The sequence below is a fragment of the Watersipora subatra genome, chromosome 3 (assembly GCF_963576615.1).
Source record: "Watersipora subatra chromosome 3, tzWatSuba1.1, whole genome shotgun sequence".
Taxonomy (NCBI): Eukaryota; Metazoa; Bryozoa; class Gymnolaemata; order Cheilostomatida; family Watersiporidae; genus Watersipora; species Watersipora subatra.
In genome coordinates this window covers 22,465,066-22,526,013 of record NC_088710.1, presented here as the reverse complement: position 1 = coordinate 22,526,013, position 60,948 = coordinate 22,465,066, and the positions used below count along the sequence as shown (strand labels likewise).

General features: G+C 33.6%; 2 protein-coding genes across 2 annotated transcripts; both read left to right on the top strand.

Moving 5' to 3' along the window:
• The first annotated feature begins 6,568 nt into the window (after positions 1-6,568).
• Positions 6,569-18,157, top strand: LOC137390434 (uncharacterized). Its single transcript, XM_068076767.1, has 6 exons — positions 6,569-6,576; positions 6,860-6,994; positions 8,018-8,170; positions 9,675-9,812; positions 15,457-15,594; positions 18,073-18,157. Exons 1-6 carry the CDS (start codon positions 6,569-6,571, stop codon positions 18,155-18,157), a joined length of 657 nt encoding a protein of 218 aa, XP_067932868.1.
• A 34,906-nt stretch (positions 18,158-53,063) lies between these two features.
• LOC137390433 (uncharacterized) lies at positions 53,064-54,891 on the top strand. The gene is made up of 2 exons (XM_068076766.1): positions 53,064-53,543; positions 54,859-54,891. Exons 1-2 carry the CDS (start codon positions 53,064-53,066, stop codon positions 54,889-54,891), a joined length of 513 nt encoding a protein of 170 aa, XP_067932867.1.
• Positions 54,892-60,948: the final 6,057 nt, after the last annotated feature.

Here is a 60,948-nt window from a genome sequence, read left to right as displayed (position 1 = left end):
TAAATGTACACATGGATATTTGCAGTGTCATGGACACTCATGTGTGTAGAAAGTCTGCAAGATTCCTTTACAGTACAACACCAAAGTCAGCTCAACTGGGCAGTGGTGGTCAAATATTTATGGATGTATTTGTAAATAAGAAATATACAATAAAGCCCATATGTAGAAAAAGCGCAGATGTGCTCTGTTCATTGCTTGCATTGTTTCTTTTTCATACACACTCTGGCGAAGCAAACTTCACTTTGCTTGACCTAGTTTGAATTAGTCGAACCCGATCGAGTTGACCCAAGTCAAGAGCTTGCCTGTCCGCAGGGCCCACTAGATCTGACCTCGAATGTACCATTCTCTAATTAGAATTTAAGTGGAAGAGCCAGCTGAGCCCAGGCTCCCAACAGCTGATTTCTTTTATTATCACCCCTTGCTTGGTGGAGCTAGTGTCACTGTTAGCGGCAATACCTGGCATAGTCATGTCTGCATCAGCTCAGGCTTCCCCCTGCTGGTGGAGCTGGCTGATTCTTCTGACAGAAGTTGTCGACCAACAGTCCTTTTTATTTCTTTTTTTGTAATTTTTTTGACTACTCGTATGGGTATATGATATCACTTCCAGCTTCTCAGCTGTCTTTAGTAACTGAAACAGTTGGTCTGTTTTTGCATTATACCTTCTTCTCGGTTTGAGGAGGACCGCAGCGTGATTTAGCTCCTCCAGACGTGAGTGAAAGGGTTTCAGACTTTCCCTCATGGTGAAGGATTTCCCTTGCCTTTTCGCCAAGTACAGTTGATTAGCCCAGGCTTTTATGACCTGGTATTACCTTATGTATTTGGTGAGCAGTTTTGTTTGTTCTCTTTTTTGTTGTTATTGTAATTGTTGGATTGTAATCTGTTTGTAATTATTGAATCAGTATCCAATCGTTTTTCATTGTAAGCATTAGAGTAGAACAGACCTTCTAATCATTACTTACTAAATAGTTCACAACTAAACACCTGCGATGTTGTTTCTTTTTTTTACGAAATTTATTTGAACTGCACGAAACACTTTTTTATAGTATAAAGTTTTAGAGCGTTTATATTTTTATTTTCATATAATAAACTTTGTGTACAGCAATCAAATTCTTCAGATATTACAAATTATATAAACTTTCCATGGTTGATTTACCTGCAGGGAATAACGACGCCCTAAAATGAGAAATGCCCTAACTGTCTATTTCCTAGGTGGTCAAATATAAAATTCAAATATATATAAATAAAACAATGGAAATGAGAAAAACTTTATTATATAAATTTTGACAGGTTTAGACTAGGTTAAGTTACTCAAATTATTTAATAATCATTCAATATATTCAGTAAAGTCGATAGCTTTAAAAACCTTAACATCACACACAGCAGGTGATGCATGTTATATAACACTAGTCAAGTATCAATCATTGTTCTTTCATCGCCTAATTGTTTTAACAGCACTTCCACTACCCATACAGTACTTTTTTGACGAAACCTAACTTTCACCTGCTGTTCTGAAAGAAGGAAAATGGACAAGGATTTTAGTCAGAAACGTGGAGCTTCTTGTAGCAAGGCTGATGCCCCCAGTGAAAAAAAGACAAAGAGTAATGATTTTGAGGAGCATCTGGATTTCAGGAAACCTGGTGAGTAAAGTAGTTGCCTTTTAGTGTGATTTAAACAAATGAAAACAGAAACCTAGAGTATGTATTTATCATTCAATAAATTATAATATGAAGTCAAATGTCTGACATACAATGAAAATACAATGACATACAAGAAATCACAATGAATTAAATATCGCCAGAATTACCAGAAGAGTTACATGTTCAAATACACCCCAAGTTGGTTATTTTATCAATGAGTATTTGGTAAATGGATGTGTATTGTTAGTATATAGATGGGTTTTCTTTTATGAAAGCTAGGCTAGATTTTCATAATTTGATCAAGTTAGCTCAACTCAATGTTCATTATGTTTCATTAAAATTAAATCATGCTGACCTCATATTATAAAATATAGAGCGCTCCTTCAGGATATGATTACCCTGCTATTTTCACCTTACAAAGTGAAAGATGATGATTTTTTCACCACCCCATACAAATCTCATTTCACAAATTAAACAAAGTTTTTGCCCAAGTTCAATTTTGGCAGTCAGTGTGCTTATTATGTACGTAAAAATAGCAAATTTACCGAAATGTTGTTTGACAAAAATATTTTCACAATGCTTGAAAGAGACACAATGACTGATTTCTCTCAGTTCAGCAATTTCCATGTAAATAGGTAATATTTTCCTTTCAAAACCAGTAAGCAAATTTGGATTTGCGATCTCTTCAAAGAAGTCCGTTTTCAGGCAACCTCTTTTAACCTCCTAACAAAATTCCACATCATTATGAAAACAGCATCGGGTGGGTGGGTGCGTGCGTGTGTTTAGTAAGCTAACTTTTGTGGTCAATTCAAAGTTTATGTTATACGTGCGTCAGTCTTGAAGGCAATAACTCTCTATGGTGCATTATAATGTTACATTTTATTGCAGATCACAATACAAATACAATAAACTTACTGTAGATAACTATAGTTGCTAAGGTTACCATACTATTATGTCAGTTTTTAATATGTGCAGCACTTATATAAAATTTTGACAATTTTCACCAAGGGATGTTTGCATTATATAATTACTAGGGTTTCTAAGCTACTGCATATGATTTTTTTCACTATATGATACCAACCCTGGAATGGATCAAAATTGCATCCTGTGCGTACACTGCACTGTCTATAAAAATGTTTCCTAAAAATATGGTTAACCCTTTTGCAGGTGAATTTTCAGGATTATATCAGACCCCCCTCCTTGTGGGCGAATTATTTTACTGGAAAATCAATTTTTTTAAAAAGGTGTTATGGCTGCTCACTATCTCTTGGTAATCTGGCTCTCACAAATGATCTTGAGTCAAAGTGGATCTCAACTTGATTGATCTTTAACTTGATCTTGATCTCAAATGCTCAAATGATCTTGAACTCAAATGCTGATTCACACGCACATACACACATACATGTACACGCACGTACACACACGTACACACACGTACACACACGTACACACACGTACACACATACACGTACGCATACTTTCCCTTACTTAGCCATCTAATGTTATTGTATGTTAGTAAATCTTCACAATTGGCATTGCTTTCTTTTATAAACTTTCTTGAGTTTCTGTATCTGAGAGCTGATTGACTTCTGAAAAAGTTGATCATCTTCATAGCCTCACCTCACACATTAGTTGTTGAAATAGATTATTTGGTTTTCTGCATAAAATAGTCCGGTGGATGATGCAATATAATGCTAGCACTGATGCCACATCGTTCTTCAATCTAGCTATGACACTTTGATCTCTTCCAACCATGACTTTTGCACCATCTGTTGTGACAGATATACATTTGTGGAGAGGTATATTCATATTATCAATTTATCTATGAGGAATTGATAATATGAATGCCCTCCTTTAACGAGGGTATCATAGATAGCTGGGTGGTAGTTTCTCCTTCTAATCCAACCAAAGTAAGAAGCCCTCTTTTATTTCTTCACCAGCAAAGAATCGCCGACACAGGATATAAGAATAAAACATAATACTATGCTTTATAGAGAAGCATGCTGATGCTTTATAAAGACGCATGTAGTATAAATTTTTGGCTTAGTCACTTTAAACCAAAAATCATAAAATAAGTGCATCATTTTCTACTTGGAGTTGTGTTCTCCTTCAAGTGTCTCCTAAAATGCACTTGTAACCACATGATGTAACCACTTCAGCTGGCAACCACATGATAAAAATAACATTACCAGTTGATAGTGTACACACAGTAGCCTATATGCCTTACAAAGACTGCTAATTGAGTAGTAGGCCATTATATCAGTAGGCTCATCAATAGCGATTGAAAAGTAATCTACTTGGTCTATATGGGTTAGCAAAGTCAATATAATCATTAATGGTTTTAATTCTACCAGTAGAAGTTTTCCCAAAATGTCGTATAGCTTTGAATTTGCTAATCATATCACGCTTATCTGGAAAAATTGTTTGCATAGCCTCAACCATGCATTATTTTGCAATCTCAGCATGAGAATAAGGAAGCATTGCTTGTGTAAGTCTTTGACACTCGTAGAAAAGCTTGTGTAGCTTAGCTTGTTTATCAGAAGCTGTGAAATGAGCTGAGAAATGTGATGCTGAGAAATTTTCCTGCAGAATGAGATTTTTTCCTCCAGACAGCTTGCATAAACTTTGCAACTAGAGATCCAAATATACGCAGTTTAATTTTGGCTGTCTGATTTTTATACATTTCTTGAAGCTAGATTTATGTAAAAATTTTGCATACAATTTTATCAGGCAGAAAAACAAGATAGAACCGGTTGCATATCATGGCAAAACATTTTCTAACTGGACCAATTTATTTCCAGCAAAGTCTTCTAAATTGTCAGTAAAGTGTAAACTTTCTTCTAATTTTCATTCTACGTTCAATTTAATTAAAAATCAGCGTAGATAATAAAAGAATGTGGACCAGTAAGCCAACGGAGTAGGCTTTTTGAGAATACCTATATGCAAAACTAAACAAATAACTAGCCAAATATATTTATAATCAACAGGCTCCGAAGCATCGCAATGTTTTTGAAGGCCATCTTTATTCGTTTCGTTAAATATAACATTTATAATGGACAATGTTATAAAAAGCTTTAGATAATAAAAAAATACTTCCCTGTTCAAGAATTGGAACTTCTACTCTCACCCGGCTGTCATCAAAATGTAATTCTTTTGGTTTTAAATCAGCTCCTCTTTGATATCCGTCATTATTCCCTGTTTTATTTCAGTCTCACTTTTGCAATCCACTTCACTCTGTTGATCTTCTTTTTCACTTTCATCCTCTTCCTCACATTCTTCTGCCCTAAAATCCTCTTCTTCACTTTCAAACCACTCGATATCTTCCTGTAAACAAATCTTTTTAGCAGCGCTTGAACAATCGCGTCCGTTCATGATGATTAGCTTCCGTAAAGGACGATCAACATTTTGCAACGTGTTCTTGTCGCACACACGTATAAGGGACTAAGTATAGCCTCAAAATAGTAGTATGATGTCTTTTAAAACTTCTTAAATTATCAATTAAAATTTTTTAGAGCTGTTGTTAAAATAAATAAATGAATTTAAAAAATACCTATTGAAGACTCAGATCCGTCGGGCATATACGGGTTTGGTACGCTGAGACCATGCTCTCAACCTGACGAAATGCGGAAACAGTATGGAAAAGGTTAAAAAATACCAATGATTTGGGGTGCATGACTTCCTCTGTCTTTACATACCATGTTGTACATCTCATGTTCATTCAGCCTTTCATATTGTTTTAGGCACATACTTAGAAACTAACAAAATATTAAACTTTCATTCCCTTCTGATATCTTTTTGAATGTTGCTTGGAAGTGATATGACATCTAGTGAAATTAGCAGAAACAAAATTCAATTAGCTACCAAACTTATTATGGTAGCGTCGGTAGTTTTAATATGTCACTCTCAATGAACCTTGTTTTATAAGCTCTGCAACCTTTTGCCCTTTTGCAACACACTTAGATTAACCTGAGAAACATAATGGCACATATCATGGTTTGTGCAGCACACATTCATGTCTCTCTTTCCTCATGTATGGCAGTTTCCACACTGACATCACTGATCTACTGGTGAAGTCACATAAACATTCTGTAATCGATACAATGAATGTGATGAATAGATGTCATTACTAAATATGTTGTTCTGTAAGTTTTAGTGTAAAATTACAGAATGAACAAATTTTTAACAAAAGCATGCCAAGCCAACAATTCGAAGCTTTTTTCTGGGCATTTAAGATGATTATTGCTAAATCTATTTTCCTCACTTTCTACAAGTGAAAAGTAAAGATAAATTCTAATCATGAGTCTGATTTACTAGCTAAAGCTGCTATAGAAAATTTGACGCAAATATTATAGCGAGGTGAGGCATCCAAGTAGTTATGAAACGATGATTGGTGATAGCAAAAAGGTATAATTTGGTTAATTAGTGAATGTATCCATGACTAGTAAAATTATTACTTTTATTTTAGTATATATATATATGAGAGAATCAAAGTTCAAGATAGACTTACTTTCATTCTCCTAGCTTCCTCTGCAGCATAACACTGCTGATGCCTGTCAGCTCTAACTATAGGCTGTCCGCCCCAATCTTTGACAACCTGGTGCTCGGAAAAGTCCGAGTCACTTTCGCTGGGATTTGAAGCATTGTAAAAATTCTGTTGTTCATCAATAAAAGGTGTCGATTTAGCATGCATGATTCTGTAAATTGGTACATTTCCTAACGATGAAAATCTTCAAATTCACAGACAACGAGTTTGTTAGCGATAACATTCATTATGACCTTGAAAATGTTGTGCTGATTATTGGCTAAAAAAAGATGGTATATTTTAATAAATTTAATGGTGCAATCACATATTTAAACATATTTTATTTATAATTGCTCTTTTTATCTTTTTCAGCAACCAAACTGGGCTACAGACACTCTGGGGAGCCAGAATGGAATGGTGAGCTTACAGACCTCGTGTGTAAACATAGAAATGACGAGCAAGAAATTAAAACAGATATCGGAGAGCATCATACAACTCACCTAACAATTGATGGAGATCGCCACCTATCACTAGTTGACATTGCCCCTCACATGACGCATTTACGCTTGCGAAATACTTCTGCAGTAGGAAGGTAGGATATGGAAACTGCAATTAAAGGCATTTATACATTTTGGTAGGCCTATAGCTTATGCTCACAGTGTTTTCACCGGTCTAAATGGCTGTTTGGAATGTATTTTAGTCTGGAAACCTTCACCCGCCTCAAGAAGTTAGAACTTTGCCGGATTGACCTCTCACTAGAATGGCCAAGCTTGCCTGCAAACTCTCTTGAAGAGCTTCATGTGATTGACTGCAAAATGGAAACTCTTCCTTGCTGGTAATTCAGTTGATTAATCAGTGTGATTCCACTACAATGCATTAGATACAGAATAACGATAAACATTGCATTATTATATTTTAGGAATATTATTTATTAAAGGTTTGAAATTAGTCAGATGCTACCAGAAGGTTGTGACAGATGTGAGTTTATCTTAACATTGGTAATCCTTGCTATAATAAGAACTGTGCTTTTCAGTTTGTCTGTCTGAAGTCACACCAAGAGTGTTAGAGAAAATATTGCACTGAACATGATATGATGTCTATTTAAACTTCATAAATGGTTGCCTTATTTGTAGACCTAATTATATTACCTAAATCAATTGTTCTCTAGATTCTTTATTTCCATTATAATATTGTTGCATTAGAATTGTTAACTAAATAGTAAAATATTGTTTGATTGTGGCTCATGTTTTTTTAAGTGACTGATAGCAAAATTATTGTTAATGTATAGGATGGTGTGCTTAAAATAGAATCTGAAGCTTGTTAATTCACATTCAAACCACTTGTGTGCGCTTCAAAAGTTATTTGAACAGCATTTAGCTTTTTCACAGTTTAATAACTCACCAGCTTCATGTACTTTCACCGTGTAAAACAAGGAATATGATGCAGTTTGTGGAAAGCACCATGAATAAATAATAGTCTCACTATTGATAACTGCACTAAAGAGGTATTGTTCTTACATATTCTATAACAAACAAATATATTTGATGATTTGTATATTTTCTAATTGCGGAATGAAAATACAGAAACAGTTTGTTGTCATTTTAACAGCTCACACCAATGTCACTGAATTGAACTGGCCAGACTGTGATAGGATAGAAATAACATGAAAGTATTTCTTTATAATATAATATATAGATGAATAGGTGACTAGAACTAAATATTTTAACAGAAGTTGAAACAATAAATACTTTATATTTTCGAATGTAATGAATGTAGCGACTGCAATTGAGTTTCTTAAAAAGTGATCCATTGAAGTACTTTTCAATATGTTCTTATTATTTATATCATCTGATTTCAGGTTTGAAAAGCTAAAAAGGCTAAAGGTTTTGAGAATATCATGCTCTCAAGAATGTTATAGATCCCTTCAATTTGTTCCTGAGGTAGTGACCAAACTCACTTCATTGGAAGTACTTGATTTGTCTAACAATGGCGTGAGACAAATCCCAGACAGGTATCAAATACATATGAAATTCACTTCAATGTTTGATACGCTTACCCTATCAAAGCCTTACCGCATCTGACCGTTGCAAATTTAGCTACATCCAAAGTATTCATAGAATGTATTTTAATATTTCACCTCATAATGATAATGGCTGGTTATATATTATAATAAAGTTTATCAGTCGAGCTGCCCCGATTTTGGTATCGGAAACGGTATCTTACCGTATTATCACGTCAACTATACTGTTATTCTTGTTACATGGAATTTTGTCACAGCTTCAGATGAAAGATTGAGAAAATCTTTTTTTCTTCAGACCATTAGAGGAACCAGGACAAATTATTGTATGCTTTTGCCTAATTTTGTTTGTAAATTTAATCAATATTGTTTTGGATTCAGTTATTTTTTATTGTCACAGAATAAGTAAGCATCTGATTGTGAGGAGTTCTTTGGTACCCAAGGACACTTATGTATTCGCGTCATCTAACTTTCGCATTTTAGCGGAGTCATCCTCTCGCGAAAATTTCATGAGCGAAACTAAACTATCATAACAAACGAACGAAAACGCGAAGTTAAATGGCTTTAATCATTGATATCCACAATAAAATAGTCATAATAGAAATTCAGGTAATTGTCATGTGTGGTTGGAATCAATGGGAAATTTCTGGTAAACTCATTATAGCTACATGTAATATGCTGACTGAGTAGCATGGCAAAGCAAATTAAAATGATGATATCAGTATAGTCACCTAATTCGTAACTGATGAAGATGAAAGTCTGGTAGGTGAGGTCATAAAACTGAATAATAATTATTGTAGTGATGAATTTTATTACCAACCAAAAACAATAACAACCCTCACCAGGTCCAACCATGTTATACAATTTTGGTTGTTAGCTATTTTCTTTTTCTTGGGACTTGAGTGTGAAAGACATGTGAAATTCACGGCAGGAGAGACCTAGACCAGTGTCGTATAGTTTCACATACGACCATGAGTGTGCCGTATAGTTTCACATACGACATGTGAAACTATACGGTTCTGACCTAGACGTCATTGATAGTCCAAGAAACACTTGGCAGCAAGTGATCAAATTGAATTATCGATCTCACCTACACATTTCAACCTCCGGTTTACAAATACGGACTAATCAGAAGCAAATACGAAGTAATCAGAGATAACTTCATCAGAATAATTCAGCATCTTTCAGTGCTAAAACACAGTTTAAAATTAAGGCAAAATGTTGGAAACCTTTTATGGTTATAACTTGTTGGTAGACATTTGTAGCTCATTTATGATATTTAAAATATGATATATGATATAAAATATCATATATGATATTTTAAATAAAAAGTTGATGATAATGACTTGATTGGTTAAAGAAAGGTTTTTACTGCATAGCTGTGTATTACTGCTGTGTTTAAAGCGTATTTGTATCTTTTAGCAAATTTAATAAAATTAAGGCTAAGGATATGAACATTTCATGAGGGAAAAATCTGTTTAATATAATTCATTTGCAGCTTGGGCTCTCTGACATCGCTGAGAGAGTTGAATCTCTCTATAAATCCTATTGAAGTGCTTCCTGAGTCTATCACTGCATTGAGTTCACTGGAAGAGCTGGACCTGCCATGGTGCGATATAAGTCAACTCCCAGAGAGGTAAATATACCCATCACATATGGACTCCTTCTATATTGAACAACTTTTACTACTTATTGATGAGCAGCCATGATAAAGTTGCTGGTGATTAAATATTGAATATTATAAGTAGTTAATTTACCCTAAAACTATGGTAAAATAGAATTAAAGTGTAGTAATTATCAACAAATTTTATGAAGTTTTATTATTTTTTCTGATGCGCACCTTTCTTAATCTAACTTATTATATTATTACTATTATTATTCTAAAGTATTATTATTATTCGATTACTACTTGTATTAATTTATAATATCAATAACAATATTAATCTAAAGTATTAATATTGTTATTACTGTATTATTCAGATTAATTAAACCTTGAGTAGTCTGAACCAATTTTAATCTGCATCGAGTTTTCATCAAAGTCACTGTTAGTGATTAAGTATGGACTTCTCTAAACTGATCAAACTGTAACTGGCAGCCAGAAAAAGTGTGAAACTTTCGTACGAAAATTTAATTATTGTTAGTTAATAATATTGAATATGTTAATGCTCACCATAAAACTTTCTGATAGCAGCAGACCAAAATATGTTTACTTTCCTACATCAGTGGTCCAACCTTTTTCTAAACTTTTGCCAGCAATTTTTAATGTTCTTCCAAACCTATCACACAGCTGAGTTCTTCATACATACTAAAGACAGAGTGGACCAACAGAACCTAATAATATTAATAATGAAATTGTTTGCCAACTTTCAAGGAAGCTAGAAAATTGATAGGGATAGGAAATTGTGGACAACTTTGATGACAAAGTTCATTAAAAATACAATTTTGATGGATATATAAATATGAACAATAAACATGAAATTGTCTGTTAGAATTCTGGCAAAGTATATAAGCGTGCTGTTATCTTTATATGTTGTTCGTTTTCAAAATAGCGAGATACTCAACATTTTATGCCCATATCATGCTCAAATTAAAATCTTTTGAACTATTTACCTTTTTTAAATTACTTGAATGTTGGATGGGAGGACTGATAATACCTCGTAATTCATGCAGAAAATTATATGTAAATAAATAGATAATTATATTAAACACATTCATGGAGGCGCTAATCAATAATTGCCTGTATTGTTTTGACATATAGTAATATATAATATGTATACCTTCACATGTAGAATATATTTACATCCGGCTGACCAGAAAAAAAACAAAAAATTCATTCTCAAAAACACAGCAGCTAGAACATTATGTTATGAACACTACGCTTATGTTACATGTATTTATCCAGTGATTTTCAAAAGATGGCCGGATGGAATTTAAAAGTGGTTCTTCAACTTTTCAAATGTTTTTCGTTCATTTCTTGGTTTAAGAAACTATTTGTGCTATTTTACTCTGTAAATATTATCTGTGAAATCATATAAAACAATATTTTTATTTTACTCCAAACTAATGATGTGCAGTAGCCTCTGTAAGCATTGCAATCAATGCATAGTATGTTGGAGTGCATCACATAATCTTATGCTATCTTATTATCTCATGAAGTAAATGTCCCATACAGTTTCACTAATGTTTAATTTTTACCACCACGTAATTTAGTCCACAATAAAATATGGATCACTTTTAATATAAATGTTGATTGGAGTTAGGACATCGGTCGGCGTAGAGTATGATTTTAATTATGGTTCACTTTAAACTAGTTTTCATGTTAAGTCAAAACCATACAAATGTTGGAGCTCAGTTCTTAACTAAGATTTCAGCAACAATATTTAATAATGACTCTACTTGTATACTGTTAGAGCACCAAATACTCTTGTCTCATCATTTGAATTTGACCAATAAATCCTAATAAACTGGTAGATACATGTTATTTTACACAACATACTGTATTATTTTAAAATTGAATCTTTTAATCTTTAGGAAGTATCACAGTATTAAAAATGAAAAGAATAATGTAAAAAAACTGTCCGAAAAATATAAGAGAAATATAGAATAAAAATATAACATCAAAGAGGCAAGTACTGCCACGTTATTCTGTTGACAAGTGATCAGCGGTGAACACAACCCCTTTTCAACTTTCCAAGATTCTGGTCATTTTTTTCTTTGGTAAGTTCCAGAGGTAGTAAAAGAACTTGCTTTATCAGAAGTACTTGAAATGCGCTTATTTTTATCAAATTTAAAACCGACGAACGAAACGCCGAGCGACAGAGAATAGAACTATCAAGTCATGGGCGTTTCACAAAAAAACATGCACATTTTGCCAGTCTATAGCATGGTCAAATTGCCACAGGTTTCTGTAACTAACATAGAAGTACTGAAAACTTCGTTTCTTTTTTGTCGATTTTAAAGTAGCTGACATTTTAGACCCTTATGAGTACTTCGGTATTCTAACTGATGTCCAAAGCAGTGAAAGTAAAGGAAATGACGATGATATTTTTTCTAACAATAGGCATGAGATTATTACAATATTTAATTATAAGAATAATTATTCGATTTTATGAGATTTAATTACAAATTTATGAGATCGAAGTATATAGTGACCGATGTTGGGCAATATGTTACTGTTATTATTTTTTCTAAATAGTTTTGTTAAATAGATTTTCTAGAAATCTATATAAATATCGCAAATTCTTGATATTGTTGGCTATGACGTTTTGAAATGTAAAACAAAATTGTGCATTGGTTTTCTATTATTACTGTATCACTATATTGAAGGTTGACTTGCAACAAAATTCACATTACCGTTATTTGATATGAAAAGATTCACCATGTCTTACTATGTTGTGTTGTAAGGGCAAAATATGTGGAAAGGTATAAAATATAAGGTCTTGAAAGCTCAAAAACGAACAGAAAATGGCAGCGACACGAGACCGCCATAGTTTGGATTCCCTTTCCAAAACAGCCCAAATGTGATGTAGTTGTGAGAGATGGTTTCTGTTTAAACTTTCTTGCAACCTTATGCTTCGAAATATTTTCACAAATATACTTCGCGCATTCAATAAAACTATGTCTATTGTTGTTCTTACGCATCTATTTTATCGTCATTGTAATGCTGTCACTTTAAGCACTGATATTTTATAACCTACCATAAAAAATTGTTAAACTTTTTAACCTTAACTCGAAGGAGTACATATCATTGTCTTATAATTATGACGAGCCTGTTGGTCACCTGTGATATTCAAAAAGTGCTGCAAAAATTATTTGTGAAGAATTGGGTCACATGATCAGAGAACGACTTGACGATTGAATAATGCCGAAGCAAAACTGTAAAGTAGCGAGCATCTATATTTGATACGGGGTCTTTTGTAAAACCCGAAGTGTTTGTCATAAACTAGTACTACGTTAAGTTTTATATTGAGTTTTGTATTGGCCTTTCAATTCACGTGAGAACATAAATGACAAGACGATCAACAAATTTCGTGGCTACGTCATCGAAATAAAGAGATTCCGATCTACGACCGCTTTTCGTTTTTGAGCTTTTAAGAGCTTGTAATCACCTTTCCACATATTTGGCACTTACAACGCAACAGAGTAACACATGGTGAACCTTTTGATATCAAGTAACTGTAATGTGAATTTTGTTGCAAATCAACCTTTAATAATATTGGTTATTCTATCAGCGCATTTTACTTCTAATATTGCATTTCTCCTATTGCAGGGGAGAGATATAAACATAATCTTTTCCTTTCATTATTGCTGTTGTACATAATAACACCCTGTGCATTACAGCTACCATTGCAGTTATCCTATTGCACTGCAGTGCCATTTGACTCCTAATATTGCATTTCTCAACTTTCATTACCCTTTTTTTTCCAACATCACTTTGGTCGTGGGCTGTATGACAGAGGAATTTCTAGTGATTAGAATGAAAAAATGTATTTTCACATTATGCCAGGGAGTGAAAAAGGATAGTTAGGATTGAGCAAAAAGTTCAGTTTTTTTCAGCTAGAACTCTATGTAAGTTTAGAAGAATATCATGTAATAGTTTATATTATATTTAATTATTACATGATTTACACCAAGATAACTGTAAGAAACCTAAAATTTACTTTTCATTTTTTTAAAATGTTTAACTGGTAATCTTCTTAATTAGTAAACTATTTTTGTTATTTTAATTTATATATAATATTTGAAAATACATTTTAATCAATACTTTCTTTTCACTGTTCACTTACAACAATGCCAACATAGGCCTTGTAGTACAAGTATTCTGTGTAAAAGTGTACCAAAGGCACTAGCTGATCTTTTTTGTTTTATCATCAGAAGATGCAAATGCACCGACATAACTTTAAATTTTTGGCTTTTTATATTATCTATAAATTATCTAGTTATGAATAATCGCAATGAGACATAAATCTGTTTTAATGTAAGATTTTATTGAAATCGTACTATCGGTCTATCATTACTTTATTATTGTACTAATCTGGTTTTAGTTATAATTTACTTTTTATTAGTGTTTGTTGCTGTAGCTACAGTCATTTAAATAACACAGCACTTTAGGATGTCTTTAAAAACAATAGTTCAGTTCTCAACATTGTATTGTTTTGTGCCCCAAAAGTAATATGAGTAAATTAGCTTAATGTTTATTTCAACTGTCCAACAATTTCTTTTTCAAAAATTTAAAACGTCACCCTTGCTGAGTTTTAAAATTAGGAAATGCCATGAAATATCATTTTAGATAAGTTGTCTATCAGCAAATGATGAATTCAGGCAAATAACATCTGTTTCGTTATATTAAAATTATATTACATATGCATAAGCCATAATGGAGAAACTTAATACATGAAGTATTTTGATAAAAATAACACATATGCTGCCAAAACAGAAACCGTTTTTAAGATTTAAGTGATAATACTCATGAATGTATGATATGTATAATACAGTATCTGTAAAAGATGGATTAAACTACTGCAACAACTAAACGGAAATCAAAAACAGTTGGAATAGAGGATAAACAAGATGATGCAAACAAGGAAGGACAGGAATTAGTGTAATCAGATGATTAAACATATATATACACATTACAGAAACTGTGTAAAAGAAAATTTGTATAGCACTGGATATTGAGCCAAGGTGCATCAGAGTTTTGAGAACTAAATCAGGTTAGAAATAGCAGCACAACAACAGCTACAGATGAATCTTACAGTGATTGTTACATCTTACAATGATCTTACATTGTTGCCGGCCTTAAAAAAGTACTGATTTAGCATTTTATGCCGCAAAAAATGCACCTTGCAATTTGAATGTACGACTTTAGCATAATGATGCTGTCAGAGATCATAAAAAGACTGAGTAAGGTTTTTCATCAATGAAGCAGTGGTTGGATATGCTATCACCTGTATTCGTACAGTATATCCCAAAGCATAGCACATCACTAGATCCTACACTAATGATAACATACATCGCACAATAGAGTGGAGCTGACTGCATGAATAATCTCATTCATAATCTCATCATAACCTTGACATTCGTAGCACATTTATATGATATTTTAAATAGAAAGTTGATGATAAAGAGTTGATTGGTTAAAGAAAGGATCTAACTGTATAGCTGTGTATTACTGCTGTGTTTAGAGCAAACTTGTATCTTTCAGCAAATTTAATGAAAGCGAGGTTAAGGATATTAACATATCACAAGAGAAAAATTTGTTTAATATAATTCGTTTGCAGCTTGGGCTCTCTGAAATCGCTGAGAAAGTTGAATCTCTTTGGTAATCCTATTGAAGTGCTTCCTGAATCTATCACTGCATTGAGTTCACTAGAAGAGCTCAACCTGTCACATTGCAGGATAAGCCAACTCCCAGAGAGGTAAATATACACATAGTTTGTATGAACTGCGATGAAGTTTTTATGATCAGCCATGATAAACTTGCTGCTGATTAAATATTGACTACTATAAGTTGGTTACTTTACCCTAAAAATGTATTAAAATAGAATCAAAGTGTAGGAATTATCCAAAACTTTCATGAAGTTTTATTATTTTTCTGGTATGCACTTTTCTTAATCTAACGTAGTAGATTATAATTACTATTATTAGTCTAAAGTATTAATATTGTTATTACTGTATTATTCAGATTACTTAAACCTTGAGTAGTCTGAACCAATTTTAACCTGCATCGAGTTTTTACCAAACCCGCTGTTATTGGTTAAAGATGGGCTTCGGTAAACCGATCAAAACATAAATGGCAGCCACAAAAAATTGCTAAATGTTTATACGAAGATTTAATTATGGTTAGTTAATGATTTCAAATTTGTTAATGCTCACCATAAAACTTGCTGATAGTTATGGAAAACTTTTATTTACTTTCCTACATCAGTGGTCCGACCTTATCTAAACTTCTGACAGCAATATTTAACAATATTTCACCAATATTCGGGGTAAAACTATAAAAGTTTGTACGATTTTAAAAACTTGTAAAACCATTTACATTAGTGTCATATTTATCGAGCACATGTTAATCATCATTTCTTGATTCAAAATATACTGGAAAATTCTAGTTAATATCATAAAACTATTTATTTGCATCACAATCATTTATTACCTACCAACGAACGAGCGGTCTCGATTTTTTCGCGATATCGTCCTAATAAAGATTTGTTATTATAATGAAGGAAGTAGATAGAGATATTTGAAAACCGTCACAAATGGAAGAGAATTTTTTTGTTTAATATCCTGTGCAAGAATTAATTTGATTAGTTGACGCTTTCACTTCAAAACGGTTTTTGTAAGCAAAGCCATTTGAATGCCGGAATTCCGGCCGTTAGGGATTTTGACACACCCGTGGCGATGCCGGAAAACCGGCTGTTAAGGTTCAAAAAGTTAAAACTTGATAGTATTTTAAACAGTTTTAAATTTATTTAAAATGCCAGAACTATAAAATGCAAAAGACTGATGAATTATATGTAAGTTATAGTAGCCAAAAGTTTATTCAGTTGAAGTGAGAGTAAATTATACCATATATAATTATCACCAACACTACCTTTATTTCTTACATTTCCTAAACCTATGTTACTAGTCTCAGCTCAATATATTTATATAATAGTTAATATTCAGTGAATTTTACCAACAATTGGATGAAATGGTTGCTAAATTTTGCTACAGTACTTCATTTGGCTAGAAAGCTATGATTTATATTCTGGTTAATTGCTAATTTTTGTACGAATAAACATCTAGAACTTGGTTTCCACGACTACAAGTAGTAGTTAGAGATATAAAATTCAGCATGTCAAGTAGGAATTCGTTGTCTAATGTTACTCATTTGAAGTTTCCATAAGGAATATCCAAGTACTATTAACAGTGATTCTTAAAGTAATAGTTTGTGTTGAATTTATACCCTCCAAAATTACTTTATAACTGTCAGTGTTTTTGAGTGAAACTATGAATTAATATTTTTTTATGGTGTTCAAAATATTTCTGATAAAATTCAATGTAAATAGATTTTGATAGCTCAGTAAGCACTGTTACAACTCTAAATGTGCTGTTAGAATCTCAAAAATAATAACAATTTAAAAAGAAATAGACATTATTATTTGTATCAAAAAGTACTTATTGTAAAATAGGTACAACATTGCATCTGTTTAATTTAATGCATATGCATAGTCTCGAATTTTTTTCATCTGCAAGTGTGAGCAATAGGTAATTAGAAAATTGAAAATTTTTAAAAGAATTAGAAATAAACAGTTTTAAATTCTCAAAACATAATTTGTTAAGCAGGAGTTGCTTGTAGTTGTTATTATAGCCTTGTAATCTAACATATTCTTAAGGGTGTCAGGTCACAACTGCTGCTGATTGTTCATTGTACTACTACCTCTTCTCTATCAATATATTATACTCTATTTATTTTTCATCTATCAAAACATCATAAAAACTACGGAATTTATTTTATAATTTGCGTAGATATGCAAATAGAATCTAATGTTTTTCTGCAATTTTAATCACTTACCTTGAACATGATCATCTTTGAACTCTCGTTTTCAGAACATTTTCTACAACAATATAATTAGAGCTTTTATAACAATTTCCAACTTTCAACAAGTGACTCCTTAGTAATTTTATTATGTGTTATGTGAATAGCTCATAAATAGGTGTACAAGTTTGCATTATAATCTCAGAGTTCTGTTTTTACTTCATGTCTTTTGAATTTTCCGCTTTAACAATAAGTAACTCTTTCGCTAACGCAAGCTGATCGGCTCGGGTTACCATCTCTTTGTTGCTGGAAGCCGATACATCAGCTTTTACACAATGTGTTAGTTTATCTATGATTATTCAGCTTTCGCTTCAAATAGACCAATCAGAATCGGTCTCCACGAAATCAAGCTTGTTGCTAATGATACAGACCAATCAACAGGCCTCTCACTAACCGCTTCTTGATTATCAAACAGAAAGTTTACCACTGAAAAACCACTGACAAAAAATAATACCCAATCATTTAAGCTGTAGAAGCTTCTAACATTCTTTGCTATTGGGTCTTCAGTCACTCTATATCAAGTGATTCTGTCTTTTCAGTGCATGTATTTCATTTGAAGAACTGTAATCGTGACCGAATATTATGAAGACAGTAAAAATACGACTATCGAAATCGCTGGCAAAGTATTGTTGGTAAAGTTTGTAAAAGTTTGTAAAAGTTTTTACCATTTTAACTCAAGTTAATTTAATATGTTTTCCATTTCCTAATAATGTATCTTATTTTGAACAACCTTTTTTAAAAATTAAATGGATATGTTCATTCTTTCTAAAGTTGTAAAAAAATTATGGACGTAATGTCAACATTCGTGTGAATAGAAAAATTAAATTGGGCAGATCTAAAAAGAAAGTCAGTAGCGAAATTGTTAACAGAGCGGTGGGTTTCAGGCTAATCTGCAATTCTGTTTGGTTACATAAAACAATGCTTGGCTATATACTAAACAATATTGTATTAAAAACTACGAACATGTTTATAAACAGCTGAGGGAGGTTAAATGTTCTTTTAAAGCAATCTGTTGGCTTGAGAGGAATCATAAACTGTGTCTAAATATAACTTCACTTGAGACATGTTTGCTTGTTTTGCTTATTACTTATTGGTAATAGTTCAACTTCCATTTAATTTTCCAATGTTTTATTAAGTTTAATATACAAACTATTAAGCCATAAGGTGTAATATAGAATATTTAGAAGAAAATTCCATCTGCACCATTCAACCTCCTCTCCATATCTAAGAATAACTGTAGAAATCGTTATTACGCATGACAATCTCTAACGGTACAAGGCGCTGCCAGTCTACTAGCTTTAATATAATTCTCAGACATAACTTTGTTTCATGGTTCTCATGCTAGTTTAGTTCAGCTTTCTTTAGTGCCCAAACACAGTTTTGAAAAGTAAAATGTCCGCAACCTTTGATAGTTTAGCAATTGGTAGACATTCGTAGCTCATTTATATGGTCTTTTAAATAAAAAGTTGATGATAAAGAATTGATAGGTTAAAGAAAAGTTCTTACTGCATAGCTGTGTATTACTGCTGTGTTTAAAGCAAATTTGTATCTTTTAGCAAATTTAATAAAACCTAGGTTAATGATATAAACATATCATAAGAGAAAAATTTGTTTAATATAATTCATTTGCAGCTTGGGCTCTCTGAAATTGCTGAGAAAGTTGAATCTATTTAGAAATCCTATTGAAGTGCTTCCTGAATCTATCACTTCATTGAGTTCTCTAGAAGAGCTGAACCTGTCATATTGCAAGATAAGTCAACTCCCAGAGAGGTAAATATACCCATAGCATATGGACTCCTTCTATATTGAACAACTTTTACTACTTATTGATGAGCAGCCATGATAAAGTTGCTGGTGATTAAATATTGAATATTATAAGTGGGTTACTTTACCCTAAAACTGTGGTAAAATAGAATCAAAGTTTAGTAATTATCAACAACTTTTATGAACCACTATTATTTTTCTCATGAGCACCTTTCTTAATCTAACATATTATATTATTACTATTATTAATCTAAAGTATTATTATTGTTATTGTTGTATTATTCACATAACTTCAACCTTAAGTAGTCTGAACCAATTTTAATCTGCACTGGGTTTTCATCGAAATCACTGTTAGTAGTTAAAGATGGACTTCTCTAAACTCATCAAACTGTAACTGGCAGCCAGAAAAAGTGCGAAATTTTCTTACGAAGATTTAATTATTGTTAGGTAATAATATTGAATATGTTAATGCTCACCATAAAACTTTCTGATAGCAGCAGACCAAAATTTGTTTACTTTCCTACATCAGTGGACCAACCTTTTTCTACATTTCTGAGAGCAATATTTAAAGTCTTCCAAACCTATCCCACGACTGAGTTCTTTATACATACTAAAGATAGAGTGGACCGACAGAACATAAATATACAATTATCTTAAACATTTTCATAGAGGAGCTAATCAATAATTGCCTGTCTTGTATTGACATATACTAATATGTAATACAAATACCTTCATATGTAGAATATATTTATTTTCGACTGACCTGAATAAACAAAAACATCATTCTCAAAAACAGCTGTTCGTCAGCTAGAAGGCCTTTAGCTCGAAGGTAAATTATATCACACTACGCTTATGTTACATGCATTTATCCAATGATTTTCAAAAGATGGCCGGATGGAACTTAAAAGTGGTTCTTCAACTTTTCAAATTTTTTTTCGTTTATTTCTTCGTTCAAGAAACTATTTGCGCTACTTTACTCTGTAAATATTATCTGTGAAATCATATAAAACAATATTTTTACTTTACTCCAAACTAATGATGTGCAGTAGCCTTTGTAAGCATTGCAATCAATGCATAGTATGTTGGAGTGCATAACATAATCTCATGTTATCTTATCATCTCATGAAGTAAATGCACCATACAGTTTTTAATAATCTTTGCTTTTTAATACCACCTAAATTTACTCAAGCAGCCATAATAAAATATGAGTCCTTTTTAATATAAATGTTTAATGGAAATAGGATCTTGGTCCGCACAGAGTATGATTTCAATTGTAGTTCACTTGAAACTACTGTTTTTGTGATAAGTCACACCATAGACACGTTGAAGCTCACTTCTTAACTAAAGTTTCAGCAACCATATGTGACCCTGGCCATCAGAATGTCCAATCATGTGGTAATTAGATTGTTCACAATAGCACGATAAGCGTGCTTTACGCTATTGTATGACTCACCGTCACTATTTTAGTAAACAGTGGTTTATAGTGCATTCAACCCTGCTCTTTCACATGGTCTTGTTTATTTTTGTGTCTGAACAATTATAAAGCCAGAATTGCCATTTAACTATACCCAGTGTCGTATAGCTTCACAGAGTCCCACGACCAACAGAAGCGTATACGGGAGCTCTCTCGATTCCAAACAAACAGGCCACGCGTACTATTTTTATATAAGTTATAACGGAGAAGCCACAACATTAATCAATAAAAACTATTCCCATTAGCAGTCACTTTAAAATTGATTGTTGTATTATGAACCATTTGAAAGAAAACAAAATTTCCTACAAAAAGCTGCTAATAACGTTTTGTAAAAACGTAAAGTAAATGCAAAAAAGAGCGTTATTGACAGCGAGGTATGAATATTCCATTAGAGATCAGTATGTCGATCAGGTTTGTTTGGAATCAAGCTTTGTTGTTTCCGGCTTTTGGTCACGGGACTCTGTGAAACTATACGGCTCTGACTATACCCATATCGGTTGTTGCTATGGAAATTCTCATAACCCAATATCATAAATATAGGCTCTAACTGCGGGTGCATACATGTATGTGGCTATTTTCTGTTTTGATGCTTTTAGCTAGAACAAAATAAAACAATCGCAAAAATTACGGCTAGTTGTTGCTATTAATTTAGATGAGTATATCTACTTAGAATCTGAATCAGCTGCCTCAGATCATAGTGAAAGCGATGATGAGGGAGGGTTGTTATAATAGGGCAACCTTAGTAATACAGCTGCTTGCGCAATATGAGGCTGCTAACGATAATGCGAGTAATAACGATCATTCTAATGAATTAAATCAAACTACCGCCTACCCTAGGACACTTATATTTCGCTAATATTTAGTTTCGTGAGTAGCACACAGAGTGAAATTTTGCTGCAACTTAATTTCGCCGCTCTGATGAGTGCGAAAATATAGTGACGTGAAAATAAATGAAGTGGAAAAAACATTACATTCCTCAGGTCCAGTTCACTAATAAGAAAAAAATTCAATTTGGGAATAGTTCGTATTTGTAAACCACAGGTTGAAATGTGTGGGTGAGATCGACAATTCAATTTGATCACTTGCTGTCATTTGTTTCTTAGACTATCAATGTTGTTTAGGTCACTCCCGCCGTGTTTTTCACACTCGAATCCCAAGAAGAAGAAAATAGATAGGCAACAACCAACTTCACAACCTAAACTGTATAACCCTTACGCTGCCATAAACACATTTATGCATTTTCTAGGGGCCACTGCCATAAACGCATTTTTGGACTTTCTCAGCAATTGTGTGGTAACCTGATTTTATTATTTGTTGACCACATAACCCACGGTCTTTAAGAGTTTTATGAAATTGACTATGTTGTCCGAAAATTTCTCTATAAAATCAGCCTAAAACAACGAAGCAATTTTAAACTTTTGTTTGAGAATTTCTAATCTAAAAACGAACATTTTTCTGTGAGTTCATTAGCTACCCCGCGCGAGTCATAAAACAGGTAATTATTTGTTGATGACTTAATAGCCAATTTAGATTTTCTATACAGATAATTAAAGTAGAACTTGAAAAAATACTGTATACATATCATGAAGCTATATCGGAAATTTCGGTAAAATGGCCGGCACTGGGCCGGTAACGAATTTGTACATTGTTGGCAGTGAAAGAGATAATGTGGTTGGACCTGATGAGGGTTGATATTGTTTTTGGATGGTAATAAAATTCATCACTACAATAATTATTCTTCAATTTTATGACTTCACCTACCAGACTTTCATCCTCATCAGTTACAAATTCCGTGACTAAACTGATATAATCTTAATTTGCTTTGCCATGCTGCTCAGTCGGTGTATTAGCTATAATAAGTTAACCAGAATTTTCCCATTTATCCCAACCACAGACGAAAATTGCCTGCATTTCTAATATTACGATTTTATTGTGGATATCAATGAACAAAGCTATTTAACCTCGGGTTTTCGCTCATGCGTTATGATAGTTTAGTTTCGCTCATTAAATTTTCGCGAGAGGATGACACCGCGAAAACGCGAATGTTAGGTGCCGCGAATACATAATTGTCCTAGGGTATCAAAGATCAGCCTATCACTGCTGATAACATTTCTATTTTAGCTGTTGACATCAAACTAATAAGTGGGTGCAAATGTAGGAAATTATGCGCTAGTTTTATGTAGTCTGAACAATTAAGCCTCATTAGAACTGTGTATCAAGGATTACCGAAGGAAACATCGGATACGATTGTGTTGGGACAAATTGCCACTAGCATAACAAACAAACCCCTCCAATGCGCTACAATAATTCTCTGCAGCGTACTCGTGCTACACTGTGTGAATGTTAAACTACATAAAAAGAGCTCTAGATTGAATGGTCACTTGATGAGTTGGGTTGATATTTTCGCATCCTGATGCCCCCTTTTGTCACTTTTCCTTGACCTTATCATGACCTTGTGTATAGTTGGACATTTCTGAATGCACTTCCAACACTTTGCTAAGTTGTTGGACTGTCATTATATGCAGTCATAGCAATATAGCTTGATGAGAAGTGCCAAGTTTGAAGCATACCCTTTTAATGAAAAACTCCAGAAAGGCGAGCTTTTAGCCACATATAGTCTTAACCTTACCATGACTTTTGAGAGGTCAACCGTCAATCGATTTGGAATAAAAATGCAACCATCATCTTTTTCAGGGTTTTATTGTGGATAATGCCAGGTTTCATCAAAATAGGTTGAGATTAAGTGGTCGGTTGCTATGGCATTTTGATTTGTAAACAAATACCATGATTTACAGTTCATGAATCACCAACTTTATCCTGCTTAAACTCAAAACAACAGTTTTAGTTCATCACGAGACCTTTTCTACTAAATCTTGCATAACCTGGGCTTAAACTATCCAATTTAAAAAATTAAAAATGCATTAAAGTCCTATGAGTTTACTGATTTTAATTATTTATATAACTCAAAAATTTGGTTTTAGCACGATTGTACATTCTGACTGCCTTGTTCACATATTTAATAATGACTCTACTTGTATACTGTTAGATCACTGCATACTCTTGTCTCATCATTTGAATTTGACCAATAAATCATATTAAACTGGTATATTATACATGTTAATTTACATACAAAATTATTTTAAAATTTAATTTTTAACCCTTAAGAAGTATCACAGTATTTAAAATGAAAATGATAATGTAAAAAACTGTCAGAAAGATATAGTATGAAAGACCGACGAATCATGTATAAGCTCTAGTAGTTCAGATGTTGCTTAGCTTATGCTAGAGTATATTAAAAGATGCGCATCCATCATCTCTATCAGGTAGATACTTATTTATCTCTACATCTCCATGCATTTTCTTAAATACTACTTTCGTTGGGTCTTTTAGCCAATGCGTGATGATTTTTGATCATATATTAAAGTTATTTATGACGAAATGTGCAGGGACCCGCAAAAATATAATTATTACTGTGTATTTCATAAAACATACGCAACTCATTGGGACGATTCTAACACCTTGTGTCTATGTTGCTTATTTGTATCTGTAACTACTGGACCACAACACTTTTTGGAGACTTTAATAGGACATTGATGTACTTTTGCTCATATCTCGCCTGATGAGCTTACAATTTGTGTAATCAATTGAAGATTCCCATATAGTAGTTTATAAATAATTGTGTTTTTCTGACCAATAAAGACCTTTCTGGAAACTTAGATTCTTAAATGATGTATTCAATATATCATACTTGTAATATACAAATACTAACAAAGGAATTGTGGTGGTTTTTGGCAATAGGACCAACAGTTCTTCAAATCGGAAAAGGTTGCTTAAATAATTAATGTACACGCTCACTTCAATTATTTTAACACTTAAAATGTTAAAATTTTAAAAATGTTAAAATGTTTAAAAACACTGCAAATCATAAAATATTGATTCATAAATCATAAATAGTTGGTTCATACTATTCTTCAGGAACAAAAAAGTGAAGACCTACTAATCTACTTTCTCAGCTTGTTATGTCATAGGCTTACCATCTTCATTAAGTTTTAGTTGGTTTCAAGACATGTATATGAATATTCCAGTACAAATTTTACTAGAGCTCATAGACCTATGAACTATACCATAGTTAATAGGTCTATGCTACAGTGATTTAAACTTGGTTTCACTCAAACAGTACCCTGATTACAGTGTATGGTGTGTGAGTATACATTTTGATATTTTGCTAGAGTAGCCAAGCTAATCCATTAACTTTGCCAGCACAGCACCCTGTTTAGTATTTAAGATATCAAATCTTTAGTTATATCATCTGATTCATTGCGAGAAGCCGAGCCTAGAAGCAGCAATTCTTTGTTGCTAGGCAAAAAATACCTGTATTACTTTAACCTTTTTTAGAGTTTTGCAGGAAAACGGTTAGGTTCAGCAGTAAACATTATTTTTTATTGAAAATATTATGTGAAGAGGTTAAATTTTTATCTGACTATAAGATACAAACATAAATGACGCTAGAATTTCAGTTGTCACACAAAAACAACGGCAGTTTTCGATATTAACAAAATGTTTGTTTCTAACACTAGTTATAGCATAAGTATGTTGTTAATAATATAGCATATATGACCTCCTTTTATTGCTTTATTATCTTCGTTTCCATAAGTGGAGACGCAGCAAACCTTTATGTAGGTGTGAATATTGGCTCTTCCTATGATTTTGGATAAGTGAGCCAGGTACAACTTTTTGTACCTCTACGCTAGACTAGCCATTTCACAGGTTTTTGTCTAGCTGGTCTGCTAGTGATCAAGCTGGCTTATACAATTTTCCTCAATTGATACTTGGGAAGTGTAGTAGATTGGGTGGGAGCACCTGCTCCATATTGCAATTATGACACCTCATGTTACAGTTTCTTTCTCCGCCGTTTCCGAGTTCTAGTCAGAAGCTACCTCCTTGGCTGCACTTCAGAGTCGGTTCACACATATAAATTTTACCCAACTGTTATTATTGTTGCTGCTCCTTTTTTTAATTACGTGACTAGCTGGAATACATCTTAAGCCTTTGTTGAAGATTCCTTAAGCTTCAGGTTCAACAACTGCCAGCTGCTCATTTGGGTTTTGTTGTAATTTCTCAACTGGATACCATATAGTTAGCTTTGTATGAGTGTTCTCCACCTTTTTTGATGTTGTGTTTTTTGATCTGTAGAAATGTTTCTATGTGCAAGGTAATCATTAGCAGGAAAACATGGTAAGATGATGTGGCCTCTTGTGTTACTTGTAATATAACTACATATACCATACCAGTCTATCCGGTGGTTCAAGCCTATCACCACCTTTCCCACATTTTCTGTGATGAAGTACCTAATGATTAGATTTGCCCTATCCTAACTGTTTTCTTGTATTGTTTAAACATCCACATGTTTTTATTCCCATCTAAAGCTTTCGACTGATGGTATTTTGATTTGGATCTTTCGAGGCTTGGGGTTGCGCAGAAAGACATTGTATGTTCTTACTCAGGATAGCTGTTCTGACATATGTCAACATTTTGCCTAGGTGACCCGGAAGCCATGCTTTCCAGGTAGTCAATTCCTTTTAAAGTGAGTGAGCACAAAATCTTCCCAGTCACTGGTCCTTCCTTCTAGTTGAGCCCAGTATTTAACTTGTAGCCAACACAGCTGGAACAGATTTTTTCGACACGGCCTGTGAACTTTCTGTCTGATAATCAGTGAGCCGCTAGTGATAGGTCTGCTGATTAGTTTAGTCAATATCGTTAGAAACCAGCTTATTTTTATGAAAACTAGATCTATTAGTTCATCTGATGCGAAAGCTGAGTAATTATAAATAAACTAACGCACTGTTTAAAAGTCAGTGTATCGGCTTCGTGCCACAAAGAAGAGATAACCCGAGCTGATACATAGGCTTGCGGTAGGAAATAATTAATGTTTTAGTTTATGTGAGTAATTGTTCTTCCAGTCGATATTCATTCATCAATTACCAAATTAATAAACACAGTCACACATTGTTTCAACATCTCCCAATACGTAACATTCCAAACACTTTTAAATATGCTAAAGTGAGATAAAGTACCAGTATATTCTCAGCTATAATTTATTGCCCTCCATGATTATATTATATATACAATATTTAATAACATATCATATAATGAACAAATAAAACTAAGTCATTTATGAGAGCAGAACTGTATGATTTATATGATGTAGAATATCATTTAGTTTTATGTTGTGAAACCTAATAGAAGTGGAGGTTATATTGCTTCATACCAGAATAAATAAATCTTTTTGGCCTACAAAACTTTGTGTTAGCACTATTTAGCCACGTTTTTGTACAAAGAAACTATCTTAGAAAGATAATTTGTTTTGATAAACTTTCTGATTAGAGCTGGGCATAAGGTAAATTGATAAAATTTCTTTAGCATTTCTTCGATTGAAAAGGGGTCATAAAAGTAAAAAATAGCACACAAACATTGAGACAAGTTAAGCAAATGTGTACATCTCTTGTTATCATAATATTTAAGTATAGTTGAATTCCTACCTGCTTGTCTAATCGTTCAGTTTTGTAATACTTGGCAAAAAAATGTAAAAAGATTTCACTTGAAAAACAAACATTTTTAACATAGAGCCTAATTGTTTTCAAAAATCTTCACAGTTTAACCCTGGCCATTTTTTCAATGTGTGTCAATACCCCTGAACAATTTGTCCAAAGATCCGAAGTTTTTAAACTTTTGTTAAATATATCTAATTGCGCTCATAATACAATGATATTAGGTAAAACACTAGTAAAAAGTCGGGCAACTCCATCAAATTTCATCAAACAGAATAAAACAGTATTTCACCAATATTCGGGCTAAAACTATAAAAGTTTGTACGATTTTAAAAACTTGTAAAACCATTTACATTAGTGTCATATTTATCGAGCACATGTTAATCATCATTTTTTGATTCAAAATATACTGGAAAATTATGCCGGAAAGCCGGCTGTTAAGGTTCAAAAAGTTAAAACTTGATAGTATATTTAAACAGTTTTAAATTTATTTAAAATGCCAGAAATATAAAATGCAAAAGACTGATGAATTATATGTAAGTTATAGTGGCCAAAAGTTTATTCAGTTGAAGTGAGAGTAAATTATACCATATATAATTATCACCAACACTACCTTTATTTCTTACATTTCCTAAACCTATGTTACCAGTCTCAACTCAATATATTTCTATAATAGTTAATATTCAGTGAATTTTACCAACAATTGGATGAAATGGTGGCAAAATTTTGCTACAGTACTTCATTTGGCCAGAAAGCTATGATTCATATTCTTGTTAAATGCTATTTTTTGTTCGAATAAATATCTACAACTTGGTTTTCATGACTGCAAGTGGTAGTTAGAAATATAAAATTCAGCATTTCAAGTAGGAATTCCTTGTCTAATGTTACTGTTTTGAAGTTTCCATAAAAAAATATCCAAGTACTATTAACAGTGATTCTTAAAGTAATAGTTTGTGTTGAATTGGTACCCTCCAAAATTACTTTATAACTGTCAGTGTTTTTGAGTGAAACTATGAATTAATATTTTCTTATGATGTTCAAAATATTTCTGATAAAATTCAATGTAAATAGATTTTGATAGCTCAGTAAGCACTGTTACAACTCTAAATGTGCTGTTAGAATCTCAAAAATAATAACAATTTTTAAAAAAGTTGACATTATTATTTGTATCAAAAAGTACTTATTGTAAAATACAATGTAGGTACAACTTAGCATCTGTTTAATTTAATGCATATGCATAGTCTCAAATTTTTTTTCATCTGCAAGTGCGAGCAATAGGTAAATTGAAAATTGAAAATTTTTAAAAGAATTAGAATTAAACAATTTTAAATTCTCAAAACATAATTTGTTAAGCAGGAGTTGCTTGTAGTTGTTATTATAGCCCTGTAATTCTAAGATATTCATAAGGGTGTCAGGTCACAGCTGCTGATAGTTCATTGTACTACTACCTCTTCTCTCAATATATTATACCTGATTTATTTTTCATCTATCAAAACATCATAAAAACTACGGAATTTATTTTATAATTTGCGTAGATATGCAAATAGAATCTAATGTTTTTCTGCAATTTTAATCACTTACCTTGAACATGATCAACTTTGAACTCTCGTTGTCAGAACATTTTCTACAACAATATAATTAGAGCTTTTATAACAATTTCCAACTTTCAACAAGTGACTCCTTAGTATTTTTAGTATGTGTTATGTGAATAGCTCATAAATAGGTGTACAAGTTTGCATTATAAACTCAGAGTTCTGTTTTTACTTCATGTCTTTTGAATTTTCCGCTTTAACAATAACTAACTCTTTCGCTAACGCAAGCCGATCGGCTCGGGTTACAATCTCTTTGTTGCTGGAAGCCGATACATCAGCTTTTACACAATGTGTTAGTTTATCTATGATTATTCAGCTTTCACTTCAAATAGACCAATAAGAATTGGTCTCCACGAAATCAAGCTTGTTGCTAATGATACAGACCAATCAACAAGCCTCTCACTAACCGCTTCTTGATTATCAAACAGAAAGTTTACCACTGAAAAACCACTGACAAAAAATAATACCCAATCATTTAAGCTGTAGAAGCTTCAAACATTCTTTGCTATTGGGTCTTCAGTCACTCTATATCAAGTGATTCTGTCTTTTCAGTGCATGTATTTCATTTGACGAACTGTAATCGTGACCGAATATTATGAAGACAGTAAAAATACGACTATCGAAATCGCTGGCAAAGTATTGTTGGTAAAGTCTGTAAAAGTTTGTAAAAGTTTTTACCATTTTAACTCAAGTTAATTTAATATGTTTTCCATTTCCTAATAATGTATCTTATTTTGAACAACCTTTTTTAAAAATTAAATGGATATTTTCATTCTTTCTCAAGTTATAAAAAAATTATGGACGTAATGTCAACATTCGTGTGAATAGAAAAATTAAATTGGCCAGATCTAAAAATAAATTTGGTAGCGAAATTGTTAACAGAGCGGTGGATTTCAGGCTAATCGGCAATTATTTTTAGTTACATAGAACAATGCTTGGCTATATACTAAACAATATCGTATTCAAAACTACGAACATGTTTATAAACAGCTGAGGCAGGTTAAATGTTCTTTTAAAGCAATCTGTTGGCTAGAGAGGAATATCAAATCGTGTCTAAATATAACTTCACTTGAGACATGTTTGCTTGTTTTGCTTATTACTTATTGGTAATAGTTCAACTCCTACTTAATTTTCCAATGTTGTATTAAGTTTAATATACAAATTATTAAGCCAGAAGGTGTAATTTAGAATATGTAGAAGAAAATTCCATCTGCACCATTCAACCTCCTCTCCATATCTAGGAATAACTGTAGGAATCGTTATTACACATGACAATCTCTAACGGTACAAGGGGCTGCCAGTCTACTAGCTTTAATATAATTCTCAGACATAACTTTGTTTCATGGTTCACATGCTAATGTAATTCAGCTTTCTTTAGTGCCCAAACACAGTTTTGAAAAGTAAAATGTCCGCAACCTTTGATAGTTTAGCAATTGGTAGACATTCGTAGCTCATTTATATGGTCTTTTAAATAAAAAGTTGATGATAAAGATTTGATAGGTTAAATAAAAGTTCTTACTGTATAGCTGTGTATTACTGCTGTGTTTAAAGCAAATTTGTATCTTTTAGCAAATTTAATAAAACCTAGGTTAATGATATAAAAATATCACAAGAGAAAATATTGTTTAATATAGTTCGTTTGCAGCTTGGGCTCTCTGACATCGCTGAGAAAGTTGGATCTCAATAGAAATCCTATTGAAGTGCTTCCTGAATCTATCACTGCATTGAGTTCACTAGAAGAGCTGAATCTGTCAGAATGCAAGATAAGCCAACTCCCAGATAGGTAAATATACACATAGTTATATGAACTCCTTCTATGAACAACTTTTACTACCTATTGATGAGCAGCCATGTTAACTTACTGGTGATTAAACATTGAATATTATAAGTGGGTTACTTTACCCTAAAACTGTGGTAAAATAGAATCAAAGTTTAGTAATTATCAACAAATTTTATGAAGTTTTATTATTTTTCTCATGAACACCTTTCTTAGTCTAACGTATTATATTATTACTATTATTAATCTAAAGTATTATTATTGTTATTGTTGTATTATTCACATAACTTAAACCTTAAGTAGTCTGAACCAATCTTAATCTGCACTGGGTTTTCATCAAACTCACTGTTAGTGGTTAAATATGGACTTCTCTAAACTGATCAAACTGTAACTGGCAGCCAGAAAAAGTGCGAACTTTTCTTACGAAGATTTAATTATTGTTAGGTAATAATATTGAATATGTTAATGCTCACCATAATACTTTCTGATAGCAGCAGACCAAAATATGTTTACTTTCCTACATCAGTGGTCCAACCTTTTTCTAAACTTTTGCCAGCAATATCTAATTTTTTTCTAAACCTATCACACAACTGAGTTTTTAAATACACTAAAGATAGAGTGGACCAACAGAACATAAATATACATATACCTTAAACATTTTCATAGAGGAGCTAATCAATAATTGCCTGTCTTGTATTGACATATACTAATATGTAATACAAATACCTTCATATGTAGAATATATTTATTTTCGACTGACCTGAATAAACAAAAACATCATTCTCAAAAACAGCTGTCTGTCAGCTAGAAGGCCTTTAGCTCGAAGGAAAATTATATCACACTACGCTTATGTTACATGTATTTATCCAATGATTTTCAAAAGATGGCCGGATGGAACTTAAAAGTGGTTCTTCAACTTTTCAAATTTTTTTTTGTTCATTTATCGGTTCAAGAAACTATTTGTGCTACTTTAATCTGTAAATATTATCTGTGAAATCATATAAAACAATATTTTTATTTCACTCCAAACTAATGATGTGCAGTAGCCTCTGTAAGCATTGCAATCAATGCATAGTATGTTGGAGTGCATCACATAATCTCATGTTATCTTATCATCTCATAAAGTAAATGCATCATACAGTTTCACTAATCTTTGCTTTTTAATACCACCTAAATTTACTCAAGCAGCCATAATAAAATATGAGTCCTTTTTAATATAAATGTTGAATGGAAATAGGATCTTGGTCCGCACAGAGTATGATTTAAATTGTAGTTCACTTGAAACTACTGTTTTTGTGATAAGTCACACCATAGACACGTTGAAGCTCACTTCTTAACTAAAGTTTCAGCAACCATATGTGACCCCGGCCGTCAGAATTTCCAATCGTGCGGTAATTAGATTGTTCACAATAGCACGATAAGCGTGCTTTACGCTATTGTATGACTCACCGTCACTATTTTAGTAATCAGTGGTTTATTATAGTGCATTCAACCCTGCCCTTTTACATGGTCTTGTTTATTTTTGTGTCTGACCAATCATAAAGCCAGAATTGCCATTTAACTATACCCAGTGTCGTATAGTTTCACAGAGACCCGCGACCAACAGAAGCGTATACGGAAGCTCGCTCGATTCCAAACAAACAGGCCACGCCTACTATTTTTATATAAGTTATAATGGAGAAGCCGCAACATTAATCAACAAAAACTACTCTCATTAGCAGTCACCTTAAAATTGATTGTTGTATTATGAACCATTTGAAAGAAAACAAAATTTCCTACAAAAAGCTGCTAATAATGTTTTTGTAAAAACGTAAGATAAATGCAAAAAATAGCGTTATTGACAGCGAGGTATGAATATTCCATTAGAGATCAGTACGTCGATCAGGTTTGTTTGGAATCAAGCGTTGTTGTTTCCGGCTTTTGGTCACGGGACTCTGTGAAACTATACGGCTCTGACTATACCCATATCGGTGGTTGCTATGGAAATTCTCATAACCTAAGATCATAAATATAGGCTCTAACTGCGGGTGCGTGCATGTATGTGGCTATTTCCTGTTTTGATGCTTTAAGCTAGAACAAAATAAAACAATCGCAAAAATTACGGCTAGTTGTTGCTATTAATTTAGATGAGTATTTCTACTTAGAATCTGACTCAGCTGCCTCAGATCATAGTGAAAGCGATGATGAGGGATGGTTGTGATAATAGGGCAACCTTAGAAATACAGCTGCTTGCGCAATATGAGGCTGCTAACGATAATGAGAGTAATAACGATCATTCTAATGAATTAAATCAAACTACCGCCTACCCTAGGACACTTATATTTCACTAATATTTAGTTTCGTGAGTAGCACACAGAGTAAAATTTGATGAGTGCGAAAATATAGTGATGTGAAAATAAATGAATTGGAAAAAACATTACATTCCTCAGGTCCAGTTCACTAATAAGAAAAAAATTCAATTTGGGAATAGTTCGTATTTGTAAACCACAGGTTGAAATGTGTGGGTGAGATCGACAATTCAATTTGATCACTTGCTGCCATTTGTTTCTTAGACTATCAATGACGTCTAGGTTCCTCCCGCCGTGTTTTTCACACTCTAATCCCAAGAAGAAGAAAATAGATAGTTAACAACCAACTTCACAACCTAAACTGTATAACCCTTACGCTGCCATAAACACATTTATGCGTTTTCTAGGGGCCACTGCCATAAACACATTTTTGGACTTTCTCAGCAATTGTGTGGTAACCTGATTTTATTATTTGTTGACCACATAACCCACGGTCTTTAAGAATTTTGTGAAATTGACTGTGTTGTCCGAAGATTTCTCTATAATATCAGCCTAAAACAACGAAGCAATTTTAAACTTTTGTTTGAGAATTTCTAATCTAAAAACGAACATTTTTCTGTGAGTTCATTAACTACCCCGCGTGAGTCATAAAACAGGTAATTAGTTGTTGATGACTTAATAGCCAATTTAGATATTCTATACAGATAATTAAAGTAGAACTTGAAAAAATGCTGTATACATATCATGAAGCTATATCGGAAATTTCGGTAAAATGGCTTGCACTAGGCGGGTAACGAATTTGTACATTGTTGGCAGTGAAAGAGATAATGTGGTTGGACCTGATGAGGGTTGATATTGGTTTTGGATGGTAATAAAATTCATCACTACAATAATTATTCTTCAATTTTATGACTTCACCTACCAGACTTTCATCCTCATCAGTTACAAATTTGGTGACTAAACTGATATAATCTTAATTTGCTTTGCCATGCTGCTCAGTCGGTGTATTAGCTATAATGAGTTTACCAGAATTTTCCCATTTATCCCAACCACAGACGAAAATTGCCTGCATTTCTAAGATGACGATTTTATTGTGGATATCAATGAACAAAGCTATTTAACTTCGGGTATTCGCTCGTTCGTTATGATAGTTTAGTTTCGCTCATTAAATTTTCGCGAGAGGATGACACCGCGAAAACGCGAAAGTTAGGTGCCGCGAATACATAAGTGTCCTAGGGTATCAAAGATCAGCCTATCACTGCTGATAACATTTCTATTTTAGCTGTTGACATCAAACTAATAAGTGGGTGCAAAGGTAGGGAATTATGCGCTAGTTTTATGTAGTCTGAACAATTAAAGATATAGTTGCGTCAAAATTTAAGTTGATCTTAAAAGAAAGCATTTTTTTTTCTCTATCAGTTGATATGTTGTTTGTTGTGTTACGCGATCGCATTGCCAAGATATTTGAAGATTAAAACCGAAAAAATCTGATCGCCGTAAAAACGCTCAGGCCACAAAAACGTGCCCAGCCTCGCCAAAAATGATGTCATGCGTTTGGCAACCTGTCTCTATCTCTCGTATTCAGATCGGCTATTTGCGATAAAAGTCTAGTCTAACGCGGCACTATTGGCATATATCTTATTTTGTATTTGCTCATGTTGGCTAGAATAAAATTTTAAATCCTGCTACAGATGCATTATTATGAATGTTTCAAAGGCCTCAAATAACGAAAATTGAAAATTTGTTCTACTCACTTTCTCCAAATGTTGTGTAAACATTTGGGTACCGACTACCAATTCTACCGGTCTACGGTAATTCTGTCAAGTCACTTTATGTAGAACGCGGTCTTTGTATCAGCAGTTCTGCAGCTACCCATACAAACGATATACAGCCTCCCATAAGTCCCGCCCACATTATGTCGCCTATTACATATTGCCTACGTACTAGTTTCTTACTAGTAGCAATGATATACAGCTGTATATATTGCTGTATATCATTGCTAGTAGTATTCTTACCGAATACTAAATTAGTGAAATAAGCAAGCCACCTCTTTGAAAAGAATATAGACAGGGATAGGGTTTTAAGGATGAGAAGTCTGCTGCCAACTGGATTTGAACTCACATTCTCCAGTTCTGCGGACACCCATATACCATATCCGATTCACTACAATATTCTGCAAATCATGTTTTGCATTATCTTCAACAATATTATTTTATTATATAATTTTTACAAGCAAAAATATTTTCATCTCGGCATAAAGCTTTTATTAAAAATATTCATCAAGTCGTGGCCACTCACATAGTATTAGCTGATACAATAAGACAAATTCATCTACTGCAACAAACTCAAACAAAACATCATCCAGCACGCATTCAAGTCTCGCTTTCTCCTTTATGGCAGTTTCCACACTGACAAAGCTTCTTCGGCTGGTGGGACGACATAAACATTCTGTAATCAGTAAAACAAGTAAATGTAAACAAAGTAGATGCAATAAATATGTCATTCATAGATGTCATTCTAACGCGTATCTATTGACAGCTTCCAAATTGGGAGTTGAATAGATTGCGAGTGTAATTTTAAAAACGAATAAACATTTAATAAAAGCACAAGTACGCCAAGCCAACGATTCGAAGCTTTGGTTCTGGAAATTAAAGATTTGCAATGATCAATCGATTTTACCCACTTCCTACGAGTGAAAATAATTTGTAATCATGACTCTAATTTACCAAAGAAAATTCGAAAAAGATATTATAGCTAGGTAAAACGGCAGATAAGCTATGAAACGATGATTGGAGATAGCAAAGAATTATCATTTTATTAATTAGTATATGTATTTATGACTATAAAAAATATTACATTTACTAAAGTATAGAAGACTCTAAGTTAATTTACCTCTATTCTGTCTTCTTCTGCAGCAAAACGCTGCTGACGCCTGTCAGCTTTGGCCATAGGCTGTCTACTCTAATATTTTACTTAAAGTTGCTCAGAAAACTCTGAGTAGCGGTCGCTCGAACTTGAAGCCATTTTAAAACTATGTATAAATTAGTAATTGTTGAAAAGCGTTAAATCAGTAACGATGAGGATGAATTCTCTATGATGAGAATCTTCGAGATCACAGACAACGCGTTTTACGAGTGATAACATTTATTACGGCCTATATAAAAATTTCGCACGCATGATTGGCTAACGAATCGACCTCATATTTATCGCTCGTGGTTTCGTTTCAGATACCAAGCTTGTGACGTCACGAAATAGGCACCCGCTGGAACGTGAGCTTTTTAAAAGAGGGCCTCATTCAAACGCATATATCTCTGGACAGGGTTGGTCTACAAAGACAAAAATGGCATCAAATTGTAGCTGATGTTTTAGCCTTTTATGGGTCCTAATTTCATTTTTGACGCAACTACATCTTTAAGCCTCACTAGAACTGTGTATCAAGGATTACCGAAGGAAACATCGGATACGGTTGTGTTGGGACAAATTGCCACTAGCATAACAAACAAACCCCTCCAATGCACTACAATAAATCTCTGCAGCGTAGTCGTGCTACACTGTGTGAATGTTAAACTACATAAAAAGAGCTCTAGATTGAATGGTCACTTGATGAGTTGGGTTGATATTTTCGCATCCTGATGCCCCCTTTTGTCACTTTTCCTTGACCTTATCATGACCTTCTGTATAGTTGGACAATTCTGAATGCACTTCCAACACTTTGCTAAGTCGTTGGACTGTCATTATATGCAGTCATAGCAATATAGCTTGATGAGAAGTGCCAAGTTTGAAGCATACCCTTTCAATGAAAAACTCCAGGAAGGCGAGCGTTTAGCCACATATAGTGTTAACCTTACCATGACCTTTGAGAGGTCTACCGTCGATCGAATTGGAATAAAAATGCAACCATCATCTATTTCAGGGTTTTATTGTGGATAATGCCAGGTTTCATCAAAATAGGTTGAGATTAAGTGGTCGGTTGCTATGGCATTTTGATTTGTAAACAAATACCATGATTTACAGTTCATGAATCACCAACTTTATCCTGCTTAAACTCAAAACAACAGTTTTAGTTCATCACGAGACATTCTCTACTAAATCTTGCATAACCTGGGCTTAAACTATCCAATTTAGCAAATTAAAAATGCATTAAAATCCTCTGAATTTGCTGATTTTAATTATTTATATAACTCAAAAATTTGGTTTTAGCACGATTGTACATTCTGACTGCCTGGGTCACATATTTAATAATGACTCTACTTGTATACTGTTAGATCACTGCATACTCTTGTCTCATCATTTGAATTTGACCAACAAATCATATTAAACTGGTATATTATACATGTTAATTTACATACACAATTGTTTTAAAATTTAATTTTTAACCCTTAAGAAGTATCACAGTATTTAAAATGAAAAGAATAATGTAAAAAACTGTCAGAAAGATATAGTATGAAAGACCGGCGAATCATGTATAAGCTCTAGTAGTTCAGATGTTGCTTAGCTTATGCTAGAGTATATTAAAATATGCCCATCCATCATCTCTATCAGGTAGATACTTATTTACCTCTACATCTCCATGCATTTTCTTAAATACTACTTTCAATGGGTCTTTTAGCCAATGCGTGATGATTTTTGATCATATATTAAAGTTATTTATGACGAAATGTGCAGGGACCCGCAAAAATATAATTATTACTGTGTATTTCATAAAACATACGCAACTCATTGGGACGATTCTAACACCTTATGTCTATGTTGCTTATTTGTATCAGTAACTACTGGACCACAACACTTTTTGGAGACTTTAATAGGACATTGATGTACTTTTGCTCATATCTCGTCTGATGAGCTTACAATTTGTGTAATCAATTGAAGATTCCCATATAGTAGTTTATAAATAATTGTGTTCTTCTGACCAATAAAGACATTTCTGGAAACTTAGATTCTTAAATGCTGTATTCAATATATCATACTTGTAATATACAAATACTAACAAAAGAATTGGGGTGGTTTTTGGCAATAGGACCAACAGTTCTTCAAATCGGAAAAGGTTGCTTAAATAATTAATGTACACGCTCACTTCAATTATTTTAACATTTAAAATGTTAAAATTTTAAAAATGTTAAAATGTTTAAAAACACTCTGCAAATCATAAAATATTGATTCATAAAACATAATTAGTTGGTTCATACTATTCTTCAGGAACAAAAAAGTGAAGACCTACTAATCTACTTTCTCAGCTTGTTATGTCATAGGCTTACCATCTTCATTGAGTTTTAGTTGGTTTCAAGACATGTATATGAATATTCCAGTACAAATTTTCTAATCTTACTACAGCTCATAGACCTATGAACTATACTATAGTTAATAGGTCTACGCTACAGTGATTTAAACTTGGTTTCACTCAAACAGTACCCTGATTACAGTGTAGAGTGTGTGAGTTTACATTTTGATATTTTGCTAGAGCAGCCAAGCTAATCCATTAACTTTGCCAGCACAGCACCCTGTTTAGTATTTAAGATATCAAATGTTTAGTTATATCATCTGATTCATTGCGGGAAGCCGAGCCTAGAAGCAGAAATTTTTTGTTGCTAGGCAAAAAATACCTGTATTTCTTTAATTAGCCTTTTTTAGAGTTTTGCAGGAAAACGGTTAAGTTCAGCAGTAAACATTATTTTTTATTGAAAATATTATGTGAAGAGGTTAAATTTTTATCTGACTATAAGATACAAACATAAATGACGTTAGAACTTCAGTTGTTGCACAAAAACAACGGCAGTTTTCGATATTAACAAAATGTTTGTTTCTAACACTAGTTATAGCATAAGTAAAGTTGTTAATAATATAGCATATATGGCCTCCTTTTATTGCTTTATTATCTTTGTTTCCATAAGTTGAGACGCAGCAAACCTTTATGTAGGTGTGAATATTGGCTCTTCCTATGATTTTGGATAAGTGAGCCAGGCACAACTTTTTGTACTTCTGCGCTAGACTTGCCATTTCACAGGTTTTAGTCCAGCTGGTCTGCTAGTGATCAAGCTGGCTTATACAATTTTCCTCAATTGATACTTAGGAAGTGTAGTAGTTTGGGTGGGAGCACCTGCTCCATATTTCAATTATGACACCTCATGTTACAGTTTCTTTCTCTGCCATGCCCGCGTTCTAGTCAGAAGCTACCTCCTTGGCTGCACTTCAGTGTTGGTTCACACATATAATTCTTACCCAACTGTTATTATTGTTGTTGTTCCTTTTTTAATTACGTGACTAGCTGGAATACATCTTAAGACTTTGTTGAAGGTTCCTTAGGATTCAGGTTCAACAACTGCCAGCTGGTCTTTTGGGTTTTGTTGTAATTTCTCAACTGAATACCATATAGTTAGCTTTGTATGAGTGTTCTCCACCTTTTTTTGATGTTGTGTTTTTTGATCTGTAGAAATTTTTCTATGTGCAAGGTAATCATTAGCTGGAAAACATGGTAAGATGTGGTGGCCTCTTATGTTACTTGTAATATAACTACATGTACATATACCATACCAGTCTATCCGGTGGTTCAAGCCTATCACCACCTTTCCCACATTTTCTGTGATGAAGTACCTAATGATTAGATTTGCCCTATCTTAACTGTTTTCTTGTATTGTTTAAACATCCACATTTTTTTTATTCCCATGTAAAGCTTTTGACTGATGGTATTTTGATTTGGATCTTTCGAGGCTTGGGGTTGCACAAAAAGACATTGCATGCTCTTACTCAGGATAGCTGTTCTGACATACGTCAACATTTTGCCTAGGTGACACGGAAGCTATGCTTTCCAGGGAGTCAATTCATTTTAAAGTGAGTGAGCACAAAATCTTCCCAGTCACTGGTCCTTCCTTCTAGTTGAGCCCAGTATTCAACTTGTAGCTAACGCAGCTGGAACAGATTTTTTCGACACGGCCTGTGAACCTTCTGTCTGATAATCAGTGAACTGCTAGTGATAGGTCTGCTGATTAGTTTAGTCAATATCGTTAGAAACCAGCTTATTTTTTATGAAAACTAGATCTATTAGTTCATCTGATGCGAAAGATGAGTAATTATAAATAAACTAATGCACTGTTTAAAAGTCGGTGTATCGGCTTCGAGCCACAAAGAGGAGATAACCCGAGCTGATACATTGGCTAGCGGTAGGGAAATAATTAATGTTTTGGTTTACGTGAGTAATTGTTCTTCCAGTCGATATTCATTCATCAATTAACAAATTAATAATCACAGTCACACATTGTTTCAACATCTCCGAATACGTAACAGTCCAAACACTTTTAAATATGCTAAAGTGAGATAAAGTACCATTATATTCTCAGCTGTATTTTATTGCCCTCTATGATTATATTATATATACAATATTTAATAACATATCGTATAATGAACAAATAAAACTAAGTCATTTATGAGAGCAGAACTGTATAATTTATATGATGTAGAATATCATTTAGTTTTATGTTGTGAAACCTAATAGAAGTGGATGTTATATTGGTTCATACCAGAATAAATAAATCTTTTTGGCCAACAAAACTTTGTGTTAGCACCATTTAGCCACATTTTTATACAAAGAAACCATATTAGAAAGATAATTTGCTTTGATAAACTTTCCGATTGGAGCTGGGCATAAGGTAAATTGATACAATTTCTTTAGCATTTCTTCAATTGAAAAGGGGTCATAAAAGTAAAAAAGTAGCACAAAAACATTGAGACAAGTTAAGCAAATGTGTACATCTCTTGCTATCATAATATTTAAACCATAACTGTCACGAACAACTTTTATCGTATTTTCTAGGTAAATCAGACACGCTGATTCCGATTTTGTACTCAAAATAAAGATTGGTCCACTAACCTTCAAAGTCATTTAGGCTTTTTTAAAGCGTTTCAATATCCGTTTCAAAAACAACACAATCGGCATTACAAGCTCCGCCCATAAATATGTGACGAAACCTAGCTTTTTCAGAAACGGAAGTTGGGAATGTTTAGTCCGATTTAGAATAATAGAGATGGGTGTCTTAAAACCCATTATTATCTAAATCCAGCCTGTAAAATAGTTTCAGTTTTTTTATGAAAGGGATATAAACTATTTAAAATTGCTCGCAGCTTGTTACATGACGTTTAAATGGGCTGGACGCCGAGAAAAATGAGCTCAAAAAGCGCAGTTTTATCACGAGCTAGCGTTGTTATTGCGCTTTTTAAATATGCAATGCTAAATAGCTTATCTACCTTTCAGAAAAGACTGATATTATTTTTAAGGCTGAATTTAGATATTAATGGATTTTAAAACACCCATCTCTATTATTCTAAATCGGGCTAAACATCCCTACGTAACTTCTGTTCCTAAAAAGCTAGGTTACGTCAAGTATTTATGGGCGGAGCTTGTTATGCCGATCGTGTTGTTTTCGAGACCGATATTAAAACGCTATAAAAAGTGCTTCATTACTCTGAAAGTTAGTGGCCTAATCTTTATTTTGATTATAAAATCGGAATCAGCATGTCTGATTTACCTAGTAAATATGATAAAAGTTGTTCGTGGCAGTTATGGTTTAAGTATAGTTGAATTCCTACCTACTTGTCTAATCATTCAGTTTTGTAATACTTGGCAAAAACATGTAAAAAGATTTCACTTGAAAAACAAACATTTTTAACATAGAGCCTAATTGTTTTCAAAAAGCTTCACAGTTTAACTCGTTTAACCCTGGCCATTTTTTTCAATGTGTGTCAATACCCCTGAACAATTTGTCCAAAGATCTGAAGTTTTTAAACTTTTGTTCAATATATCTAATTGCGCTCATAATACAATGATATTAGGTAAAACACTAGTAAAAATCGGGCAACTCCATCAAATTACATCAAACAGAATAAAGCAGCATTTCACCAATATTCGGGCTAAAACTATAAAAGTTTGTACAATTTTAAAAACTTGTAAAACCATTTACATTAGTGTCATATTTATCGAGCACATGTTAATCATCATTTTTTGATTCAAAATATACTGGAAAATTATAGTTAATATCATAAAACTATTTATTTGCATCACAATCATTTATTACCTACCAACGAACGAGCGGTCTCGATTTTTTCGCGATATCGTCCTAATAAAGATTTGTTATTATAATGAAGGAAATAGATAAAGATATTTGAAAACTGTTACAAATGGAAGAGAAATTTTTTGTTTAATATCCTGTGCAAGAATTAACTTGATTAGTTTACGCTTTCACTTCGAAACGGTTTTTGTAAACAAAGCCATGTGAATGCCGGAATTCCGGTCGTTAGGGATTTTGACACACCCGTGGCGATGCCGGAAAACCGGCTGTTAAGGTTCAAAAAGTTAAAACTTGATAGTATATTTAAAAAGTTTTAAATTTATTTAAAATGCCAGAAATATAAAATGCAAAAAACTGATGAATTATATGTAAGCTATAGTAGCCAAAAGTTTATTCAGTTGAAGTGAGAGTAAATTGTACCATATATAATTATCACCAACACTACCTTTATTTCTTATATTTCCTAAACCTATGTTACTAGTCTCAAATCAATATATTTATATAATAGTTACTATTCAGTAAATTTTACCAGCAATTGGATGATATGGTTGCTAAATTTTGCTACAGTACTTCATTTGGCCAGAAAGCTATGATTTATATTCTTGTTAAATGCTAATTTTTGTACGAATAAACATCTACAACTTGGTTTTCATGGCTACAAGTAGTAGTGAGAGATATAAAATTCAGCATATCAAGTAGGAATTCGTTGTCTAATGTTACTCATTCGAAGTCTCCATAGGGAATATCCAAGTAATATTAACAGTGATTCTTAAAATAATAGTTTGTGTTGAATTTATACCCTCCAAAATTACTTTATAACTGTCAGTGTTTTTGAGTGAAACTATGAATAAATATTTTCTTATGGTGTTCAAAATATTTCTGATAAAATTCAATGTAAATAGAATTTGATAGTTCAGTAAGCACTGTTACAACTCTAAATGCGCTGTTAGAATCTCAAAAATAATAACAATTTAAAAAAAAAACATTATTTGCATCAAAAAGTATATACTTATTGTAAAATAGGTACAACATATCATCTGTTTAATTAAATGCATATGCATAGTCTCAAAATGTTTTTCATCGGCATGTGTGAGCAATAGGTAAATAGTAAATTGAAAATTTTTAAAAGAACTATAATTAAACAATTTTAAATTCTCAAAACATAATTTGTTGATCAGGGGTTGCTGGTAGTTGTTATTATAGCATTGTAATTCTAACATATTCATAATGGTGTCAGGTCACAGCTGCTGATTGTTCATTGTACTACTACCTCTTCTCTCAATAGAGTATACATGATTTATTTGTCATCAATCAAAATATCATAAAAACTACGGAATTTATTTTATAATTTGCGTAGATATGCAAATAGAATCTAATGTTTTTCTGCAATTTTTATCACTTACCTTGCACATGATCAACTTTGAACTCTCGTTTTCAGAACATTTTCTACAACAATATAATTAGAGCTTTTATAACAACTTCCAACTTTCAACAAGTGACTCCTTAGTATTTTTAGTATGTGTTATGTGAATAGCTCATAAATAGGTGTACAAGTTTGCATTATAAACTCAGAGTTCTGTTTTTACTTCATGTCTTTTGAATTTTCCGCTTTAACAATAGTTATCTCTTTCACTAACGCAAGCCGATCGGCTCGGGTTATCATCTCTTTGTTGCTGGAAGCCGATACATCAGCTTTTACACAATTTGTTAGTTTATCTATGATTATTCAGTTTTCGCTTCAAATAGACCAATAAGAATCGGTCTCCACAAAATCAAGCTTGTTGCTAATGATAAAGACCAATCAACAGGCCTCTCACTAACAGCTTCTTGATTATCGAACAGAAAGTTTACCACTGAAAAACCACTGACAAACAATAATACCCAATCATTTAAGCTGTAGAAGCTTCAAACATTCTTTGCTATTGGGTCTTCAGTCACTTTATATCAAGTGATTCTGTCTTTTCAGTGCATGTATTTCATTTGAAAAACTGTAATAGTGACTGAATATTATGAAGACAGTAAAAATATGACTATCTAAATCGCTGGCAAAATATTGTTGGTAAAGTTTGTAAAAGTTTAAAAAGGTTTTTACCATTTCAACTCAGGTCACTTTAATATGTTTTCCATTTCCTAATAATGTATCTTATTTTGAACAACCTTTTAAAAAAATTAAATGGATATTTTCATTCTTTCTCAAGTTATAAGAAAATTATGGACGTTATGTCAACATTTGTGTGAATAGAAAAATTAAATTGGATAAATCTAAAAATAAAGTCAGTGGCGAAATTGTTAACAGAGCGGTGGATTTCAGGCTAACCTGCAATTCTGTTTGGTTACATAGAACAATGCTTGGCTATATACTAAACAATATTGTATTAAAAACTGCGAACATGTTTATAAACAGCTGAGGCAGGTTAAATGTTCTTTTAAAGCAATCTGTTGGCTAGAGAGGAATCATAAACCATGTCTAAATATAACTTCACTTGAGACATGTTTGCTTGTTTTGCTTATTACTTATTGGTAATAGTTCAACTTCTACTTAATTGTACAATGTTTTATTAAGTTTAATATACACATTATTAAGCCAGAAGGTGTAATTTAGAATATGTAGAAGAAAATTCCATCTGCACCATTCAACCTCCTCTCCATATCTAAGAATAACTGTAAGAATCGTTATTACACATGACAATCTCTAACGGTACAAGGGGCTGCCAGTCTACTAGCTTTAATATAATTCTCAGACATAACTTTGTTTCATGGTTCTCACGCTAATATACTTCAGCTTTCTTTAGTGCCCAAACACAGTTTTGAAAAGTAAAATGTCCGCAACCTTTGATAGTTTAGCAATTGGTAGACATTCATAGCTCATTTATATGGTCTTTTAAATAAAAAGTTGATGATAAAGATTTGATAGGTTAAAGAAAAGTTCATACTGCATAGCTGTGTCTTACTGCTGTGTTTAAAGCAAATTTGTATCTTTCAGCAAATTAAATTAAACCTAGGTTAATGATATAAACATATCACAAGAGAAAAACTTGTTTAATATAATTCGTTTGCAGCTTGGGCTCTCTGAAATTGCTGAGAAAGTTGAATCTCTCTGGCAATCCTATTGAAGTGCTTCCTGAATCTATCACTTCATCGAGTTCACTAGAAGAGCTGTACCTGTCATGGTGCGAGATAAGTCAACTCCCAGAGAGGTAAATATACCCATAGCATATGGACTCCTTCTATATTGAACAACCTTTACTACTTATTGATGAGGAGCCATAATAAAGTTGCTGGTGATTAAATATTGAATATTATAAGTGGGTTACTTTACCCTAAAACTGTGGTAAAATAGAATTAAAGTGTAGGAATTATCAACAAATTTTATGAAGTTTTATTATTTTTCTCATGAGCACCTTTCTTAGTCTAACGTATTATATTATTACTATTATTAATCTAAAGTATTATTATTGTTATTGTTGTATTATTCACATAACTTAAACCTTAAGTAGTCTGAACCAATTTTAATCTGCACTGGGTTTTCATCAAAATCACTGTTAGTGGTTAGAGAGAGTGGACCAACAGAACATAAATATACAATTATCTTAAACATTTTCATAGAGGAGCTAATCAATAATTGCCTGTCTTGTATTGACATATACTAATATGTAATACAAATACCTTCATATGTAGAATATATTTATTTTCGACTGACCTGAAAAAACAAAAACATCATTCTCAAAAATAGCTGTTTGTCAGCTAGAAGGCCTTTAGCTCGAAGGTAAATTATATCATACTACGCTTATGTTTCATGTATTTATCCAATAATTTTCAAAAGATGGCCGGATGGAACTTAAAAGTGGTTCTTCAACTTTTCAAATTTTTTTTCGTTCATTTCTCGGTTCAAGAAACTATTTGAGCTATTTTACTCTGTAAATATTATCTGTGAAATCATATGAAACAATATCTTTATTTCACTCCAAACTAATGATGTGCAGTAGTCTCTGTAAGCATTGCAGTCAATGCATAGTATGTTGGAGTGCATAACATAATCTCATGTTATCTTATCGTCTCATGAAGTAAATGCACCTTACAGTTTCACTAATCTTTGCTTTTTAATGCCACCTAAATTTACTCAAGCAGCCATAATAAAATATGAGTCCTTTTTAATATAAATGTTGAATGGAAATAGGAGCTTGGTGTGCACAGAGTATGATTTCAATTGTAGTTCACTTGAAACTACTGTTTTTGTGATAAGTCACACCATAGACACGTTGAAGCTCACTTCTTAACTAAAGTTTCAGCAACCATATGTGACCCCGGCCGTCAGAATGTCCAATCGTGTTGTAATTAGATTGTTCACGATAGCACGATAAGCGTGCTTTACGCTATTGTATGACCCACCGTCACTATTTTAGTAAACAGTGGTTTATAGTGCATTCAACCCTGCTCTTTCACATGGTCTTGTTTATTTTTGTGTCTGACCAATCATAAAGCCAGAATTGCCATTTAACTATACCCAGTGTCGTATAGTTTCACAGAGTATCGCGACCAACAGAAGCGTATACGGGAGCTCGCTCGATTCCAAACAAACAGGCCACGCCTACTATTTTTATATAGGTTATAATGGAGAAGCCGCAACATTAATCGACAAAAACTACTCCCATCAGCAGTCACTTTAAAATTGATTGTTGTATTATGAACCATTTGAAAGAAAACAAAATTTCCTACAAAAAGCTGCTAATAACGTTTTTGTAAAAACGTAAAGTAAATGCAAAAAAGAGCGTTATTGACAGCGAGGTATGAATATTCCATTAGAGATCAGTATGTCGATCAGGTTTGTTTGGAATCAAGCTTTGTTGTTTCCGGCTTTTGGTCACGGGACTCTGTGAAACTATACGGCTCTGACTATACCCATATCGGTGGTTGCTATGGAAATTCTCATAACCCAAGATCATAAATATAGGCTCTAACTGCGGGTGCGCGCATGTATGTGGCTGTTTCCTGTTTTGATGCTTTAAGCTAGAACAAAATAAAACAATCGCAAAAATTACGGCTAGTTGTTGCTATTAATTTAGATGAGTATTTCTACTTAGAATCTGAGTCAGCTGCCTCAGATCATAGTGAAAGCGATGATGAGGGAGGGTTGTGATAATAGGGCAACCTTAGAAATACAGCTGCTTGCGCAATATGAGGCTGCTAACGATAATGAGAGTAATAACGATCAATCTAATGAATTAAATCAAATTACCGCCTACCCTAGGACACTTATATTTCGCTAATATTTAGTTTCGTGAGTAGCACACAGAGTAAAATTTTGCTGCAACTTAATTTCGCGGCTCTGATGAGTGCGAAAATATGGTGATGCAAAAATAAATGAAGTGGAAAAAACATTACATTCCTCAGGTCCAGTTCACTAATAAGAAAAAAAATTCAATTTGGGAATAGTTCGTATTTGTAAACCACAAGTTGAAATGTGTGGGTGAGATCGACAATTCAATTTGATCACTTGCTGCCATTTGTTTCTTGGACTATCAATGACGTCTAGGTCCCTCCCGCAATGTTTTTCACACTCGAATCCCAAGAAGAGGAAAATAGATAGGTAACAACCAACTTCACAACCTAAACTGTATAACCCTTACGCTGCCATAAACACATTTATGCGTTTTCTAGGGGCCACTGCCATAAACGCATTTTTGGACTTTCTCAGCAATTGTGTGGTAACCTGATTTTATTATTTGTTGACCACATAACCCACGGTCTTTAAGAGTTTTTTGAAATTGACTGTGTTGTCCGAAGATTTCTCTATAAAATCAGCCTAAAACAACGAAGCAATTTTAAACTTTTGTTTGAGAATTTCTAATCTAAAAACGAACATTTTTCTGTGAGTTCATTAACTACCCCGCGCGAGTCATAAAACAGGTAATTAGTTGTTGATGACTTAAAAGCCAATTTAGATTTTCTATACAGATAATTAAAGTAGAACTTAAAAAAAATACTGTATACATATCATGAAGCTATATCGGAAAATTCAGTAAAATAGCTGGCACTAGGCCGGTAACGAATTTGTACATTGTTGGCAGTGAAAGAGATAATGTGGTTGGACCTGATGAGGGTTGATATTGTTTTTGGATGGTAATAAAATTCATCACTACAATAATTATTCTTCAATTTTATGACTTCACCTACCAGACTTTCATCCTCATCAGTTACAAACTCGGTGACTAAACTGATATAATCTTAATTTGCTTTGCCATGCTGCTCAGTCGGTGTATTAGCTCTAATGAGTTTACCAGAAATTTCCCATTTATCCCAACCACAGACGAAAATTGCCTGCATTTCTAAGATGACGATTTTATTGTGGATATCAATGAACAAAGCTATTTAACTTCGCGTTTTCGCTCGATCGTTATGATAGTTTAGTTTCACTCATTAAATTTTCGCGAGAGGATGACACTGCGAAAATGCGAAAGTTAGGTGTCGCGAATACATAAGTGTCCTAGGGTATCAAAGATCAGCCTATCACTGCTGATAACATTTTTATTTTAGCCGTTGACATCAAACTAATAAGTGGGTGCAAATGTAGGGAATTATGCGCTAGTTTTATGTAGTCTGAACAATTAAGCCTCATTAGAACTGTGTATCAAGGATTACCGAAGGAAACATCGGATACGGTTGTGTTGAGACAAATTGCCACTAGCATAACAAACGAACCCCTCCAATGCACTACAATAAATCTCTGCAGCGTACTCGTGCTACACTGTGTGAATGTTAAACTACATAAAAAGACCTCTAGATTGAATGGTCACTTGATGAGTTGGGTTGATATTTCCGCATCCTGATGCCCCCTTTTGTCACTTTTACTTGACCTTACCATGACCTTCTGTATAGTTGGACAATTCTGAATGCACTTCCAACACTATGCTAAGTCGTTGGACTGTCATTATATGCAGTCATAGCAATATAGCTTGATGAGAAGTGCCCAGTTTGAAGCATACCCTTTTAATGAAAAACTCCAGGAAGGTGAGCTTTTAGCCACAAATAGTGTTAACCTTACCATGACCTTTGAGAGGTCAACCGTCAATCGAATTGGAATAAAAATTTAACCATCATCTTTTTCAGGGTTTTATTGTGGATAATGCCAGGTTTCATCAAAATAGGTTGAGATTAAGTGGTCGGTTGCTATGGCATTTTGATTTGTAAACAAATACCATGATTTACAGTTCATGAATCACCAACTTTATCCTGCTTAAACTCAAAACAACAGTTTTAGTTCATCACGAGACCTTCTCTACTCAATATTGCATAACCTGGGCTTAAATTATCCAATTTAAAAAATTAAAAATGCATTAAAATCGTCTGAGTTTGCTGATTTTAATTATTTATATAACTCAGAAATTTGGTTTTAGCACGATTGTACATTCTGACTGCCTGGGTCACATATTTAATAATGACTCTACTTGTATACTGTTAGATCACTGCATACTCTTGTCTCATCATTTGAATTTGACCAATAAATCATATTAAACTGGTATATTATACATGTTAATTTACATACAAAATTATTTTAAAATTTAATGTTTAACCCCGAAGAAATGTAACAGTATTAAAAATGAAAAGAATAATGTAAAAAACTGTCAGAAAGATATAGTATGAAAGACCGACGAATCATGTATAAGCTCTAGTAGTTCAGAGTGATGTGTAGCTTATGCTAGAGTCAATTATAGTATGTATTTCTATTGCCTCTATCAGAGGGATACTAATTTACCTCTACATCTCCATGTATTTTCTTAAATACTACTTTCAATGGTCTTTTAGCCAATGTGTGATGATTTTCGATCATATATTAAAGTTATTTATGACGAAATGTGCAGGGAACCGCAAAAATATAATTATTACTGTGTATTTCATGAAACATACGCAACTCATTGGGACGATTCTAACACCTGGTGTCTATGTTGCTTATTTGTATCAGTAACTACTGGACCTCAACACTTTTTGGAGACTTTAATAGGACATTGATGTACTTTTGCTCATATCTCGCCTGATGAGCTTACAATTTGTGTAATCAATTGAAGATTCCCATATAGTAGTTTATAAATAATTGTGTTATTGTGACCAATAAAGACCTTTCTGGAAACTTAGATTCTTAAATGATGCAATCAATATATCATACTTGTAATATACAAATACTAACAAAGGAATTGAGGTGGTCTTTGGCAATAGGACCAACAGTTCTTCAAATCGGAAAAGGTTGCTTAAATAATTAATGTACACGCTCACTTCAATTATTTTGACATTTAAAAAGTTAAAATTTTAAAAATGTTAAAATGTTTAAAAACACTGCAAATCATAAAATATTGATTCATAAATCATAAATAGTTGGTTCATACTATTCTTCAGGAACAAAAAAGTGAAGGCTTACTAATCTACTTTCTCAGCTTGTTATGTCATAGGCTTACCACCTTCATTGAGTTTTAGTTGGTTTTAAGACATGTATATGAATATTCCAGTACAAATTTTCTAATCTTACTACAGCTCATAGACCTATAAACTATATACTATAGTTAATAGGTTTATGCTACAGTGATTTAAACTTGGTTTCACTCAAACAGTACCCTGATGACAGTGTAGGGTGTGTGAGTTTACATTTTGATATTTTGCTAGAGCAGCCAAGCTAATCCATTAACTTTGCCAGCACAGCACCCTGTTTAATATTTAAGATATCAAATCTTTAGTTATATCATCTGATTCATTGCGGGAAGCCGAGCCTAGAAGCAGCAATTCTTTGTTGCTAGGCAAAAAATACCTGTATTACTTTAATTAACCTTTTTAGAGTTTTGCAGGAAAACGGTTAAGTTCAGCAGTAAACATTATTTTTTATTGAAAATATTTTGTGAACAGGTTAAATTTTTATCTGACTATAAGATAGAAACATAAATGACGCTAGAACTTCAGTTGTCACACAAAAACAACGGCAGTTTTCGATATTAACAAAATGTTTGTTTCTAACACTAATTACAGCATAAGTAAAGCTGTTAATAATGCAGCATATATGACCTCCTTTTATTGCTTTATTATCTTTGTTTCCATAAGTGGAGACGCAGCAAACCTTTATGTAGGTGTGAATATTGGCTCTTCCTATGATTTTGGATAAGTGAGCCAGGTACAACTTTTTGTACTTCAGCGCTAGACTAGCCATTTCACAGGTTTTAGTCCAGCTGGTCTGCTAGTGATCAAGCTGGCTTATACAATTTTCCTCAATTGTTACTTGGGAAGTGGAGTAGTTTGGGTGGGAGCACCTGCTCCATATTTCAATTATGACACCTCATGTTACAGTTTCTTTCTCCGCCATGTCCGCGTTCTAGTCAGAAGCTACCTCCTTGGCTGCACTTCAGTGTTGGTTCACACATATAAATCTTACCCAACTGTTATTGTTGTTGCTGTTTCTTTTTTAATTACGTGACTAGCTGGAATACATCTTAAGTCTTTGTTGAAAGTTACTTAGGCTTCAGGTTCAACAACTGCTAGCTGGTCTTTTGGGTTTTGTTATAATTTCTCAACTGGATACCATATAGTTAGCTTTGTATGAGTGTTCTCCACCTTTTTTTGATGTTGTGTTTTTTGATCTGTAGAAATGTTTCTATGTGCAAGGTAATCATTAGCTGGAAAACATGGTAAGATGTGGTGGCCTCTTGTGTTACTTGTAATATAACTACATATACCATACCAGTCTATCCGGTGGTTCAAGCCTATCACCACCTTTCTCACATTTTCTGTGATGAAGTACCTAATGATTAGATTTGCCCTATCCTAACTGTTTTCTTGTATTGTTTAAACATCCACATGTTTTTATGCCCATCTAAACCTTTCGACTGATGGTATTTTGATTTGGATCTTTCGAGGTTTGGGGTTGCACAGAAAGACATTGTATGTTCTTACTCAGGATAGCTGTTCTTACATACGTCAACATTTTGCCTAGGTGACACGGAAGCCATGCTTTCCAGGTAGTCAATTCCTTTTAAAGTGAGTGAGCACAAAATCTTCCCAGTCACTAGTCCTTCCTTCTAGTTGAGCCCAGTATTTAACTTGTAGCCAACGCAGCTGGAACAGATTTTTACGACGCGGCCTGTGAACTTTCTGTTTGATAATCAGTGAGCTGCTAGTGATAGGTCTGCTGATTAGTTTAGTCAATATCGTTAGAAACCAGCTTATTTTTTATGAAAACTAGATCTATTAGTTCATCTGATGCGAAAGATGAGTAATTATAAATAAACTAACGCACTGTTTAAAAGTCGGTGTATCGGCTTCGAGCCATAAAGAGGAGATAACCCGAGCTGATACATTGGCTTGCGGTAAGGAAATAATTAATGTTTTAGTTTACGTGATTAATTGTTCTTTCAGACGATATTCTTTCATCAATTAACAAATTAATAAACGCAGTCACACATTGTTTCAACATCTCTCAATACGTAACAGTCCTGTAATGTACCAATGTTTGTATTCTTTGATTATTCATGATCATCACACCTGTATGTCAGCTGATGCAACACATTATGTGAATCAACAGTTTTTACAAGCTAGTGCAGAAATGTTTCCTTGTTATGCTTTCAGTGTGGCAATCTATAATATTGTTTGCCTTATTGTGTGTCGTTTGATTCATCGCTGACTTGTTTGTGACAAAATCTTTCAGTGAAATAAATTAGTCTAGTCTAGCACAGCAAACAGTCAAGAAGCTCCCTGTGCACTTCTAATGATAATTAACGTATAAATGAATACATTAAATTGGCGACGAAGGAAAAAGTTTCTACGCTAGACTGGTAAAAATGGCAGCAACAGGTGCAACCACAGCGTCAGCGGTTCCGGTGTTTGGCGGGAAGGTTGAAACGTATTTGGAAAAATTGGACAGTTATTATGCGTTTCACGGAACCAAACCGGAAAAGAAAAAACATGTGCTCATCATGGGACTGTCAGAAGAGCAATATGAAACGCTGGCCTGTCTAACTGCACCAAGGAAGCCAAAAGAAGTGGATGCAGAGGATTTAATTGAGCTGCTGCGAAGGCATTATGGAGCAACAACGAACAAGATGATGGAGCGGGCGAAATTCAGAGAGGTGAAAAGAAGTCCATCAGAGTCAGTTTCAGAGTTTGTGCTGAAACTACGATCTCAAGCTCGAACGTGTGAGTTTCAGGCTAATTTGGAAGAAAATCTGCTAGAACAGTTCCGGATAGGTGTCAATAGTAAGACTGTTCGGGACAGGATTTCAGCAATGCCAGCTGACAGACAAGCAGACCTTTCCGAAGTGGTAGCCATAGCTCGACAAGTGGAGATTGAGGAGAAATTAGACTCGATGAATGTCACCACCCCACCCGCAGTCGATGTCTCAGCTGTAAGGAAGCAAAGAAGGCATGGTAAGAAATCGTCTACTCCTAGTTCTACTGTTAAGAAGAAAGCATGTAATGGAAAACCCAAAAGGTCTACTACCGTGTCCGCAGTAAACAACCCCGAGTCAAGCGATAGCGATATGTATGCCATTCAGCATATTAGAAGTAAGATGCCTAGATGCTACATCAACATTATGGGTGAGAGAATTCCATTCATTCTTGATACTGGAGCCTGCAGCAATATTATTGGTGTTGACACTTATAATAAGCTGAAGTCCAAGCATAGCATCTCAATGCAAGCTGTCAATGATGATGACAATCTTTTTGGCTATGGCAGCAAGAGAAAATTAGATTTGTGTGGGTCATTCAGTGCTATTGTTCAATGTGGTCATAAAACGGCACGTGCTATTTTCTATGTTTACAATGGTGTGGCTAAATGCTTGTTATCACATGAAACAGCTGTTAGTCTGTCTTTAGTGTCATATAGTGATAATGTTTTGTGTAACATTTTGCCTGGCAATTCTGATGACATAATTAAAAGTTTTCCGACAGTTTTCCAAGGTTTGGGTAAGCTGGTAGGATATCAGGTCAAATTCCACATAGACCCTACAGTAGAGCCAGTAGCTCAACCTCTTAGGAGAACTCCTTTTGGAGTCAGGGAGGGGTTACGTAGGAAATTAGATGCTATGGTGGGTGAGGATGTCATAGAGCAGGTTGTGGGTGTCCCGTCCCGGTGGAGCAGTCCCCTGGTGTGTGTACCTAAAGACAATGGTGACATTAGGGTAACGGTTGACATGCGAAGGGCAAATAAGGCAATTACTCGTGAACGCCACCCCATTCCCACAATCAAGGAAATGCTTGCTAATTTAGAGGGAGGGAAGGTTTTCTCTCGTTTAGATATGAATCAGGGATTTAATCAGGTAGAATTGGAGAAAGAATCAAGGGATATTACCACTTTCTCCACTCCATTTGGCCTGTATCGTTACAAGCGGTTGACAATGGGAGTCAATGCTAGCCCGGAATGTTTTCAGTATATCATCCAGCAGGTTTTGTCAGGTCTAGAGGGTGTACAAAACATGGCTGACGATATCTTCTTACAAGCTAGTTCGGTAGAGGAACATGATATAAGGTTGAAGGCTTTGCTTGAGCGACTCAGAGACGTTGGTATAACCTTGAATGCAAAGAAATGCCAATTCCGTTGTAGCAAGGTTAAGTTTCTAGGTTTTATTGTCTCAGATAAAGGTATATCGGCAGATCCTGAGAAAGTAGAAGCGGTAGTTAATTTCAAAGCCCCACAGAATGCAACTGAGTGTAGAAGTTTCATGGGTCTGGTGAACTTTGTGGGCCGCTTTCTTCCTGATCTTGCAACTGTGTCAGAGCCTATACGGAGATTGATGCATAAGAATGTTGTGTTTCGATGGGCAAGTGAGCAAAAGAAAGCGTTTGATAAGATCAAACACTTGATGAGCAATGCAGAGACACTGGCGCATTATGATGCTAATGCTAAGACGAAATTAATTGCTGATGCATCTCCATTTGCTTTAGGGGCAGTGCTTGTACAGACACAGCATGGGGTTAACCAGGTGATTGCTTACGGTCATAGATCACTTTCTGATATCGAGAAGCGTTACAGCCAAACTGAGCGTGAGGCACTCTCATTGGTGTGGGCGTGTGAACATTTCAGGCTATATTTGTTGGGCACAGAGTTTGAGCTGATAACTGATCACAAGGCTTTGCAGTTTATTCTCAACAATCCTTGTTCTAGGCCAGTGCCTAGGATAGAGCGATGGGCATTGAGGTTGCAGTCATTTAGGTTCAACGTGGTGTATCAGAGTGGCAAATCAAACATAGCAGATCCATTGTCTAGGATGGTGAATTGGGTTGGTGATTCTCCATTTATTAGCAATATTACAAGTGAGAGTTATATGGAATACACAGCTCGTGACTCTGTTCCGAAAGCTATGACATGGGAGGAAATAGTTGACCAGTCTAATCAGTGTGAGGAAATCAAGCTCTTGAAACAGGCCATTTATAGCAATGATTTTGGGAGTTGTCCTTCCTCGTTCAAAAGTGTGTCTATTGAGCTTAGTGAGGTTCAGGGTGTTGTACTGAGAGGTAAGAGGATTGTTATACCCAAAAGTTTGAGACATAAGGCTGTGGAACTCGCTCATGAAGGTCATCAGGGTATTGTAAAAACCAAGCAGAGGCTACGAACCAAAGTGTGGTGGCCAGGTATTGACAGAATGGCAGAGAGCTATTGTAGGAAATGCATTGACTGTATGACGGTATCTCAGCCAGATCCACCTCAGCAGGTGACAATGACAAAGTTTCCGGATAAACCATGGTCATACTTGAGTGCTGACATTTTAGGTCCTTTACCAGATGGTAGGTCAATTATGGTGCTTGTCGACTATTACTCTCGATATTTTGAATGTGCATTTCTAGGCTCTACCAAGTCTGCAAAGATTATTGAGTTTTTAGACACCGTGTTTGCTAGGTTTGGGTACTGTGAGACTCTGAGAACGGATAATGGTCCTCAGTTTATATCAGCAGAGTTCCAGGATTATTTACAGGCTTGTAATATAAAGTGGATATCAACTACCCCACTGTGGCCTCAGGCAAATGGAGAGGTAGAAAGGGTAAATCGTACGATTCTCAAATCCTTGAAAATTGCACATGGGAAAAAGGAAAATTTAGGCAAGGCTTTGAGGGATTTTCTCATGGCATACAGATCAACACCGCACAGCAGCACAGGTGTGGCACCATTTAGCCTTCTGTTTGGTGGTCGTGAAATGAGAACTAAACTACCTGGTTTGTGTGGTGAAACTGATCCAACTGTGTTTGAGAAAGCAGCTGATTTTGATGCAAGAGCTAAGCATGTAAACAAAGAAAATGTAGATAAGCATTTATCCAGTAAGGATATTGAGATCGGAGATCAGGTTTTAATGAGAAAAGAGAAAGGGGGAAAGCTAGATGGTAATTTTGAATCAAACCCCAAAACAGTTGTGGCTAAAGAAGGGTCTGAAATAATTGTTAGGGATGAGAGTGGGAAACAAACACGTAGAAACTCCACTTTTGTCAAAGTTTTGCCTGACGCAGTCCAACTGGGCCCTGGTAACCAAAGTACCTTACGGGAGGCCAACAGGGCTGACTGTTCTATTCCACTAGCTCCTAACCATGACTCTACCCGACCACGTCACCCACCAGAGAGATATGGGGATATTAGGGTACATTAAACAGATTACAGTAGGACCTTGTGGAATTTGAAGCTGAAATCTTATTAGCCCTAAGATACTTTATAGCTAGTCTCATTTTATTCTGTTTATATATATTTTACTCTGTGTGTTACAAATTAGCTTTGTTCAATTGATGTTTTTCAAATAATTGCTTACATAAACGTAGCTGTCTGATTTATGTCACAACAGGACTTAATGCCTGTAAAATTGGTAAGGGATGTAATGTACCAATGTTTGTATTCTTTGATTATTCATGATCATCACACCTGTATGTCAGCTGATGCAACACATTATGTGAATCAACAGTTTTTACAAGCTAGTGCAGAAATGTTTCCTTGTTATGCTTTCAGTGTGGCAATCTATAATATTGTTTGCCTTATTGTGTGTCGTTTGATTCATCGCTGACTTGTTTGTGACAAAATCTTTCAGTGAAATAAATTAGTCTAGTCTAGCACAGCAAACAGTCAAGAAGCTCCCTGTGCACTTCTAATGATAATTAACGTATAAATGAATACATTAAAAGTCCGAACACTTTTAAATATGCTAAAGTGAGATAAAGTACCAGTATATTCTCAGCTGTAATTTATTGCCCTCTATGATTATATTATATATACAATATTTAATAACATATCATATAATGAACAAATAAAACTAAGTCATTTATGAGAGCAGAACTGTATAATTTATATGATGTAGAATATCATGTAGTTTTATCTTGTGAAACCTAATAGAAGTGGAGGTTATAATGGTTCATACCAGAATAAATAAATCTTTTTGGCCTACAAAACTTTGTGTTAGCACCATTTAGCCACGTTTTTATACAAAGAAACCATATTAGAAAGATAATTTGCTTTGATAAACTTTCTGATTGGAGCTGGGCATAAGGTAAATTGATACAATTTCTTTAGAATTTCTTCAATTGAAAAGGGGTCATAAAAGTAAAAAAAAAGCACAAAAACATTGAGACAAGTTAAGCAAATGTGTACATCTCTTGTTATCATAATATTTAAATATAGTTGAATTCCTACCTACTTGTCTAATCGTTCAGTTTTGTAATACTTGGCAAAAACATGTAAAAAGATTTCACTTGAAAAACAAACATTTTTAACATAGAGCCTAATTGTTTTCAAAAAGCTTCACAGTTTAACCCGTTTTAACCCTGGCCATTTTTTTCAATGTGTGTCAATACCCCTGAACAATTTGTCCAAAGATCCGAAGTTTTTAAACTTTTGTTAAATATATCTAATTGCGCTCATAATACAATTATATTAGGTAAAACACTAGTAAAAAGTCGGGCAACTCCATCAAATTTCATCAAACAGAATAAAACAGTATTTCACCAATATTCGGGCTAAACCTATAAAAGTTTGTATGATTTTAAAAACTTGTAAAACCATTTACATTAGTGTCATATTTATCGAGGACATGTTAATCATCATTTCTTGATTCAAAATATACTGGAAAATTATAGTTAATATCATAAAACTATTTATTTGCATCACAATCATTTATTACCTACCAACGAACGAGCAGTCTCGTTTTTTTTTGCGATATCGTACTAATAAAGATTTGTTATTATAATGAAGGAAGTAGATAGAGACATTTGAAAACCGTTACAAATGGAAGAGAAATTTTTTGTTTAATATCATGTGCAAGAATTAATTTGATTAGTTTACGCTTTCACTTCGAAACGGTTTTTGTAAACAAAGCCACGTGAATGCCGGAATTCTGGCCGTTAGGGATTTTGACACACCCGTGGCGATGCCGGAAAACCGGCTGTTAAGGTTCAAAAGGTTAAAACTTGATAGTATATTTAAACAGTTTTAAATTTATTTAAAATGCCAGAAATATAAAATGCAAAAGACTGATGAATTATATGTAAGTTATAGTAGCCAAAAGTTTATTCAGTTGAAGTGAGAGTAAATTATACCATATCTAATTATCACCAACACTACCTTTATTTCTTACATTTCCTAAACCTATGTTACTAGTCTCAACTCAATATATAATAATATATAATAGTTACTATTCAGTAAATTTTACCAGCAATTGGATGAAATGGTTGCTAAATTTTGCTACGGTACTTCATTTGGCTGGCAAGCTATGATTTATATTCTTGTTAAATGCTAATTTTTGTACGAATAAACATTTACAACTTGGTTTCCATGACTACAAGTAGTAGTGAGAGATATAAAATTCAGCATATCAAGTAGGAATTCGTTGTCTAATGTTGCTCATTCGAAGTCTCCATAATGAATATCTAAGTGCTATTAATAGTGATTCATAAAGTAATGATTTGCGTTGAATTTATACCCTCCAAAATTATTTTATAACTGTCAGTGTTTTTGAGTGAAACTATGAATTAATATTTTCTTATGGTGTTCTAAATATTTCTGATGAAATTCAATGTAAATAGATTTTGATAGCTCAGTAAGCACTGTTACAACTCTAAATGTGCTGTTAGAATCTCAAAAATTATAACAATTTAAAAAAAATAAACATTATTATTTGTATCAAAAAATACTTATTGTAAAATAGGTACAACATAGCATCTGTTTAATTTAATGCATATGCATAGTCTCGAAATGTTTTTCATCTGCAAGTGTGAGCAATAGGTAAATAGAAAATAGAAATTTTTTAAAAGAATTACAATTAAACAATTTTAAATTCTCAAAACATAATTTGTTGAGCAGGAGTTGCTTGTAGTTGTTATTATAGCCCTGTAATTCTAAGATATTCATAAGGGTGTCAGGTCACAACTGCTGATTGTTCATTGTACTACTACCTCTTCTCTATCAATAGATTATACATGATTTATTTGTCATCTATCTAAAAATCATAAAAAATACGGAATTTATTTTATAATTTGCGTAGATATGCAAATAGAATCTAATGTTTTTCTGCAATTTTAATCACTTACCTTGAACATGATCAACTATGAACTCTCGTTTTCAGAACATTTTTTACAACAATATAATTAGAGCTTTTATAACTATTTCCAACTTTCAACAAGTGACTCCTTAGTATTTGTAGTATGTGTTATGTGAATAGCTCATAAATAGGTGTACAAGTTTGCATTATAAACTCAGAGTTCTGTTTTACTTCATGTCCTTTGAATTTTCCGCTTTAACAATAGTTAACTCTTTCACTAACGCAAGCCGATCGGCTCGGGTTACCATCTCTTTGTTGCTGGAAGCCAATACATCAGCTTTTACACAATGTGTTAGTTTATCTATGATTATTCAGTTTTCGCTTCAAATAGACCAATAAGAATCAGTCTCCATGAAATCAAGCTTGTTGCTAACGGTACAGACCAATCAACAGGCCTCTCACTAACAGCTTCTTGATTATCAAACAGAAAGTTTACCACTGTAAGACCACTGACAAAAAATAATACCCAATCATTTAAGCTGTAGAAGCTTCAAACATTATTTGCTATTGGGTCTTCAGTCACTCTATATCAAGCGATTCTGTCTTTTCAGTGCATGTATTTCATTTGAAAAACTGTAATAGTGACCAAATTTTATGAAGACAGTAAAAATAAGACTATCGAAATCGCTGGCAAAATATTGTTGGTAAAGTTTGTACAAGTTTGTAAAAGTTTTTACCATTTTAACCCAAGTTAATTTAATATGCTTTCCATTTCCTAATAATGTATCTTATTTTGAACAACCTTTTTTAAAAATCAGATGGATATTTTCATTCTTTCTCAAGTTATAACAAAATTATGGACGTTATGTCAACATTTGTGTGAATAGAAAAATTAAATTGGATAGATCTAGAAATAAAGTCAGTAGCGAAATTGTTAACAGAGTGGTGGATTTCAGGCTAATCAGCATTTCTGTTTGGTTACATAGAACAATGCTTTGCTATATACTAAATAATATTGTATTAAGAGCTACGAACATGTTTATAAACAGCTGAGGCAGGTTAAATGTTCTTTTAAAGCAATCTGTTGGCTAGAGAGGAATCATAAACTGTGTCTAAATATAACTTCACTTGAGACATGTTTGCTTGTTTTGCTTATTACTTATTTGTAATAATTCAACTTCTACTTAAATTTACAATGTTTTATTAAGTTTAATATTCC

Coding starts and splice junctions, on each gene's coding strand:
- LOC137390434 (XM_068076767.1), top strand. Junction 8,171..9,674: donor GTGAGACAAATCCCAGACAG/GTATCAAATACA, acceptor ATTCATTTGCAG/CTTGGGCTCTCTGACATCGC. Junction 15,595..18,072: donor ATAAGCCAACTCCCAGAGAG/GTAAATATACAC, acceptor CGCTTCAAATAG/ACCAATCAGAATCGGTCTCC.
- LOC137390433 (XM_068076766.1), top strand. CDS start 53,064: ATGGCAGCAACAGGTGCAACCACAGCGTCAGCGGTTCCGGTGTTTGGC. Junction 53,544..54,858: donor AAGCAGACCTTTCCGAAGTG/GTAGCCATAGCT, acceptor TTATTGTCTCAG/ATAAAGGTATATCGGCAGAT.